The 72,089-nt window shown below is 42.5% G+C and overlaps 1 protein-coding gene across 2 annotated transcripts; it reads right to left on the minus strand.

Annotated features, from left to right (window-relative positions):
* Positions 1-21,110: 21,110 nt before the first annotated feature.
* KCNS3 (potassium voltage-gated channel modifier subfamily S member 3) lies at positions 21,111-54,402 on the minus strand. Of its 2 annotated transcripts, XM_075923448.2 has the most exons (4): positions 54,111-54,402; positions 35,243-35,337; positions 23,982-24,168; positions 21,111-23,246 (listed from the first exon to the last, which is right to left on the minus strand). In XM_075923448.2, exon 4 carries the CDS (start codon positions 23,183-23,185, stop codon positions 21,701-21,703), a length of 1,485 nt encoding a protein of 494 aa, XP_075779563.1. In that variant the 5' UTR covers positions 23,186-23,246; positions 23,982-24,168; positions 35,243-35,337; positions 54,111-54,402; the 3' UTR covers positions 21,111-21,700. The 2 variants fall into 2 exon arrangements, with proteins under 2 accessions (XP_075779563.1, XP_075779562.1); XM_075923447.2 differs by lacking the exon at positions 35,243-35,337.
* Positions 54,403-72,089: the final 17,687 nt, after the last annotated feature.

A 72,089-nucleotide genomic window follows, 5' to 3' on the forward strand; every position in this document is an offset into this window, starting at 1 on the left:
TTTTCTCATTTCTATTTTCTCAATTTGTTTCCCGAACAGAAAGCTCAAATACTGGACTGTCCGGTTCAAAACCAGACACCTGGCAACCCTAGCTGAGCAAGAACAGCTCCTGCAACTCCTACCCCACATCTCTGCAGCAGGGACAGGTCAGCGAGGTGCACAGAAGCAGATCCATTGACTGCACTATCACTTCTCCCTATGACACCTTTGCCCCGAAGCCCTCACAAACTATGGCTCAGTGTGCACTGCCAAGGCAAACTGTAGCTCTGTGGTATATGCAAGTTGCATGCTCCCTTCCTAAGGATCCCAGAATTTCCCTGCCTAAGAGTTGCTTTCACACCTGCTCATAGTGGTCCTGAGGGGACTCACACCAGCTGAGGATCAACAACATGCAGCACATGCTAGTCCCACTCCCTCCATCTCTGACATGGAGGGCAGAAGAGGTGTTAAAAGGCCAGCCATGCTGGCTCTACACCCACCAGGATTTATCCCAGAAAGGGAGAATCCCTAGCTGCCTGTTTAGGGCAGTTTTACAGTCCATATGCAACACTGACAAATCAGAGGCCACTTCAACCTGCCTTTTAAATTGCCTTTTTTCCCCCGGTACCAATTTTCTAAATCCTTATAAGCCTTTATACATGTCTTTTGTTATCCAAAACCACTTAGGCTACATTAATTATTATAATTATTATTATTATTAACATGATTTTTTAAAGACTTAGCCAATGTTCAAAGCTTTCGGCAAGCAACAAAATGGAAAAAAACAAGCTGGCAAAAATGGAAACTTTCAGCATTCTGCTCAAAGCTCTCCCGGCAAACAGCCTGCATTCAGAACCTAGCGCTCACACTGCATTTTATAATAGAACCACTTTGCATGCATCACACACTCCTGTAGTGCAGCAGTCCCTGTCTGAATGCCAGTACAGTGCATTAGCAGAGGTTATCGTTGGTGCCAGAATTTTTAAAGTTATACAATAATGTTTTGACAGCCATCCAATCTGTATACATAGCAATATCAGAGGGTTTAGCATTTCGATAAGGAGACAATCTTCATCCAGAAAGAAACATGAACAAACTTGAAACTATAACCAGAACAGAACTAAATTCAAGCCTGAATTTTCTGGAATCAACTATTCACAATCCTGCACTCAGCCAGAACCATCTGTAAACTATCCCCATCTTACCCTCATCCCCAACAAGCTGTTATCAAATTGGACTCATAATGAACTCGACACTCTAAATCAACCCAAATCAATCCAGAATCATGTCCAAGCAGCAAAAACCAAGGCAGAAAATAATGCTGCTTACAATGGCAGTAGAAAGAAATCTGCATTGATTTTGAAAACAGAACACAAGTTGAAGCTAAGTTCTATGAAAGTATCAAACTAATGCAATAGGCAAGAGACAAAAGGAAGTAAATGAGAATCATACTGCTACAGGGAATAGTGTAGGCGTTATATGGAAGTATCCTAAGTTATCCCTAGATACAGATACTTCTTGCACAATGGGGAAAGATACACCTTCTTTATAGCCGGTCAGTCAGCGTGGTCTGCAGTAATGGAAGATGAACCTAGATAACTCTATAAGGTTAGGGAGTGGGTTCCTTATTCTTGTCTAGTTTCAGGTGGTACAGGCTGGCTCTGACATAGTTACAGAACATTTCTGGGACATTTTCAAAATTTTCAAGGTGTTCTTGGCTTGCTCTCAGGAGGCTGAATGAGGTCTTCATTAGATTCTCACATGTTGGTTTGGCTCCAGATAGATCATGGCATACTGAAGTTACTTCTACCTAAAAAAGTTTGCAGTAAGCACAATTTTTTCAAAACAGAGTATTCACCTCCTTCGACTGTTTTGCTGCTGACCAGTTAGTTGGAAGAGTCTCTTGGAGCTCTAGGATGTGTTCCTCAGTACAATCCTGATCTGTATGTACAATCAATAATTACAGCTATTATAGGAAGAGGTAGAATAGCAATCCCTCACTCTCCCAAAATGTCACATCTTAATCGTGGATAAGTGCTCCGTTTCACTGGAATATTTCCAAAGATATTGCATGCATGCTAAAAAAAAAAAGCTATACAATGTTCCCTGTATGCTGAGCACTTGGGTGGCCATCTAGGAGAGATTCGAATGCCACCGAGCTGATTAGCAGAGTATCCTCAGCACCCACAGCCAGCAGCATGTGTTTCTATTGCTGGCGCACATCCTCATATGTTTTGATGCACATAAAATTCATTCCACAAATGGATGGAAAAAATTAGAGGGAACATTGGTCACTAGAAACTTGTTTGTACCTGAGGTTTGTAGCTACAATTAATGTCCCTACTTAGCTCTTAGACACAGAAACAGCTAACACAGACACAATCCATTAGCTTCTACAAAAAAAAATTAAAAGCTTCAGAGGGGTAGCCAAGTTAGTCTGTAACAGGAAAAACTTAAAAAAACAACAAATAGTCTAGTAGCATCTTACAAACTAAACAGTTACAAGAGGCTGATAAGAATCATTAGTTTGCACTTGGAAAGGAAGATGACCAACAAAATAAGGCAGTTTATTCAGGGATTCAGATGCATGCACCACACTTGCACTGACACAATTGCAATTTCTGGCATGTGCCACTTCTGGGTTTCTTAAGGGATTGTTCTCTACACTACATGGCAAGAACTGGCATTAACAACTGCAGTTTCACATTAAGGCTATGTCTACACTCGCGGCTTCTTGCGAGTAATATGCAAATGAGGCTAAGCGTGGAATATCACCGAGCCTCATTTGCATACCTAATGAGCCGCCATTTTTTTCAGAAGAGGCTCTTGCGCAAGAAGGAGCATCTACACTGCCCCTTCTTGTGCAAGAAAAACCCTCTTGCACAATGCCATTCTTCCTGAAAAGTAATAGGTGTAACGGCATTGCACAAGAGGGTTTTTCTTGCGCAAGAAGGGGCAGTGTAGACGCTCCTTGCACAAGAGCCTCTTCTGAAAAAAATGGTGGCTCATTAAGTATGCAAATGAGGCTTGGCGATATTCCACGCTTAGCCTCATTTGCATATTACTCGCGCAAGAAGCCACGAGTGTAGACATAGCCTAAAAGATTTTATAAGCATATGCTGCACTGCCACAGTTGACTGAGTGTTCATATTTTTACATGACAAAAGATACTATGCATCTAACTTCTGTGGTCTAAAAAATATTTCAGACACACTGTTTAGTTATGCAATCCTGAGCAACGTGTGATGATCTAACAGTGGCTTTATCTGTCAGCATGGGTTGGTTTAACAGAGCATAATCTTTTTTTCAGGGCTGATGGACACACTCAACTATTGTCTCCCAGAAAGGAAACTGTGAAGACCCCTACACTGCTCATGGGAACAATATCAATCATCCAAAAAAATAATCCTTAGGACAATGCATTAAGCTTTACAATAGATATGCAGCATAAGAGCAATGGCCCATCTAGCTCAGTATTCTGTCTTCTGACAGAGGCTAGTGTCAGATGCTTCAAAGGGAATAAACAGAACTGGATAAATATTAAGTGATCCAAGCCCCTATCATCTAGTTCCAGCTAGTGGTAGTCAATGGTTTAGGGGCACACAGAGCATGGGGTTGTGTCCCTGTCTTCAATAATTGCCATGTATGGACTATCCTTCATGATGTTATCTAATTGGTTTTTGAGACGGTTATAGCTTTGGACTGACAATGAGTTCCACATGTTGATTGTGTGTGGTATGAAGAAATATGTCTCTATCTTTGTTTTAAACCTGCTGCCTTTTAATTTCATTGGGTGACCCCTGGTTCTTTTGTTATCTGAAGAGGTAAATAGCACTTCCTCATAAATTTTCTCCACACTATTCACAGTTTTGTAGACCTCTATTTTAGCCTTTCTTATTGTTGCTTTTCTAAGCTGAACAGATCCAGTCTATTCGATTTCTTCTCTTATGGGAGCTATTCGACATCCCTAATCATTTTACTTGCCCTGTTCTGTGCCTTTTCCAGTTCTTCTTTATATCTTTTTTGAGATGGGGAACCAGAACTGCACATAATATTCAAGGAGTAGGCATACCACGGATGTATATAATGCCTTTTTCTTTATTATCTATCCCAATCTCAATGGTTCCTAACATTCTGTTAGTTTTTATTACTGCTGCACACTGAGCAGATGTTTTCAGAGAACAGTACACCATGAATACAAGATCTTTCTCAAATGGTAATATCAATTCACAACCTATCATTTTGTCTCTATAGTTAGAATTATTTTTTCCAACATGCCTTACTTTGTATTTATCAGCACTGAATTTCATTTGCCGTTTTGTTAGTTTTTTTGAGAGTGCTTTGTAACTTATCACAGTCAGCTTTAGATTTAACTACCTTGAGTAATTTTGTATTGTCCACAAACTTGGTGTCCTCAGTTTTTATGCTCTTTTCTGCATCATATGTTGACAGCAAAGGGCCCAGTACATAGCTTTGGGGGACCTGCTCTTTACCATTTGCAATTGTTAAAACTGACCATTCATTCCTACCCTTGGTTTTCTATTTTTTAACCAGTTACTGATCCACAAGAGGACCTTTCCTCCTATGCCAAATCTGCTTGTTTTGCTTAAGAGCCTTTGGTGTGGGAGCTTATCTAAGGCTTTTTGAAAGTCCAAGTCCACATACCTATTGACACCTTCAAAAATTCAAATAGATTGGTAAGGGATGATTTCCTTTTACAAAAGCAGTTGACTCTTCCCCAGCAGATAAAGTTTATCTATGTGCCTGCTAATTCTGTTCCAGTCTTTGGGTAAAGAAATTGATTTAAGTGGTAGGTTACACACATACCACAGTTAGTAATAATGCAATTTCATACTGGAGCTCCTTCAGAACCCTTGATTGAATACCATCTAGTCCTGTTGATTACTGCTGACACTTCTACCTGGGATAGCTCCTGAGCTTTGTCACCAAAAAAGAATGGTATGGGTGTGGGAAGCTCCCTCAGCAGGAATAGGCAATAAGCAGCATGGCCATGGTTCACTGGGGTTCGCCACAGATGAACCACAAGGTACTTTGCTTACCTGCATATCTGCAAATACTGCCACTTGCAGCTCCCATTGGCCCTGGTTCACTGTTCCCTGCACTGGGAGCTGTGGGAAGAGGTGTGGGCCAGGCCACTGCTTTCTGCAACTCCCATTGGCCAGGAATGATGAACCAGAGCCATTAGGAGCTGCAAGCAGCCATACCTGTGGATGTGCATGCAAATAATGCAGCTGGTGGCCTGCCAGCAGCAAACCCTGGCAAACCGTGTCCAGCCCCTGTGCTGCTAATCACCCACCCATGTGTTAACTTGAAAACTGTTGCAAAGGATTCATTTAGCTTCACCACAACAGCCTTGTCTAAGTTGAGGGCTCCTTTAGCACCTTGATTATCCTGTGGCTCTGTTAGTTGTTTGGCAGGCTTGCTGGCTCTGGTGTACAGTTTTTTAAATGCTATTAATTTGTGTCTCTTTTGTTAGTTGGTCTTCAAGTTATTTTTTGGCCCAATCACAGTAGAATCTGAGTTACAGCCACTTCCAGAATGGAGGTTCTTCTTAACTCAGAAATGTTCGTAACTCTGAACAAGACACTATGAGATGCTCCTCAGGGTGGATTGCTTGGAATGGGGCCCCACAGATTTGCAGTGAATGCCCAGAGACTTGGGGGTAGAGACAGGAACCTGGTTCTATCCCCCCCCCACACACACACACACACACTAGGCCACAAGGGTAATGAGTAGAGTCCTACCAAATTCACAATACAATTTCACTATCCTAGGATTTTAAAAATCATAAATGTTAATATTTTATCTCTTTAAACCTGAAATGTCAGTGTTGTAACTGTAGAGGTCCTGACCCAAAAAGGAGTTGTGGGAGGACTGCAAGGATATTGTAGGGGGAGTTGTGGTACGGATACCCATACTTCTGCACTGCTGCTGGTGGCAGTGGTGCTGCCTTCAGAGCGCTGCATCTGGAAAGCAGCAGCTGCTGGCCAGGAACCCAGCTCTGAAGGTATAGCTGCCACCAGCAGCATATGAAGTCAGGATGGCATGGTACAGTATTGCCACCCGTACTTCTGTGCTGCTGCCTGAAGAGCTGGGCCCTCAGTCAGCAGCCACCACTCTCTGGCTACCCAGCTCTGAAGACAGCAGAGCAGATATAAGGGTGGCCAGAACGGTGGCTGTTGACCAAGGGCCCAGCTCTACAGGCAGCAGCACAGAAGTAAGGATGGAAATATCATACTATGCCACCAACATACACAGCACCTAATTTTGAAATAGACCACTATTCCAACAAGTCCCTTAATCCTCATGGAACAAGGTTTACTGGGACATCAGAAAAGCAAGCAAGCAATTGCATTTTGAAATAACGGAAGTGCTGTTAAGACACAGAAAATGCTCTTTCAGGACACCAGACGTATCTCAAATACCACCGCTGTCTAGACGTATTCTTTGTTACCTCTCCTACAACTCCCTTTTGGGTCAGGACTCCCTATTTGAGAAATACCGGTCTCCATGAGGAATCTCTCTAGGATAACTCAAAAGCACACAAAAGACCAGATTCCCCAGACTGTGTCACATTTTTCATAGCTGTGAATTTGGTAGGGTCCTAGTGATGAGTGAGGCACCCTTGGGCACTGGAATGTGAATGAATGCATAGTACAGGCTATGGCCCTTTAAAACTGAGCTGCTCCTCCAGAGTACAGCATGTGGGCAGCAGCACAGATTCCAGCTTTTTCCCTCAACTTCCTCTCTTACTCAGCTGTTTAACCACGGTGGCCATTTTTGGTTCTCTCACTGTTTTGTTTTTTTCCTTTGAGTTTAGTTTTTTATTTCTATTGCGGTATTTTGAAATAGTTTCCATGCAGTTTGCAGGCATTTCACGCTTATGGCTGGTTCTTTTAATTTCCACTTAATTGGCTTCCTCGTTGTTGTATTAAACTTGAAGTTAAAGTACTAAAAAACCTTACCATGGAAGGGTTCATCCCCCTAAAAGGATGCTAAGTTTAATTACATTATGGTTACTACTACCACCAAGTAGTTCAACTATATGCATTTGCTCCTTAGGAGTAAATCAAGATTTGCCTCTTCTTTTGTGGGTTCCAGCACAAGCTGCAGTTATCAATTGTATCTAGAAAAATTCTCTCTGCATACTGGCCTCAAGTGGTATATTCCCAGTGGATGTGGAGATAGATTAACCATTATTATCAGATATTCTGTTTTTGTCACGTCTCTAATCTTCCTGAGCATGTCACAATGAGAATATAGAAGTAGGTTAGGTGGCTAATAGTATGTTCCTATTGCTATATTCTCATTATTCAAGCACAGACTTTCTATCCAAACAGCTTCTATGTACACTTTGATTCATTTAAGATTTTTAACTATATTTGCCTCTGCTTCCCCCCCCCCCCACACACACACATATAGTGACACTTCCCCACCACCACTTCTGCACTCTGTCATTCTTGTATATTTTGTACTCTAGTATTACCATAGCGTATTGACTATCATCATTCCATCAAGTTTCTGTGAGGCCTCATCTAATACAAGGTACTCACGTTCATCCAACATAGTATTTAGACTTCTAGGATGTGTATAGAAGCACTTATAACATTTGTCAATATTTAATTGTCTGCCTTCATGTGATGCAATTGAATAGGACTCTTTTTCATTTGACTTTTTATGTTTAGTTCCTATCTGTACTTTATCAATTTCAGTCCTCTCCTCTTTCAAGGCATATAGCATATTCCCTTTAATAAACCTTTCACTAAGGAATGCCTCTGTCTGAACTTGTGCACCTCTGCACCTACCTTCTTTCCTTCTACCTTAGGATATGTCTATACTACCAAGTTTTGTTGACAAAACTTATGCCAATATGCAAAAGTTGACAAAGCAAAAAATTGTCTGAAGGTGTTCACATTTGCTCTCTCTGTCAACAGATAATGTCCACATAGGGGGCACCGTCAGCGACAATGTGAGCAATGCACTGTGGATATGTATCCCACAGTAATATTGTGGAAAGGCAGAGCGGATTCCTGCACATCTTGGGTTTGCTTCCTAATTCTCCCACCGCATGCTCAGTTGGTGGGAGCAACATGAATAGCTCTATGAGCTCCCTGCTGAGGAATGTCAAAGCACCAAAGCAGTCTCTCCAGCCCTCCCTCTGCAGCAGCAGTCTGCCTGCTGCTGTGCTCCTAGTGCAGAGCAGAACAGGAACACTCAGATGCTTTGCTCTTTCTTTGTTACCAAACTGGAGCAGCTCACTCAGCTGTCAGACATTTCCCAGAGCTTAAAAGAGGAGGGGCACATACCTGCAGGGCAGCAGAGATCAAAATACTGAGCAGAGTCATGAGGGCAGGTATTCTGGGATACTGGTGGGAAACCAGTTCTCTCAACAAAACAAACAGCTGAGTTTGCACTGGGTCGTTGTGGACAATAAAGGGTGGGAGGAAAAAAAGTCTTACGGGGTTGGAAGATTTTTGTCGCTGAAACTGCATGTTTTTCCTGACAAAAGTTGGATTGCAGTGTAAACGCTCTCACTATTTTGGCAGCAAAACTTGGGTGTATACATACCCTTAGTTTAAAAGTTTCCCAATGGCCTTTTTATGTTTATGCACCACAAGTCTGGTTCCAGTTTGGTTTAGGTGGAGCTCATCCTTCCCATATAGGCTCCTCCTTTCCTAAATAGTTCCCAATTTCTAATAAACCCAAATTGCTCCTCCCTGCACCATTGTCTCATCCACACATTGAAACCCTGAGCTGCCTAACTAGTCCTGCATATGGAACTGGAAACATTTGAGAGAATACAAACATAGGTGTCCTGAACTTTAATCTCCTACCTAGAAGTCTACATTTGGCCTCCCAGACCTCATACCTACTTTTCCCTGTGTTGTTACCTAAACTTACCATGACCACCAGCTCCTCCCCAGACTTCATGTATGTCTGTCTAGCTAGCTTTGTCAAGAAATTGCAACCTTACTACCTATAAGGCAAATCACTATGGCTATGTCTACACTCGTGGCTTCTTGTGCAAGTATGGCCATTCTTGCGCAATAATCTGCAGCGCATCCACACGGAAGGAAATTTACAGTACGGCATAGTAAGGGAGGGCTTCTTACGCAAGAGCTACGCTCTTTTTTAACAGGTGTAACCCCTCTTGTGCAGGAGCTCTTGCACAAGAGGGCAGTGTGGACGCTCGGCAGGGATTTCTTGCGCAAGAAAGCCATATAGCTAAAATAGCCATCAGAGCTTTATTGCGCAAGAGAGCGTCCACACTGGCATGGGAAGTCTTGCACAAAAGCACAGCTTGCATATGGCAGTGTGGACATTTTCTTGCGCAACAGTTCTTGCACAAAAACCCTTGCGCAAGATGTTCTTGCGCAAGAAGCCACCAGTGTAGACACAGCCTATGTGATTCTCCTGGTCATTAGAAACTCAACTATCTATATTTCTAATCTTTGCATCCCCCATTACTGTTACCTGAAAACTGGGGACCGCTCTCCCAGAGAGAGATTATCTGTGTGAGAGAACACCATGACATCATCAGGAAGGAGAATCCCAATCATAGGACTGTTTGCTCCAGCTCAAACTTAATGATCTCTTTTCTTGTGACTTTTATCCTCCTCAGTAGCACCCAGACTGTCATATTTGGGGAAGGATCACACTAATTTGTCCCAGAAAGTCTTGTCTATGTATCTCTGTCTCCCTTAGCTCCTTCAGTTCCGCTACTTTCATCTCAAGAGTTCATTCTTGGTCTCTGAAGACCAGAAACTGCTTGTACTGAATACATTTATTTGGCATCTTCCCACAAAGCAAGTAATCATACATGCTGCAGTCAGTGCAATCAATTGAAAACTCCCCCACCTGCCACCAGACTTCTGGGTGTATTATTTTTACTCTTGCAGAGGGGGCTGTTTGTTTTTGGGGGGCCTAAATTTAGAACTCTGGCTCTAAACTCCATCACAAAACTTCTCTGAACACCTAAGAACTAGCTTTTAACTTCTGTTCACCAAGAGTTGATCCTTTTAGGTTCCCTTGACAAAGGAGTGGAATATCAATTGAAGCAAACAGGCTAGAACCCTTGCCAAGGCCACTTGGCTAGCAGGCTGCTAAGCTTAGTACACAAACCCTAAAATAGTCCATACCATAATATTCAGACAAGCAAACAAACTAACAAACTTTCCCCAAGGACCACATAGACTCTCCAATTTCACATTTGTATTAAACTGGAAAAAACATTAAGAGAGTTGCCTACAATAGGAGCCTATGTTCAAATGATTATTTTTCTATGGACAACAAAAGCTGCTAACATTCAAAAAGATTCCCTGGGGTTTATTCCCAGGATCGCAACCTGGGTTTCATAGTGCCTAGAGAATTCTGGAAAATATGCCAGAGGACTGTGAAACTATTAAAGTGATGATGCTCCATATATGACACCTTTCCGTACTTTTTGGCTGTGTCTAGACTGCATCCCTTTTCCGTAAAAGGGATGCAAATTAGACACATCGCAAATGCAAATGAAGCGGGGATTTAAATCCCCCCCGCTTCATTTGCATAAACATGGCTACCGCTTTTTTCCGGCTCGGAGCTTTGCCGGAAAAAAGCACCAGTCTAGATGGGGATCTTTATTTTCCGAAAGATCCCCGTCTAGACTGGTGCTTTTTTCCAGCAAAGCTCCGAGCCAGAAAAAAGTGGCAGCCATGTTTATGCAAATGAAGTGGGGATTTAAATCCCCCCCGCTTTTATATGTTGTAAACCAACATATAAAAATCACCCAGGAAAATGATGTGTGTTGAATAATGGCAAATGAAATATGCAATACTACAAACTCTATTGTAATAAAATCCTACCAAATGCCACCAATAGTTCATCAACATTACTCAGAGCTGGAGGAAAAAGTTTTGTGGATGAAAAATGTTTTGCTGAAGCCATACTTTTTCCAGTATGAAAGGTTTTTTTACATAGAGGTGTGGAAACTTAAAAAATACCTGAAAGACTGAAGCTAATTTTTTTACTAAAATGTGACCAATGTAATGAACTACTTTAACAGAATGAAAAATGCTTTTTCTATTTTTTCTTTGTAATAATGTCATCCTATTTATTTTATCAGCCTTACCTGGTGCATCGAATCAGACCCTCTACTGATATTTACACCTTCTGTCCCCGTTCCCCCCCCCCAAAAAATAAACCACAATATCACCACCTTCTCCGTTCCCTGTGAAGCTATTGGGGAGGAGGAAGGTGTGAAGGGCAAAGTTCCATACTTCTAGAAGGCTAACAAATCTAGAGTGTGGTGGGTCAAGGAGGGGTCCAAATTCCAAAGCTGAGGGCTTTGACGGGAAACATGTTGCCAGCAGCTTTTCTTTTATACTGAGCACCAGTGTTTTTATTAATAATTATTTAGTTAATGTTTTATCATTGGCTTTGAAAGATGTGACCTAGTTATCTACCAGCTGGCTTTGCTAAGTGGTTACACAATTCAGACATGCAATATTAGCACCTTATCTTCTGGAAGACAATAAATAAAAAGGCACATACTTATATGAGTAAGCAGCCCTCCTGTAGTTCCACTAGCCAGGATAAAATCCTACAACCATTCTTCAGGGCACTAGCTCATTGTCAAAAGGGCTGTGTCTACATTGGCACCCTTTTCCGGAAAAGGGATGCCAATGAGACACTTCGGAATTGCAAATGCCGCGGGGGATTTAAATATCCCCCGCGGCATTTGCATGAACATGGCTGCCGCTTTTTTCCGGCTCAGGGTTTTGCCCTGCACTAGCTGGACCATTGAACTGTTCCACAGGGGCAGTTCCTCTGCTCCTAGAAACTGGGGTAGACAGCTAGAAGGATCATGCATTACTGGGGTTTTATTTTTTTCTTAAACAAAGATAGCAAAACTACCTGCACCTGGCTTTTAACATTCTAGGGACCACAAAGCTTTGGCCAGTGTGAAACAAGAATACATCATCATTGTCTGACAGAAAGTAAGACCTACTCTCAGGAGGGAGAGAGAGAGAGAGAGAGAGAGGAAAATGCTTGATACCAGTGAATGGATTTGGTTTAATGTTATTTACCACTCACTAATTGTGGTTCAGTAAAAGCATTTTGTGTCAGACACACAATTACTGTGGCAAATGGCTGCATTTCTGCATCTGAAATATAAACGTCTCCATTCTGCTTGTTCTCGCTGTGTTCCTTGATACCATTCTAGGTCAAAAAGGCTTTTGTCTATGGCAGGATCCTTTCTCCACACACTTCCATCCCACCCCCACAGTGGAGAAGCCTAAGCACAAAGGAACTAATGCAGCTCTACTACACCAGGGCAGGATTTGTGGTCCTCATACAGGGTTGTGTACTCTTGTTCCCTATGCACCGCAGGGAATAGCTCTCCCATGGTTCACTGAGCTCTAGCAGGCAGGAGGGTTGCCCCATGAAATTGCAACCATGAAAAGCCACATTCATCATACATCCCTACTGGAGTTGGTTGCATCCATGGCCTTCAGGCTGCAATAGCATCCAAAATGTGTTCTCACTGCTATGGCGGCTCAGCAGGATATCTTCTGTTCCCTATTCTCAGGGAAATCCAGGCCCACAGGTGGTGAACTGATGCCAGGATATGCCCCCAAAGTATTATTCCTGCATTAATCAAACAGTACACACTACAACTATGTCACACAATTTTTAATGAAGTCAAGGAATCCTGGACATTTTAAATGGAAAATAACTATCAGGGTACCTTGTCTAACTCATTGCCAACACAGGCTTGTTCCTGCCACTTATTTACAGTGTGTAGGTTTAAACTTGACATGGCCTGGGTCAATTGCTTGAAATCACTTAGAGGAAGGCATAAGAGTGGAATCCAATAGACCAGTAGGTGGAATGCAGGATGTGCAATTTGAATCCCTGAAGTTAATAAATAGGTCGGGATTGGGTTATCTGAGAGATCACCTCCCTCCCTGTGCCATACTATAGCCATTGGAGATTAGCAGTATCCCCTTTAGTATAAAACAAGAAGCAAGATGTTCTCCATAAGGGATCCTCTGCTTTGGAACGCACTCTCCTCTTGGACAATCAGAGCCCTGGTGTATTCACTTTCTAGGCAGGTTGCAAATACTTTCTCCCTAGGTTTCTGGGGAGAGGGCTGATGGGGTTAGCAGAAATCCATATATGCACAGAAAGTCCTTTAATAGCCTATATTTGAATGTGTGCAGAACACGGATTAGCCCCAACACTGATTTTTAATAAATGTAATCAAACCTCCCATGGGCATTCATTCAAACTGGGAAGCACAGAACACGGCATTGGGGTATCTGTCTATTATACTCGGGTATAATTCCATAAAGCTGAATGTTATTGTAAAACAATGTTCAATACAGAGTTTCAAAAGAAAAAACTCCTGCAAGCAAGAGCTAATGACATGCTGTGGCACTGTTTTGTAGTCAAAAAGAAGAACTAGATGGTATCTCGATGTAAGCAGGGTCAGGATAAGCTCTACCCTGACATCTGGTGGTGAATTGTGGCGAGTGGTGCAAAAAGACTTCAGGGGCTGATCTCATTTGCATAGGCACACCCACCCCACCTAGTATGTGCTCACAGCAGCCCAAATGGTCACTTTGGCCACTGTGGGATCCCCAGTCTCTCTGTTATTGAGGCAGAGCGGATAAAGTGTTGTTACTTTGATTATATGAATCAAGGACAATGGAATAGTGGAACTGTTTATGACAGAGGGATTCACCACAAACTAAGTAGCACTCGCTAGACAAGGGGCATGGGTTCCAAACCCAGTCAAGTTAGGAGAGGTTGGGGACAGGTCTTTGTACCTGGTGGTGGAGTGCTGTCTGAGGGCCTAAACAACACTGATTGCATCCCTGCCTCTCTCCATTGTGGAATATCAGTGCTAATTTGGATTCTATTAGAAGTCTAGTTGTGAGCTACTGAGCTGACTTCACTGTGGGTAAATGTAGCACTGCAACTCCTCTATTATGAGCTGAACTTGCTGAGAAGCTGAAATCACTGTGTGCTGAAGGGAGCCTGGTACAATACTGTGGAAGAGCTGAAATCACTATTGCTGTGGGGGAACCTGACACGATACTGCTGAGCTACTAGCAGAGCAGCTTGCAGGGGCAAGCGCAGGCAGCCAGCAGAGCAGTTTGCAGGGATAACCGGCGAGTGCAAGTGGCCAACATAGCAGCTGGCGGGGACAACTTGCAGGCGACCGGAAGGAGCGGCAGCAGGCAGCCAGTGAAGCTGCTGCAGGAGCAACTAGCTGGCAGCCAGGGGCACGAACAGTTTGTGGGACAGCTGAGGCGGCTCACGGGACAGCAGGTGGAGTATGGCAGAGTGACTTGCGTTGACGGCGGCAGCAGAACCCTATGGAGAGGTGGACCACGTAAGGTGTATCAACCCCCGCCCCACTCCCGGTTGGGACAGTAACACCCTGCCAGATGAACTTTTGAACCCTGGGGCAGCACTGACCTGAGTCAGAGACTTTTGGGCTATGTCTACATTGGCAAGATTTTGCAAAAATACTTTTTAATGCAAGAGTTTTTTCCGTTAGAGTATTTGCACAAGAGAGCATCTACACTAGCATGAGCTTTTATGCAAGAGATATGCTTTTGCACAAAAGCATCCATGCCAGTGTAGACGCTCTCTTGCCCAAAAAAGCTCCGATGGCCGTTTTAATCATCAGGCTTTCTTGTGCAAGAAATTCATGTTGCCTGTCTACACTAGCCTCTTGTGCAAGAACAGTTGTGCAAGAGGGCTTATTCCTGAGCAGGAGTGTCATAGTTCTTGTACAAGCAGCACTGATTTCTTACATTAGAACGTCAGTGTTCTTGCGCAAGAACTCCCAACCAGCGTAGACACAGCCTTGGGGTGTCAGACTTTGGGTGATTTTTGGGTTGCTAGACTCAAGAGACTCTTGGGCTATGTCTACACTGGCATGATTTTCCAGAAATGCTTTTAACGGAAAAGTTTTCAGTTAAAAGCATTTTCAGAAAATCGCATCTAGATTGGCAGGATGCTTTTCTGCAAAAGCACTTTTTGCGGAAAAGCGTCCGGAGCCAATATCGACATGCTCTTCCGCAAAACTGCCCCGATCGCCATTTTAGCCATCGGGGCTTTTTTGTGGAAAACAGCACTGTGCTGTCTACACTGGCCCTCTTGTGTAAATGATTTGCGAAAGAGGGCTTTTGCCCTAACGGGAGCAGCACAGTATCTTACATGCGATCCTCAGTGTTCTTGCGGAAATTCAAGCGGCCAGTGTAGACAGCTGGCAAGTTTTTCCGCAAAATCATCTGATTTTGCGGAAAAACTTGCCAGTCTAGACACAGCCTTGGGGTGTTGGACTTTTGGGGACTTTGGGTGATTCGTGGCTAGGGGACTTTGTTCATGTTTGGTCTATGAATCCGAGTTGTAGTGTTTACCCAATTTAATGCTGAGGTCAGTTACCTCATGTTATTAAAGATTTGCTGCTATAACGAGGCTCTGTGCTTGCGAGAGGGGAAGAATTGCCTCTTTGAGGTGTCCAGGGATGTATGTAAGATTTCCCAGGTCACTGGGTGGGGGCTCGTGGTGGTGTTGTATTACCTTGTTGGGAGGAGACCCCTAGATACTGAACCCAGCCCTTCCTGCTATTAACTTGGCCTGGAAGAAGGGTTACATCAAGAACAAAGGTCATATTAATTCATGGGTGGTAGTAGTCACAGCACTCCAGGAGCATTTCTTTCTGTTCTCCCCTTGCTTCAGCATAGTAATAATTTAATAATAGCCTTTACCAGATCAAATTACTACCACAGTCTATATTGGCTCAGTTATGCTACACAGCAAGTGGCATTGAAGTACCCCAGGGAGGCAGGTAACTGGCACGTACCCAATTCCCATTAGTCCATACAGAGACATATGGGCCTTCTCTTACTTCCCCTAAGCACGCCTGTAGTTCAAATCACAACTTAAGTTTTGCATTTCATTTAATTAGGGTTAACATTCACTGTCCCAAGTACCTCTGTTAGCCACAACATCTTTCTGTATTTAGAAGATACTCTATAGCTCTACAATAATTAGAGGGGAGACAAATATTGAGTTTTTAATGATGCCTGTTATATATTGATTGGCTGAATTTAAACATTTGGGAAATCTATGCATTAGCAGCCATAGCCAAAGCTAAAATGCTAGACAACAATATTCACAGGCTGTGTTATTGGTATCGCACACCAATTGTGTATCCAAGATGTGGTTATTTTGGTTTTGAGACAGCGGCTTTTTTTGTGAAGAGGCACTAATGGGTTCACAAATGCTGTCAGTTAAATCAAGGACATTAAGGAATCTGGAGAGATCTTAACAGTTTTCTGTCACTTGCTGGAGCTGTTAGAGGATGAATATATGCATTAGTGAACAGCATCATGTCAAGCGTTCTAAGAACAGTGTAGGCAGCTAAACAGCTCTTACCAGACAAATCTCTCCAATACTTCCTGCATTCCCAGACAGAAGTTAGTTTGTGTGGAAATCATTGCTTGCTTTCTAGGAAGAGATAATGTATGCTTCTAATTTTCAGCTAACCAGTGAATAGTATTTTATTCACAATTCTAAGATGACTTAGGTGTGCTATTTATTAGGCCCACGTTTACTCACACAGCCTCTCAAGTCTTGTGGAATTTTGGATTTTCTTACAATAAGTCAATACAGATATTACTTTAAAAACCTTAAACACAGCTCAAAAATATGGCAAGATTACACATTAACATATCCATGTCGTTATACTTTCAATTTCCAGTCAACATGTTTGCAGCAACTCTAATTTCAGGCAGAAACTCTTTGTGGGATAGGAATTACACTGCTAATTTTGTGATTGTCAAAAGAAACAAAATGAAAAGAAACCACCACTAAGAGTGGTGAGAAGAAGTAATAAAAGAAGAGCAGTGAGGGAGCAAGGGAAATGATGAGAGGAAAAAGAAAACTCCCTGCCCATAACTTTTCTTCTTTTTTCATTACCTAGTTCCCATCTTTCTTTTCTTGATCTCTCCCACTTTCTTCTTTGCCTCTTCCTTCTCCTGATATGAAAAGCAGCAGCAATAAGCATGACATGAAATGAAACACCACAGGTGTTTGGCTGGGGGAGGAAATTCTGATGCATACCCCCCGATGGCATTCATTCAAACTGGGAAGCACAGAACACGGCATTGGGGTATCTGTCTATTACACTCGGGCATAATTCCATAAATCCAGATGTTATTGTGCAACAGTGTTCAATACAGAGTTTCAAAAGAAAAAGCTCCCGCAAGCAAGACTCAGAAACTAATAACATGCTGAGGCACTGTTTTGTATAATGAAAAACAATCTCTCCAACAAAAACTGGAATGCACATCTTAACACTACTCTCTTATATTTCAGATACCACAGTAGATAACAGCTGGATGATTTACCTTAAGCAATATCTTGAAAGGGAACAATGTGTGAAGCCAGGAAACATAATAGCAAAGCAAGGAGTAAACATGATGTACTTTCTGTTAGTGATAGTATATGACTGTAAGTCAAGACCAAGTGCAAGGAAGAAACAAAATCCTTTGGTGCACTAAACACCACTAATAGAAGGAAGCCCTGATGCTATTACGATGGGGGGGGGAGGGGCACATGTGAGCATCAGATGCAGTAAGAGGGAGGAATCACATATTACCCCAGTCCTTCTCTGGGACTGAATGCCAGCCATGGTTTCAGGGCTTCAGTGAGGGCAATAAGGCTAGTCTCACTGCTCTGCTACCAGGGAATCTGGAAAGTTGTTTTCAGTATGTACTTGGGGCCAAATTCTGCTCTCACTTACACCTGAGTAATCCAGAGTATCTCTACCAACACTAGTGGAGTTGCTAAGAACTTGCACCAACATGCAGCACTTCATGACCAAAGTTGGCACCTTGTGCTTCAGTAAACACAACAGTGAGGCTCCGCTGAAAGAGGAAAGAAGCAGAAACCAAACCCATTGCAAGGACATCTCCAAATCCACACCTCTTTATGAGTAGAAGTGAAACAGTAGCTACAACTGGCAATCTACCTACCCTCCCTGTCCATGAATAATCAATCTTGGCAGCAAGCAGGGAGTGGTTAAAGTAGGAGTTTTGCTGATTCTCTCCCCTTGACACAGAACACAAAATCCAGATAAAAATAAAATGTATTTCTTTTTAGAAAATACCAAGGGTGAAATCCCATCTCCATTTAAGTAAATGGGATTTTTTACTTTAGTGGAGACAAAATTTCACTCCAGGATGCAGAGTAGATGAAATCTGAATGAATTAATATGTTTCCATTTTCTGGAGCATAGCTATCAAAAGGAGCTGCCTCATCTAAAATCAATCCATGTATTTAAAAAAATAGTTCCAAGGAAGTTAGACAGTTAATTAAGTGCATTGTGACAGCCTTGAGAAGGTTTCCTGGGACAGACCAACAACTTTCGCTAAAATGTCTTTTACTGCAAGATAATACTATCTCACTTGTTGCTGAGATTTTAGCATGGAAAAGCCATGTAAGCAGTGGTGCTTATATAATGCTTTCTATGTAGAGCGTAGAACAATGTTTTCATATTTCTTTCCAACTATCTGTGGTGATTTTCTTAGCATTCACTGAGGAAAGAAAGTTATAATAGCACTTTAGCGTGAAGTATGGCATTTTGCATTATTTTAGATCTGGTTCCCTCTGCTGAAATGCCATATACTTATATGTAAATGCTACAGAAAGTGATTCTTCAGGCATTCCATAATTTGCTGTTGGAAATTCTGTGTGGTTTCTGTTCAATATCCATGTCCATGAAACCAGCAATGTAGAATATAGCATTTTTGTAACCTTAACTGTCCAGTAAGAATGAGACATATTTAAGATTAAGTTCTACTCTTGGTGAGATAATTAAAAGAACTGGTCTTGTCTTAACTGTCAGTGAAGCAACATGCACATTTATGACACTATATAAAGAATGGGCCAAATTCTGAAGTGACCACACAGCTTAAATACTCTCCACAAGTCCCACACAGCTGTTCTGGGCTGAGCATGAGGGGCTCTGAACAAGCTAAGAGGGAAGAATCCTCTCACACGGCATGGCCAAGGATTCACTCCACTGCCTTGTGGCCTACGATGTGGGGTAGAAGCAGCAGCAATGGATCTGTGTCCTTAAATCAATACAGCTCCAGTAATCCTAGCACGTACATGACCACCACCAGTTACACGGTCTCTGGGGCATTCTGCAAGTGCTAAATAAGATCAAGCGTTCTGTTTTTATTTCATCCTTACGCTGAACTCCCATTGACTTCAGAGAACATTCTGCCTAAGTATAGACTAATACCTCCAGGATTTGGCTCCAAAATTAATAATAAACATGAAGTATTCCTTTAAGGGGAAGGGGGAAAGAAACAGAACCAGCTAAGGGGTCTGATTGTCTATGGGCCTGCACCTTGTGTAGTCACTTAAGGAGAAAGGGAGTACAAAAAATGGGCGTAAGATCCCCAAATCATAATCATTTGGTGAAATCCTGGATTCACTGAAGCCAAGTGCAAAATTTCCAGGTGCTTCAGCAGCATCAAAGATTTCCCTCAGAGGCTAAAGGTCTGGCATGGTATATATTAGCCCTATAGGTGGTTCATGGTAGCACCTAGGAGGTGCACTGCATGCTTCCTCCCTTGTGCCCCCTGCCAAAAGTTTGATTGCTAAATGGGGTGCTCCCTCGTACCTCCTCCCTGTTCCTCTGCATGGCCCTCCCTGCACACTCTCCCCTCACAGGCACCTATTCTGAAGAAGGATTACACCAGTGCTGTCCCCATGGAAGACTGGTTTAAGGCTGACTTTTGAGGGCCTGCCTCACAAATCCTGCTGGGAGGGACATGCCAGAGGCAGTTGCAGCATGCAGTAGGCCAGAGATCCTGGTCCATGCTCCAGCCCATAGACCAGACCAGGGAAGCTGCCATCCCACCAGAGCCCTCTAAGGGTGCAGCTACATTGCAAACATGACGTGTGAATACAACCCCACAGATGTACCTGAGCTAGCTTTAATCTAGGAAGCTCATGCATCAAAGCACTGAAGCCTGGCAGATTTGAACTGCCCACACTGAAGCACACCCTCTCTCAGCTTCGTTGCTCTGGGACCCGAGCTATTTAATGCTAGTTGAGAGGCACTCACACCCTGTGATTTCAGTACAGACATATCCAATGTTATCCCAATGGCCTCTCCTGTCCTCAGATCATCCCAGGCACTAAAGAGCACAAGAGAGGCTTAAAAATATTGCAACAGGATGGTGAAGTTAATCAACAGTGGGCTGGGTCTCCCACCGCAATCTCACTTTCAGTTCAGGCCCTCTGCGTGAGGCCCTGCTGGACTGGCTTGGGGATGAGAGTTGGGAGTCCCTGTCCAGGGCCCAGAAACTGTAGTGATGTGAGACAGCCTGTCCAGCTTCTTGCATGCCCCTGGAACACTTCCCATCACACCCATCTCTCAGTTTGGGATAGATCTTGCCTCAGACCTCCCCCCCCCCAGTCTAGGGCCAATGACTGTAACCCCCCGGTGCCCTGGCCCCTGCCTATTTAGTGTCAGGCTGGGGGAGAGGGAGAAATCAAAGCCACATACCCTCAGGAGTGGATTCTACTTCTGCTGCTGTAGAACATAGGTTCTCAAGAAAATACTTCTCTTTTCTCCTCCCACACTCTTGCCTGCAGCTTCCTTTTTGCTGCTTCTTGGGGGAGAGGACCATGCTCAGCCATAGCTAAGGAGTGGAACCTTCCAAGCCCAGTACTGCTTCAGACTTCGTCCTGTCTCAGCCCTAAGGTTGGGTCTGAAAATCTTGACACAAGCACCCTACCCTTCCAATCCGGGGCTGTGACTTCTGTGCTGGGCCTTTCAGAAATGCATACAGTATCTTCCTTATAGGGTTGTGTCTCCTTTTTCCACTCACTGGATACAGGTGTCACTGACTACACAAGGAACAAAACCATATATAGTGGGATGCCAACCCACAAGGATTCTCTTGGAGTTTTCAGGAATTAATCTGTAATTAAAGATTATGTCATGTGATGAAACCTCCAAGAATATGTCCAACCAGAATTGGCAACCTTGAGAAACACCCTCACTGTGTACAATTTTTTTTAAAAAATCTAAAACATTCTGATTTTGGAAGGAAATTGATAAATATTATGCTTCCATGTAGATACAATATAATGTACCAATAAATTTCCTATCCTGAATTAGGAAGTGTATTAGGTTACTAATCTCCATGTCTACCAAGCAAACATAATTTTGCATGTATTTTAATTGCTTTTTAGTTTTTGCAAGTATACGTGAATGTAGAAACTTCACTTAGTTGTGCTATATTTTATATATAGTAGTAATCTGCAGTTACCTAAACAGCAGTACATTACAAAAACACATTCTGTATAAATCAGACTGCTGCAAGAACAAATATTAGACTTGTATTTAACTTGTGTCATTTTTTAGCTTTTTCCACCCCACCTCCACACTCCCAAAATGCATAGCACGCGTCATGTGAAAACTAAATTGCCATATGAGGTATATTATTAAGACTCATCTAAACAATAACGCTTGTGTGACAACATGAGAGCAAAGAAAGAATGTCCAAATATGGCTGAGAGTTAAATACCCTGAGAATTAAGTGTTCTTAAATTCACTGGAGTTTATAAATCTGCATTAACCAAAAGAGAAATAAAGAGAAAATGATTCAACTCATTTTCCAGTACCATTCTCTACAGACGTTGTGTTATAAACCTCCTCCATATCCTGGATGCTGGAGGCATCTGTTGAATCTTGATCACTGGCTACAATTCCTACTGAAGAAAGGCTAGAAATGAAGGAGTGCATCCTTTTTGCATAAATATCCCTAATGTTAAAATAAGGTAGCTCATTACATTTCTTTTTGTGATCATTGTTGGATTGGTCTATATCAATATCCTTTTGCTTTTGATAGTATTTAGAAAACTTGTTGAAAATTATAGTGATTGGAAGGGCCACCACTAATATTCCACAGATAATACAAATGCTACCAATAAACTTTCCCAGCAGAGTGACCGGGAAAGTGTCTCCATAGCCAACAGTAGTCATGCTGATCGTTGCCCACCACCAACAGACTGGGATGTTGTGCAATTCTGATGCTTCATCGTCTTTTTCCACTGAGAAGACCAAAACTGAGAATATAGAAATCCCAACAGACAGAAACAAAAGCAAAAGTCCAACTTCATGGTAACTATGTCTCAAAGTGGCACCTAATGATCGAAGTCCTACAGAGTGCCTTGCTAGTTTCAGGATACGAAATATCCTCATTAGCCGTAGGATCTGAACCACTTTCCCCATATTCTCAATGTCTTGACTTTCTTCTTCCTTTGTGTCCACGGCCAACGTGGCATAAAATGGAATAACAGAGACAAAATCAATTATGTTCAGAGGGTTTTTCCAGAACTTCTTTTGACTTGGAGCTACAGCGAGCCTTATCACAAACTCGATGGAGAACCAGATGATGCAGGCTATCTCCACAGCTTCCAAAACAGGGTCTTCGATCTCTCTATTATTGGCATCCTTTCTTTGGAACTCTGGCATGCTGTGGATGCACATGGCTACAATTGATGCTAGCACTACACTCAGGGAAGAAATTGCAATTAACTTGGCTGATAAGCAGTACCCAGGATTTTCCATTCTAATCCATACTTTCTTTCGTATTTCACCAAGCCACAGTTTATCAAATTTCTCCAGCTCTTTCTCAAATATGGATGATTCTTCATTGGAAGAGTCTATACTTCTCTCATTGCTTTTCTGATCCCAGTCCTTATCTTGACCTTCTTCTTTTCTTTCTTGATACCTACTGCTACAGCAAGAATCAATAAACAGCTCATTGATCCCCCAGTATTCTATTTCTTGGCAGAAGGAGAAGACACAAAGTTCCTCCATGAAATGCAGTTTACCCGTATAGTAAAAATTCAAAACATATCTAAACAAAGAAGGGTTCCTATCAAAGTAATATTCCTTGTCTGCATCGCTGTAATCATCACATAATTCCAGGATAGCCTCTTCAGAATGGCATTTGAGCAGTTTTCCAAGTCTGGTATGAGGAAATCGAAGCAAAGTACTTTGATCGACTGACTGCTTAAAGCCACCCACATTCAAGTGAATAAGTTCCTCATCTTTCCCAGGTCTATGGAAAAATTCACCATAAACCATTTTGAACACAGTAGTTCTGTTGCCGGCTTCCAAGGCACTAAACCATAAGATTACATTGCACCTAAAAGAACATAAGATATTATTAGACAATTTAATTCAGCTTTGCTCTTGCAGCAATTATTTTCCAATCTCCATTTACTGTGGAAAGGCTACATTGAAAAAAAAAGCAAAAAAAAGACATGACAAAATCACTGTTAAACATTTCCACTAAAGTAGATTTAAGTTAGTCTGGTGATTTATGAAATCAGAGTTAGAAAAACTGAATAAAATAGTTTCTGGTTCAGCATTCATCTTCATTTACTTTCTTCATTTATTATTACTCTTATCCTCTGGTATTATCAAATCTAAATTAATATTTATTCTGAAAAGTACAATGAATGTAAAAATTGAGACTAAAGGAAAAACGCACTCAGACTTTTAACCATTTAGAGCTAGATGTTGAACAAAATTTATTCATTCAATTTTGAAATCAAGTGAGCCACATCAGTTTAAACCACTTGAAAATGTGGATTTTAGTAGCTTATTCTTTTATATATAATTTGCACTCTTTATATGATTTTATGTTAGTTGCATGCATTATTTCTTACATGATGCCAACACATCTTAATCTACACCCTTCCCTAGAACAGCATTCTATATTCCTATCACTTTCTGGCTGAAAACATTTCAAGAGTCTAGTTTAAACAGCTTTTCTTCATTTTCCTTTTCTGCCCTTGAAGATCTCTCTCACACACATTTGTATATCTGCATTCATGAAGTTTCCAGCATGAAGTTTGCTACCTGCTTTGCTACTCACCTGTAGTGATGCAAAGTTCCTTCTTAAGAATTTTATCAGTTCCAGAAGCACTTCCTACTTTGCCACAGCATATCTACAAGTGTACTTGTTACGCTGATAAACTGGTGATGAAGTATCATTTCTGGAAAGAGCAGTTTGCAGAGAGGGCACTGAGAGATATTTTGTTTCAGTAAATAAGATGAAGTACCTGTAGGTAGACACAAGTATTATATTATCAAAAGTTCAGGCTAACTTGATACAAAAGGCAGATATTTTATATAGCATAATATTGTCTGTTGACTTTCCATGTGATTATATGACTTCTGACCTCTGTGACAATACAAATCCCTATGAGCTTATGATTTTGGATAATTAGAAGTTAATTTCCTGTATGTCAATTAAATTTATTTAAATTTAGGAAGACAATGAACTTTGAATGCCACAAGAGAGCAGATAATAGTTTGTTAATTTATTATTATGCATATCACGTATTTTAACTGAATTGTTTGGCTTTCTTGAATAGTCCAGTTTGCATGCAGCTGCCCTAGATCAGGCCTAAGGATTTGTATTGTTTGTATGCAGGTATTTTCAATTAGCACTAACCTCATTTGGAGTGAACTCAATCACCCATGTGGACAAACCCTAAGAATTTTCATTTATTACCAGCTAAACTGGACGTATTATTAAAAAAACAGAACGCTTAAACACATTTTAAAAAATAAACCTATTAAATCTAAATTTGAAGTTATAACAACTTATATCAAGTCTTAAACCAATTACAACTTACTATAGTAAACACTTTTAAATTAAACACAAAATTTAATATTTAAACACTCAATTCCACTCCAACATTTCCACTCCAACTCATCTGATGAAGTGGCTTTTACCCACAAATGCTCATGATATATTTGTTAATCTCTAAGGTGCCACAGGACTGCTCGCTGTTTTTAATATCCTAACAGCACATATTTGCTGCCAATGTTTTAAAGTTCTAAAACTGGTTAATTTGAATTTGAGACGCCGACTTGAAAGAGCAGGAGGATATTTTCCTCTTCCAAACTAGAAATAACAATGAGTTGTGAGAGAATGAGATCTATTACTTTTAAAATTTTGAAGGATGTAGTAATCAGAAACAATCAGTTCAAGTCACCTACTCCCTTTAATAAATCAGTTTATTTAAATGAAAAACAAATTTTCTTATGTAGTTTTATTTAATAACAAACATTTAAAGTGCTAGTTTTGTACATTTTAACAACTCCAATTTCTATGAAAGTGCAGCTGCAGACAAGATTACAGGTTAAAAAAAGTAATCATCTAATAAATAAGGTATGTCACTCATTTTCTAACTTTAAAAATGTAGGATTTAGAAATCTAAATAAATGTATGTTCAGCTACATAAATCTTTAATAAAGTTGTATAGATACAGTGTATCCTCTTGGTTAGCAAAAAGTACCTTCTTTCATGTAAAAGCTATTCGTAGTTATAAATCAACATGTTTTAATTCTTACCACCCTTGAAAAAGCATCTTTGCTTAGAAAAATAAATAAAAAGTATAAATGCAAAACAAGATTAAATTAATAATTTAAATTAAGGGTTCCAAGTTATTTAAATCATGATTAATTCCCCTGAACTATCCAGCCCCCTCTAGCTGAATTTAAAAGAAGTGTATTTTACTTCTATAATTCCAGTTAAATGGACAGGATGAAAGGGGAGGATTCCATGACTGGCAAAGCAAATACCCAGCCCTATTCTGGAGGCACGCAGGCTGAGATTTGTATGGAATTTAAAAAGAGTATCGTGCAGGCATTAAGAATACAATTAATCTCATTTCCCTAACACTACCACCACCAACAGCTTGAATGGACTACCTGCAACAGTTGAATGTACATTACAGTCCCTCTTCTTACACATCTCTGGATTCTACTTGTCTAACCCAGAGATGAATTCTCAGTCACTGCTAACCCTGATATAATCAGAGCTACACACTGATTCTGCCTTTTAGGGATGAGAGTTTTATCCCTTATATTTGCTTATATTTTTAATTTTCCCAGTTGAAAATGTTTTGGGTGGGAAGTAACACCCTTACATAAACCATAGATCACCACAGTCATGGGCTAAACCAGACTGTTGGCCAGATCCTCTGTTGGTGTAACTCAGTTCAGCTCCATTGATTTTTAATGGCACTCTGATGATTTGCACCAGTTGAGGGTCTGACCTTATATGTTTGGGTTTTTTTTTTTTACTGTCAGTACTGACAATGACTTAATTTTCATTATGACAGAGAAGGTCCTACAGTTCAGAGCAGCAGCAATTTCCCCTAGTTGACATGAAGTTAAGCCATGCTTGTTCTTCTGTCTGAGTACATTTTTATCACTTGGATGCTTTTATTATTTCCTGGAAAGGTAGGAAAAAAGAAAAGAAAATATCCACAGCTCAGGAAATGCTGCAGCTTGCAGCTTAGTTGTGTTTTTAAATGCCTATTCTCTATATGTCTAAATTACATAGGGTACATCTACACTAGCTCCCTACTTCGAACTAGGAAGGCTAATGAGGGTGACCAAAATTGCTAATAAAGCGTGGGATTTAAATATCCCATGCTTGATTAGCATATTCCTGGCCGGTCGCCATTTTGGAAACTGACTAGCCCGAAGTAACTGCCCGTGTATACACGCGGCAGAGAAGCGGGATTCTGAGCTAAAACCCTTAGTTCGAATTAACTGTTAAACCTCATTCCACGAGGAGTAATTAGCAATTTCGGTCGCTCTCATTAGCCTCCCTAGTTCGAACTAGGGGGCTAATACAGACGTACCCATAGTGTTTTCAGCACCATTAACCTCTTGTTCACCTCCCCTCACTCTCCTCCACATGCACTTTGTTTAGGGCTGTAGAAGGCATTAATAGACAGCTACACAACTCAGTTCTACCTTATCACACTTTTTGTAAATGTTACCTTCCCATGCACATTGCACAAATAGAAACTGAGCATCAGATGCTAAAAACCTTAAATGCATAGGAATAATCCATACCCTTGAGTTATGTAAATTATAACTGTGTTGGTATAGACAGTGTTATATTGGTGGGAGAGCTTGTCACAAACAACATAGCTATGGTTTCTCACAGAAGCAGGCTGTAAGCCAATGGGAGTGCTCTCTTCGATCAACTTAGAGTATTTCTATCACAAGCACTGCAGGCTGTACTACTGTAGATGTAGCCTAATTATCCCTAATTCCTATGACTGGTGCCACCAAACCCAAAAGGAAACCAACAAGATTTCTCACATCTAGAAGGGGAGATCAGGGATGGGATCAGGACCAGAAGTTATTTAGCCAAATAAATGGGTAGCTTCAATTCTACAAAAGCAGATGTGTAGCCCCAGAGCGGTTTGTTTCTGCATTTTACACAGCAGACACCTCAGTTCGTTCGTGTATTAGAAATGAGGAAACTGACATTCCTCAGTGAGAAAATAGCTTCTTCCATTTATGATATTGTAAAGCTCTTCAAATGACTTTTCAAATTAAAAATCTCATTGACATGTTAGCTTTCAGTAACTGATAAATGACTGTACAACCAAAGTAATGGCCCAATTGTACTAAAGCACTGGCCTTAGTAAAAAACAGGTTGTAAAATAGAAAAGATCAAAAAGGAAGGCCATTATCTCCGTTTTATACATGAGAAATTATGGTGCAAAGAGATTACATGATTTATCCACTCCATTTATAGCATAACTACAATCTTGCATATATCTGCAAATAGGAACACTCTCAAAATAGACTAGTAACAGGAGTTACACTTATTCTGAGGACAGGGTTGCCAGGTGTTCAGAATGTTAAGTCAAAAAGGGACCTGGCAAAGCTCTAGTTGTCATCACCAAATGGGCCTATAAAAGTTCATTAAGGTATGTGGAGCTGGAGAATGAAGAAGGGGTACAGCAGGTTGATAATGAAGATGGAAGCGTAAGGAAGAAGAGAAGAGTGGCTAGTCCCATAGATAAAGGGGAAGACTTAATGGAGACAACACCAATAATGAGCATTAGGAGGATACAGGATGGGTTAAAAGGATTACAAGGGAAAATAGGAATGGCAAGGACTTGCAGCCAGAGGAAGCTAGAGATAGACTAGAGAATTTCACTGTCACTAGGAAAAGGCAGGTCTATGTGATTGGGGACTCCTTATTGAGAAGAATATATAGGCCTGTAACCAGAGCTGATCCAGAGAATAGAAGGGTGTGCTGTCTGCCAGGTGCTAAGATACGAGATGTGGAACTGAGGTTGAAGAGGATTATTAAGGGAGCAGGAAGGAATCCACTGATCATCCTTCATGTAGGAACAAATGATACGGCTAGATTCTCGCTGGAATGAATTAAGGGAGACTATGCTAGGCTGGGGAGGATGCTCAAGGAAATTGAGGCTCAGGTGATTTTTAGTGGGATTCTGCCTGTTCATAATCATGTCACATCTTAGTTGCCCTTCTCTAGGATGATCAATAGATGGCTTAGGCAGTGGTGCTATAAGGAGGGCTTTGGGATGTATGGTCACTGGGAGGCATTTATGGACAGAGGACTGTTCTCTAGGGATGGACTTCACCTAAGTAGGGAGGGAAATAGACTTCTAGGATGGAGGCTGGCTCAATTGATTAAGAGAGCTTTAAACTAGGAATTTGGGGGAGATGGTTGGGAGATGCCCAGGTAATCTCTACGCCAGATTTTAATACTGAGAGGGAGGAAAAAGTAAGAAAGGATATAGCTGGGGGTAGGAGAATGAACATGAGGAAGGGTGGGGTGGATACTAGTCTAATAGGTCATATTGGAAGTATAACGTCCGTGCCAAATTGGGTAAAGCATGTGAATGAGGCCAAACAGCAAAAATTAAGATATTTGTACACCAATGCAAGGAGCCTAGGTAACAAAAAGGAGGAACTAGAGCTATTGGTCCAGGAAGTAAAACCAGATATTATAGGAATAACAGAAACATGGTGGAATACTAGGCATGACTGGAGTACAGGTATTGAAGGGTATGTGCTGTTTAGGAAAGACAGAAATAAGGGTAAAGGTGGTGGAGTCGCATTGTATATCAAAGATGAGGTAGATTGTAAAGAAATAAAAAGTGATGGAATGGAGAAGACAGAGCCTGTTTGGGCAAAAATCACATTGGGAAAGAAAACTATCAGATCCTCCCCTGGGATAGTGCTTGGGGTGTGTTATAGACCACCAGGATCCAATTTGGATATGGATAGAGACCTCTTTAATGTTTTTAATGAAGTAAATACTCATGGAAACTGCGCAATCATGGGAGATTTCAACTTTCCAGATATAGACTGGAGAACAAGTGCTAGTAATAATAATAGGGCTCAGATTTTCCCAGATGTGATAGCTGATGAATTCCTTCATCAAGTAGTTGCTGAACCAACAAGGGGGGATCCTATTTTAGATTTGGTTTTGGTGAGTAGCGAGGACCTCATAGATGAAATGGTTGTAGGGGACAACCTTGGCTTGAGTGATCATGAGCTAATTCAGTTCAAATTAAATGGAAGGATAAACAAAAATAAATCTGAGACTAGGGTTTTTGATTTCAAAAGGGCTAACTTTAATAAATTAAGGAAATTAATTAGGGAAGTTGATTGGACTAAAGAAATTATGGACCTTAAAGTGGAGGAGGCCTGGAATTATTTTAAGTTAAAGTTGCAGAAGCTGTCAGAAGTCGGTATCCCTAGAAAAGGGAAAAAATTTATAGGCAGGTGTGTTAGACCAAGCTGGATGAGCAAGCATCTCAGAGAGGTGATTAAGAAAAAGCAGAAAGCATACAAGGAGTGGAAAATGGGACGGATCAGTAAAGAAAACTACCTTATTGAGGTTAGAGCATGTAGGGACAAAGTGAGAAAGGCTAAAAGTCAGGTAGAGTTGGACCTTGCAAAGGGAATTAAAACCAATAGGAAAAAAACAAAAAAAGAAGAAGTAGGACCGCTAATTACTAAGGATGGAGTGGAGGTTAAGGATAATCTAGGAATGGCCCAATATTTGAACAAATACTTTGCTTCAGTCTTTAATGAGGCTAATGAAGAGCTTAGGGATAATGGTAACTTAACAAATGGGACTAAAGATATGGAGGTAGATATTACCATATCCGAGGTAAAAGCCAAACTTGAACAGCTTAATGGGAGTAAATCGCAGGGCCCAGATAATCTTCATCCAAGAATATTAAAGGAACTAGCACATGAACTTGCAAGTCCATTAGCACAAATTTTTAATAAATCTCTAAACTCAGGGGTTGTACCATTTGACTGGAGAATTGCTAATAGAGTTCCGATTTTTAAGAAAGGGAAAAAAAGCAACCTGGGTAACTATAGGCCTGTTAGTTTGACATCTGTAGTATGTAAGATCCTGGAAAAAATTTTGAAGGAGAAAGTAGTTAGAGACATTGAGGCTAATGGCAATTGGGACAAATTACAACATGGTTTTACAAAAGGTAGATCGTGCCAAACCAACCTGATCTCCTTTTTTGAGAAAGTAACAGATATTTTAGATAAAGGAAATGCAGTGGATCTAATCTACCTCGACTTTAGTAAGGCATTTGATACAGTACCACATGGGGAATTATTGGTTAAATTGGAAATGATAGGGAGTAATATGAAAGTTGAGAGGTGGATAAGCAACTGTTTAAAGGGGAGACAACAGCGGGTCATATTGAAAGGTGAACTGTCAGGTTGGAGGAAGGTTACTAGCGGAGTTCCTCAGGGAACAGTTTTGGGGCCAATTTTATTTAATCTTTTTATTGCTGATCTTGGCACCAAAAGTGGAAGTGTCCTAATAAAATTTGCAGATGACAAAGTTGGGAGCTATTGCCAATTCAGAAAAAGATCGGGATATCATACAGGAAGATCTTGTAAATTGGAGTGATAGCAATAGGATGAAATTTAATAGTGAGAAGTGTAAGGTTATGCATTTAGGGATTAATAACAAGAATTTTAGTTATAAGCTGGGGACACATCAGTTGGAAGTGACGGAGGAGGAGAAGGACCTCAGAGTCCTGGTTGATTATAGAATGACCATGAGCCACCATTGTGACATGGCCGTGAAAAAGGCAAATACAATCTTGGGATGTATTAGGCAAGGTATTTCCAGTAGGGATAAGGAGGTGCCATTATACAAGGCACTGGTGAGACCCCATTTGGAATACTGTGTGCAGTTCTGGTCTCCCATGTTTAAGAAGGATGAATTCAAACTGGAACAGGTACAAAGAAGGGCCACTAGGATGATCCGAGGAATGGAAAACCTGTCTTGTGAAGCAAAATGCAGGACAATGTAGCACTTTAAAGACTAACAAGATGGTTTATTAGATGATGAGCTTTCGTGGGCCAGACCCACTTCCTCAGATCAAATAGTGGAAGAAAGTAGTCACAACCATATATACCAAAGGATACAATTAAGAAAATGAACAAATATGAAAAGGACAAATCACATTTCAGAACAGGAGGGGGATGCGGGGGGGGGGGGGGAAGGAAGGTAAGTGTCTGTGAATTGATGATATTAGAGGTAGGGAGAGTGGGATGTTTGTGAGTTAATGGTATTAGAGGTGATAATTGGGGAAACTATCTTGATAATGGGTGAGATAGGACTCAACAAACATTTGAACTTTTTGGAAAGTGTCGAATTTTAACATGAATGACAGTTCAGAGGATTCCCTTTCAAGTGCAGATGTAAAAGGTCTTTGTAGCAGAATGCAGGTGGTTAAGTCATTGAGAGAGTGTCCTTTCTGGTTAAAATGGCAAGAAACTGTTTTCTCTTTGTGATCTTGTCTGATATCTGTTTTGTGGGCATTAATCCTTTGGCAAAGTGTCTGAGATGTTTGTCCAATGTACATAGCAGACTGACACTTTCGGCACATGATAGCATAGATTATATTTCTGGATGCGCAGGAATATGTGTTCTTGATCTTATAACTCACTTGGTTAGGTCCAATAATGGTATCAGCAGAATGAATATGTGGACAAAGCTGGCAACGGGGTTTGTTGCAAGGGAAGGTACCAGGGTTGGTATTAGTGTGGTATGTCCTGTGGTGGTTGGTAAGAATCATCTTGAGGTTAGGTGGTTGTCTATAGGAGACTATGGGTCTGTCTCCCAGAGCCTCTTTGAGTATGGTATCCTGTTCCAATATAGGCTGTAGTTTATTGATAATGTGTTGGACAGGTTTAAATTGGGGGTTGTAGGTGATGACAAGTGGTGTTCTATTGTTGGTTTTCTTGGGTCTGTCTTGAAGTAGATGGTTTCCCGTGCAGTATGGGGGGACTACAGGATCTTCTCCCTACCCTCTGTATGACCTGCATTAAGGACAGTTCTACAGCTTTTGCAGTCTGGGACCTCACAGGTTTCAGAGTGCTTCCTGTGAGTTCCTTTATGTCCAAAGAAGAGCAAAGAAGAGTGGGAATATAGGTGGCTTCACTCTCTCCACACTTCAGCCAGCTGGGGGAGTAGACAGCATGCCTTAAAAGGGTGTTGCAGTTTCCACTGCCCCCATCACTGGGGAATTCCTGAAGCTCACAAAACCAGAATGCCTCTGGTGCTCCCTCTAGAGCAGCAGTTTTCAAACTGAGGTTCGACGAGACCCAACTTTAGTGGGGTAACCAGGACTGGCTTAGACTTACAGGAGTCTGTCAGAACTCCATTGTCCAAGGCCAAAGTCATGTCATAATTTTTGCTGTCAAAAAGGGGTCACAGTGCAATAAAGTTGGAGAACCCGCTCTAGGATAACATGGATCTGTAACACTTTCAAGGCAGGGTTATGCCTTACAAACACAATCTAGTGCTGCATGCTTTTTTTAATGGTATACTTCTGTTTGCCAAAACAACAATGGTGGTACATTTTTTGTAAGCATTAATCAATCTGTCACTCAAAGACAAGAAAAGGATGCAAAAGATTAAATAGATTCATGGCTGGATTGGTGTCACTGTGCTTTATTACTGTATATTTTAAAACACAGCAAGTACCTATTCATTTCTAGTATTTTATCTTGTGGCCAATTAGACAGCAGCTATATACATCCTTGTATGTATGTGTACCTTCGCTCCAGAATGGAGAAGAGATCTTCACATTTCTAGTACTTTTCTGCTGAATTGAAAAAGCAGAACTAACAAAGGGGAAGATCCTGTTACCATGGAAGTCAAGAGCAATATCCCAGTGACTTCAATGGGAGAAGAATCAGATGCTAACTTTAAAAAAAAAAAAAAAAAAAAAAAAAAGTATAAATAAGCCCAAGGACACGATTTTCAAAAATGGTGATTTCGGGAGTCACAGGGTTTTGGGTTCCCAATATGAAAAGTATTAAGGAGGCTTGATTTGCAAAAAAACACTGAGCACCCACACTATACAGTGAGCTTGGCATCCAAAAGCACTTAAGGGACCAGATTTCTAATATTATTAGGCACCTAAAAATACAGGTAGGCACCATGTAGGATTAATTTAAGGCACCTATCTGCACCTTCACTTTTAAAATCTTGACCTTCACCAGAAAGTTCACATCAGAATTGAAACTTGCCCCACAATTTGGATCTGGGTAAATAAAAGAGATTAAGCAATGTAGGACTTTCCATTAAGGGTACGTCTACACAGCGGCACTATTTCAAGATAATATCAGTTATCCCGAAATAGCATTCTGCGCTCTCTACACAAGAAGCCCATTATTTTGAAATACATTTGAAATAATGGGGCTTCTTATTCCAGCTTTCTGTTCACCTCGTTGCACGAGGATTAAGGAAGATGTCAGAATAGTGATTTATTTCAAAATTTCTCTGTGTAGATAGCTCCAAATTTCGAAATAAGCTACTGAGAAATAAGCTACGCAATTTACAGTGTTGCTGTAACTATGCACTTACATCAGACAGAGGCCAATTTGAGTATAGACATAAGTTGGCACAAGACAACTTAGGTCAACATAACTTCTCAGTAAAGACCTGGCTTTAACCATGCTATCAGATGTGTCTGCCTCAGCTGAAATTGCACCTCACATTGCAATGCAGATTTACCAGCAGGCACATATGATGATGGTGAAATTTACCTTTGTGCTTAAGGCTACCAGAAAACCAGTGCACCAGTTACACCTATTTTAAACCCTCCTATGTCCCTCCAGGAAGGGAACAAAAATGCATGTATCTGATGTGACCAATCACAATCACCAACACAGCTCAGTTTTAATATATTAAATATTGATTGTTCATAGTAATATGTCTGCACGTGATGCAATATATAAAAAAAACAAATGTGACTAGTAAGCACATTTGAAGAAACTGCTTTTTGTTTGCGGACATCCTTTAAGTGGAAGAGGAGGGTGAATCCATCAGCTAAATGATCTGCTCAGCTATAAACTATGTTATGAGTTATTCCACTCCCACTGACAGCAATGCTGGGCACCAGGGTGAAACTTAATGGATCTTCCCTTGGCCAGCACCACAAGACCTCCCACCCCTACACATACCTGAAGAAACCCCCAAGCACACACTCACCCGGAGGAGTCCTGGGCTGGCCCAGCCTGGTCCCCCACTTGCTGAGTAACCCCATCCTGGAACTTGCATGGCGCATATCAAACGCATCTTTCAATCAAAAGATGCTTTTCAGCAGAGCTACAGCACCAGTGACCAAGGGCTCCCAGGCCTTTATAAATTTCCAGGTCCCTATGAAATTGCCTCCCCACCCCCATTGACGGGCCTGAATCCCATTGGCAATGACATTCTTTATCTAGCATATTGCATTGCTGTGATGAGCAAACAAAACAACCACTGCACAATATTTCTCCTGAAATGGATTAAATCCAGCCTCCTTTTAGTAAATAAGTTTTGGGATCAAATCTATATTTCATTTTCAGTTCCATTCTGTGCTCTTCAGGATATGCTTTGCCTGAATAAAGTCAGCAGGAGGTTTTACAAATATAAGGACTGCGGAATCTATTCAAATTATTTAAATAAATATCAACTCCTGCAGATTGCATATTAGCATCTATCGACTAGTTTTTGTTTTGTGTTGGTTGGCAATTATAGAATATATGGCTAAATGTGGGTGAAGGGCATGTTGTCTCACCAGAATGCTACCACCTCTAGAGACAGTATCACAGGACTTACATTGTGATTATAATCCATTACTTTAATTGCTTTCTCTTGAACTTTATACACCCATGACTGTGATGCAATACTACCTATCTGAATGTCACTTATGCAATGATAAAAAATGCAATGTTAACAGTCTAACATGAAAAGACACCCTCGACAGAATATGCAGTATGCTAATTAATGAGACACACCTGATGCAATTTCTGATGGCTCCATCATTTGTATTCTGTTTAGAATACATACAGCAACTCCAAGTTCAGTGTTCAGATAGAAGACCACTATAACCCTGTACCGAATGGAATAGACAGGTTAAAATAATCACCTTTGCTTTAAAGCCTACCCATGATCCTTGCCAATTTACCAATAACTACAATGCTGTCTGAACAACACCTTTCAGCAGGATCATGTCAAGAGTTTACTTGAGCTACTTTGCACCAATTATTGCACTTCACAGAGTGATTCAGGAAGATGGGAAGAACCCAAGTGCATTGTTAAGTCCAGGTCAACATCAGCACAGTTCGATGAGAAAGGAAAAATGTCTCTCCACAGACTAACTTTATGACAACAATCTTATTTCTTGGATAGTTTTAATGATACTAAGCTTCTACCAGAAGCACATTTTAAAAATAGGATGTACTATTTGATGAGAGTATTGTAAATTTTAGTTGAAAGAACTTGGTAAGGAGGAAACTTTCTACAGTAAGTTGGAATGCGATATCTGTACTGAATTTCAATGTAGGCTCAAACCTAAAGCACTTATTCAATAAATTCTGACTCACATGAGCAGTCCAATTGATATGAATGACTAGGACCTTTCCAAATTCACGACCATGAAAAACAGGCCATGGACCATAAAATTTGGTCTTGTGTGCTTTTACCCCATACTATACAGATTTCCGGGGGAGACCTGACAAATTTTGTTGTGAACAATCCTAGGAAGGCTTATATAATATTTTTTTAAATATCTCTATGTATCACATCGCAAAGAAAGCCAAATGTTTAGCACTCAGAAAAGCTTTGAAATATTAATATTCACACTCCCCCGAGGTACAATGGATTTCTAGGAGTTAGTATTTGGAGTAACAGATGGAAGACTTTTCTGAAAAGGTGAGACTGCACAAATTATTTTTCACCCTACCAGTACTCAGGCCTAAAAAGGGAAGGAGTATCATCTGGGGGTGACATTTACCCTTATGCATTGGCCTCTGTAACATTTAAGACCCACTTGAGCTCTCAAAATAGAGTGTAAATGGGACCTAGGCCTAGAGTCACCCTATGCACATGATGAATTGCACACCAGATGAGCTGTTAAGTATTTTCCATCCTTAAAGTCTATGGTCTCTCATTACTTAGTTTAAAAAGATAACCACAAAATTTTGCATTGTGTCCAAACGAATGTGTGAAATAAATTTTACAATCCATGCATGCCAGAATATTCCTGATATTTAGTGCAAAATTTTCCCTTTTGTATTTTCATCCCATTACTCCTAGTTATAACGCTGATGCTGCTAACTGTTCCTTTCTCTCCTTGAAATTTACATCTTTCATATTTGTAATCTGTTCCTCCACCCAGCCTTTGAGACAACTACCTACATGTGTACACATAATTTATTTCCCAATTTAAATCCTAAATTTCCCCTGTCCTCTAGTCATTCCTTTTCTTCTTCTCTGAGGATGTGTCTACTCTGCAGAGGTTTTTTTGGAAAAATGGCTATTTTTCTGAAAAAGCTTCACTTTTGTCCACACTGGAATCTCATTCTTTCAGGGGGACAAAAATATCAAAAAGACAGAGGGGTTTTTCCGACATTAGTAAACCTCTTTCTACAACGAAGCAGCCTTTTTCCGAAAGAGCTCTTTCAGAAAAAGGTGTGTGGGGATGGGAAAGAGAGAGTTCTTTCGAAAGAAGAGGAAAGAGAAAAAAGCACAGGTGCCCTGATGGCCACTCTGTCCATAGTAATCACAGCTTAAATGCAAAATAGTGCCCATTCAGTGTGGATGCTATCTTTTGAAAAAGCTGATCCCTTTTTTGATGCACTTAGGCAGTGTGGAAGCACTCTTTCAGAAGAAGTTTTTCCAGAAGATCTCTTCCGAAAGAAGTCTGCAGTCTAGATATAGCCTGACGGTGCACCTGCACAGCACCCTTACATTAAAATAGCTTATTTCGTAATTTGGCACTGTTTACACAGCACCAAATTTTGAAATAACTCGCAATTCCAAAATTGCCCAGGATATCAGAATAAGCTGCCCATTATTTCAAAATCTATTTCAAAATAACAGTCTGCTTCAATAGACGTGGAATAGTTATTTTGGGATATTTCCTGTATCCTGAAATAGCTCTGCAGTGTAGATGTGTGTCTACACTACCAGGTTATTTCGAAATAAGTTATTTTGAAATAATAATTCATGAAAAAAACTATTATGAAATGAGCTTATTCCTCTTTCAAGCAGAAGTTATTATTTCAAAATAACAAGGCCATTATTTCAAAATAACAGGCTTGGTAGTGGTGTGGATGCTTGCTTTGTTTTTTCAAAATAACTCCCCAGTGGTGACATGCCCTTAGTGACTAACAGATTCATTAGGACCAGGGGCGGATATAGGGCAGGGTGAGCGGGGCGGCCGTCCCAGGCCCCATGCTTCAAAAGCCCCACGTATGCACCATGGCGCCACCACGCATGCGCCATGTCAAAGGGGGGGGACCCGCGAAATTGTGCTGCCCTGGGCCCCGCAAGATTGTCATCTGCCCCTGATTAGGACATAAGGTTTCCTGGATAAAACCCACTTCATCAGATGAATAGGAGTGGAAGTGAAGTCTCCAAATATACAACCCAAACTTGTGTTTTCAACACCATGTCACAAAAACTTGCTTTGTCAAGTTACAAATCTGTTCTGACATACTGAACGTAGCTAAACCTTGTCTACACTTGCATTGACACAGTTGCTTTCACTGGAAAGTGGGTACTACATTCCAAACATAGATGCAGCCACAGAAAGCACGTTATTAAACAGTGTTCTGGAATCTGAACTGGCTGCAAATAAGTTTCCAAGTGAAATTCAAGGGATTGATAGTTTTTAATCCTGTAAAGCTTGAGATGTCATGGGACTTGGTTGATTGAGAGCTTACTTCTCTTGTCATGCAAATATTGCCACAGCTGTTTGTGCTTCATTCATTAAAATCCTCTAGAATCATGCTTGGGTGTGCATATGTAGAAAGAGAACATTTAAAGAGTACCATGAAAATGAGATTGTATCACTGAGGAGGCATAGTACAAATCAGACTTCTTCAAATTGCGCAGAGTACCCTCCTTTGCTATATAGCTAATTGTACTTTGCAGTTTGAGCACCTGAAGTTATATGGGATTTTGGGATATTTTGAAAGATGTTTACTGCTGGAAGTAATAACACTGTTGTGGTTTTTTAGCCAAGTCCTAAATCTCCAAGATGTTTATAGAGGTTCTTGCACAGCAAAAATACAGATAGATACTGTAAACTGTTTCTATGAAACTAAGCAAAAATGTGATGCTTTAAGGATTTTTTGAGTAACTACAGGGGAAGTACTAGAGACAGGACTGAACCAGACTTTCATATTCAAATGACTCCAAATTTGGAAGCCTGTTTAGATCCACAAAAGTCAATTTTTCACTTCTAGGGTTCAGAAGATAAGTGAAACCCATCCCTATTGAGCTTTTTGGATCTGAGAGCTCAATGGGTCACCTATTCACCATTACTATTTTTGAGACCACTGTCCTCCAATATCTACCCCAGCTTTCGAGGAAGGCATTTAGTTCTTTGGTCTCCTCACGAAGCAGAAATAGGTTTCCTTGAATATTCCTGCTGCGCATTTAAACATTACTGTTCCCACAAACATTCAGCCAGAAAAAGCCTTTGCAAGAATATCTGTGGATCATAAACAGTAAAAGAATATGAACACAGATGAAACAACTGAATGTTTTATTCAGATGAATATTCAGACATTTTTATGCATGATCCCAACTTTAATCATAACTAATAAAGAAAAGGAATTGACTGCAAATAAGTACTTTATTAAATACTATTACTAAACATTGGTGCAATACATCTCACCAACTCCTTTAGCATTATCATGTATCATCTTTGTGAGCAGAATTAAGTAGCTATTAATACATTTTAAAATGCAGGACGATGCAGCACAATGGCACAACAAATTGTAATGGTACTTTTTTTTTAATCTATTCTAGGGAAAGGTTCTATATGAATGGGTACTATTCTGGTAATGGCAACAGGTATAAAATACACATATAGGGTATGAATACACAACAGCATTATTCTGAAGCAACATAGTGAGCATCTACGCTACAAGCCTTTATCTTGACATAATGTCGAGCTGGAGGATTTCTTACTCTGACTCATGGTAATCCTCATTTCATGAGGAGTAAGGAAAGTCGATGCAGGAATGTTCTTCCTTCGACTCCCGGCTGCCTAGACAGCTCAAAGACAAATTACGCTATTTCAATGTAAGCTACACAATTGACGTAGCTGAAGTTGCATAGCTTAACTTGAATTTATCCCTGCTGTGTAGACGTACCCGTGCAGAAATACCAAATCCCAAACTTACAGTGCTGCTCCAACTACCAAACCACCAATGCTGTTCCCTTTGAAGTCAATGTGAAGTTTGTCATTGACTTCAACTGGAAAAAGACTAAAGCCTTAAAGGACCACAGAAGTGAAACTTATACTGATTCAAATGCAAGTTCAAAGGAGTTGGTACTACAACTCCATTGGTTTTGGTTTTACATTTTCCTAATTTTTTTAAAGACACAAAACAATCAGAGAAAAAACAAACAAACAATGAAGTCACCATCCTGTGACTCTAAGGCCTTGTCTGCACTGACCTGTAGCTCCGACTACAAGGAGATGAAGAACAATATGCACCAAAGTGCTGCACGGTAACTCCCCTATGTGAATGCCAAGGCCCCGAGTAAAAGGTTCCCAGTCAGCACTATCAATAGTCTTCTTCAGATTACATGGCAGGGGAGTTATAGTTCAGCACTTGTGTGCTCTGCTAAAAGGGTGTCTTAAGAAGGATGGAGAAAACTTGTTCATCTTGCCCTCTGGGGATAGAACAAGAAGCAATGGGCTTAAACTGCAGCAAGGGAGGTTTAGGTTGGACATAAGGAAAAAGTTCCTAACTGTCAGGGTAGTTAAACACTGGAATAAATTGCCCAGGGAGGTTGTGGAATCTCCATCTCTGGAGATATGTAAGAGTAGGTTAGATAAATGTCTATCAGGGATGGTCTAGACAGTATTTGGTCCTGCCATGAGGGCAGGGGACTGGACTCTATGATCTCTCGAGGTCCCTTCCAGTCCTAGTATTCTATGATGCTATGATTCTATGATTAGCACTTCCATAGTCCAAAGTAGAGAGCAGCGTAGACAATCTTGTGAAAACCTGACCCCGCTAAGCTAATGGGAGTTTTGTCATTGACTTCAGCAGGGCCAGATTTTACCTGTGCCTGTGCTTAACTTCAAGCACTAATAGTGTGACTTCATTATGACTACCATGTGCTTAAAGCCAAGCATGTGCATTAGGTTTTGCCACACTACTTCTGTCTAGTCCAGTGGTTTTCAAAACATGGTTTAGCAACCCGATGACCCCCATTTTACTTTTCGGGGGGACACCCCCTGCCCTGCCACTTCCCTTCTCCAAGGCCCCACTCCTCATTTGCTCCATCCCCTCTACCTCTGTCACTCACTTTCTCCCACCCTCGCTCACTTTCACCCGGCTAGGGCAAAGAGGGGGAATGAGAGCTCCAGCTGGGGGTGCAGACCTTGGGATGGGGAGGGAGATGAGGGGTTTGGGGTGTTGCAGGGGACTCAGGGTGCTTACCATGGCTCCCAGGAAGCAGCTTATAACCCCTACATGTTTGGACAGCCAGAAGTTCTGTGTGTTGCCCTTGTGCTGGCAGGCTCCACCCTCGCAGGTCCCGCTTATCATGGTCCCTGGCCAATAGGAACTGCAGAGCCAGCACTCAGGCAGAGACAGCACATGGAGCCTCCCTGATCACCCACATGCCTAGGACCCGCAGGCATGTGATGGCCATTTCTGGGAGCCATGCGGAACTAGGGCAAGTAAGCCTGCCTTAGCCCTCAGCCCCAACAGACACTGGGAATGGGAGAAGGAAAGGAGTTGATCAACGAGGCTCACAGACCCCTTGAATTCCCTCACAGACTCCTGAGAATCTGCAGGCTCCAGTTTAAGAAATGCTGGTCCTGCACATAGAGCCCCATTGGCTTGAAGGGGACTTCACACAGTGAGAGGCATCCATGCTAGTGCAAGCCACATACCTCGTGTGTGTGGAGAAATGTCTTGACTAGTGGCACTGAGACCACTTACAGAAAGAATAACGAGGCAACTCTACAGCCTTAGCTGACTGCGAGCTGGCTTTTAGCTCATGTAGTACAGGCTCATGCACTAAGCTCCAGAGGTCCTAGGTGCAGTTTTGCCTACTGGTGTTACATTAGCAGACCCTGATGCAGCACCAGAAAGCCTGACTATAGAAGGGACACAGCGCTATCAAATGCAGAAAGGAGCAAAAAATAGATATAAAGGAAAATATTCTCTAAATTCTTTCAGTTATTGCAACCTTTTGGGTTACAGGGAGCACACTTTGGTCCCACAGTGGACCATCTCCAATGTGTAAAGTTAAACACACACAAGTGTAAAGGTTCAGGGCTTAAGTCCAGTTTAACTTCAGAGAGATGTTTCCTATGCTTCAAAACGGGGAACACTCTAGAACCAGAATTGTAGGAAACATTTTTAAGACCAATGTGCTTTTGTTGTTGTTTTTGGTGTGTGTTTTTTAAGCTGGGTAGTTTCCATTTATAATTAGCTGTTTAAAAACAAATAAAAAAATAGCACTAAATGCCAGTTGAAACAAAATACTATCTAGCTACAAAAATTAAAGTGCTTTTCTTTTTCCCCTACTTTTCTTTTCCCCCCCACTAGGACATGCTGCGGTGTTGGGGGAGGACAAGCAAAGGGGAAGAAGGAGAGGCCAACTGAAAGTAGTCTTTTGGTTGGTTTTTGTTTCTTTTGTTTTTGATACATTCAAATCAGAACATGGCCAAATATATTTAAATAAAAATGCTGACAGGCTGAGAGTGCTTTGCCAAGTTTCAGCGTGGAGTGAATTAAAACATCCAAGATCTAACAGTCCATTACAATATTCACCATGCAAAGGGCTAGATTGTCCTTAACTCACACATGAGGGACAGGGTCCAGAAAGCTTCCTCTGGCTTACACAAGCTGTTTGAGAGCCTGCCACAAATGCAGTCCTTGCACTTGTGGGAGCCTATAATTGTTCCCTTAGGTTCTGATCCAGCAAAGTGCTTAGGACTAGACAAGCAGCTCTCAAAACTTTTCACTGGCATAATCCCATTTTAATGAATTATTTCCTCCCAGGCAGAATAGAGTACCTATTTTCAAGAGCAAATTGGCATCCTCTGCACAACGTGACCTCCCTATACCCAAGTTACCTGCAAGGTCGTGTCCCACAAAGGATGCCACTTTGCTCTACAAAATGGTGTCCTCCGTGCATCATGACCTTGTACACACTGGACATGTGAGGTCACACTGCAGAGCAAAATGGCATCTTCTGCACACTGGCGAGTGCCACAATCCATCTGCTGAGGGCTGCAACACACTGTTTGAGAACCACTAGGCTAGATTCAGCTCTCATTGAAGAAGCCAACAGGGGCTCAATCCAACTTCACCTGAAATCAATAGAAGAATTCACTGGGAGCTGGATCAGGGCCTTGGAGTCTTTCCATTGATTTTCATGGGAGCTGGATGAAGCACATGCTTAACTCTAAGCTCCTCTGCAGTCCCTTTACAGACAATGAAAGCATTCCATGCTTAAAGTAAAATACATACTTTAATGCCCTGTTGGATCTGAGCCTGACAGTAAAGAGGCAGGACCTTGATTCTAACCCCAACCACTTAAGAGCAACCCTAAGAGGGGCTGGCTCTATGATATGACAGAGGTAAGTGCTCTGCATAGTAATGAGTGTTTGCAGAATAGGGCAGTTTAATTTTTTTTTCATTTGTTAGCTTCGTGGACTAAAGTCAGACTTGCAGCCTTTTCCCCTTTGAGCTGTTGAATACCCCAATCTGAAAAAGTTAATTACTTGGAGCTGCACCTCTGTATAAATCAAACAGCATTTTTATTAATATGTAGGACAAAATATTTGCTCCTAACCTGAATAGCAGATATTAAGAGGAAATTACAACCCCCTGAAAATAATGGTTTACAGTGGAAATACTGGCATACCTTTAATTATGCCTTTCAAATGGTACTGCTGTAAAATATCATATGGGCCCCCCTCAACCCTATATTCTTGTGCATCCTCAGCTCTCACTTGAATGAGTGAGTGCCCAGATTGGGTTATGCAACATTTTTCATTGCAGATATTAGATTAGCTTTACCATTCATAAAAATGCAAATTACAGAGCATTTTAGCTGGAGATAATTTTATAAAGCCGCATTTTTTATGCATAAGATTATTCATAAAAAATCCTGCAGTTACTATACAATGACGAAACCCTTATCCACTGCAAGCCACTATGTTAGAACTAAAACTCTGAAGCATTACTTACATAGATATCGTAACCATTAGATTTTCCCTTTTCACAGTCAATCCCTAATTTGTGGTCCTACCTGATTGTCATTAAAGTTGTAATAAATAGCATTTAACAAAATTAAAAAGCAGTGTCAAAATCATTAGTTAGTTCAGTAGTATTTCTAGTTATTTTAACAGAAAAGTTATGCTTTAAAAGATACAATAGCATATTTTAAAAGAAAAATATTACTTTAAAAAAAAGAAAAATATCCCATGTTTTCTTAAATACCTGTGTTCTCATTGATAATTATATATTACATTAATTGAATGCATTTTATTCCAAACCTCATTCCAAATTATGGGCCAATCTTGCTCCCATTGAAATCAATGGCAGAAGTCCCGTTGCTTTGTCCAACATGCTCTTCTTGGATATCATTACATTTCTGAGCTGAAATCTGAAGGGTAGTAAATGCCACTAGAGGCAGCTCTAGCTCTCATTTCTCTGAGGGGGATAGTATAGAAACATGAAGCAGAGAATTAATATTTTATATACTGTTCTCAATACCTGCACCACTTTGGATGCAAACTGTGGATTTCTGCTTCACCAGCAACTAAGGAACTATCAGGCTATTAACCCAAGAACTAGAATGCTGCTGAAAAGATCCCCAGACTGTTTGCTGACAGCATTCTCTGCAGCAGCATTTGAAGGGACTGAGTTGCTGCAATTCTTCTCAAGCTCTGAAGAGACTAGGAGACACATATCACCAGTCCATAAGCACTAAGAAATCAGCTCTGAGAAGAGATTAGGAATGTGTTTCAGTATGCATGGTTAGGTACAGAAGTTTAGAATGTTATGTCGGAACCTTGTACTTGAATAAATGTAACAGAAATAAAGTGGAAAAAGTCAATGTAAGGAACACCAGTACATGTTAGATATAACAGCTTTCATTTTAAAAAGTTACTCACCGTATTCCAAATATCGTTTAAAATTTATTTCCTATAATTTATGTTTTCTGTGTGCATTAAATGTTTGTCTTATTAAGGGCCAGGTCAACACATTAAGATAATTACATTGCTCAGGGAAGTGATTGTTCACAGCCCTGAGTGACATAGTTATTCCAACCTAACCCCCAGAGCAGACAGCGTTACTGTCTCTCACGGAGGTGGCTTTATACCGACGGACGAGATCTCTCCCATCTGCATAGAGCATCTTCCCCACACGTGCTGTACAAATACAGTTGCGCCACTGCAGCACCATATTTTGCAGACAAGACCTAAGATACTGTATGATACTCTCTTTGAGCTTGACACCATTAACACCTACTTATCAGGCTTGTATATACACAATAGCCTCAATATTTAACTCTCTTTAATGCTTTCTGAAAAGACAGGACTCTGGCCTGTGTTTTAGCAGAGTCCCACTGAATTACAGGGAAAAGGGGAGTTTAATATATAATAGGGTCTTAGCATCTCCCCTTCCCTGTTACACAAGTATTAAAGTACATGGTAGCTCATGGGAACTCCTCTCATAATATCAGAGGGGATCTAAGTAAGAAGTGCTGGTTGGTTGCTCCCTCCGTAGCTTCTACTGGCCACGGTTCTCCATTACCGATCAATGGGAGCCGCAGGACTGGTGCCCACAGGCAAGGCCAGCATGAGACGACCTCCTGCTCTGACCTTCTCGGGGGCTGCAGGGACATGCCAGACTCATCCAGGAGCATCCCCTTGATGCTCCTGCTTAACTGGCTGGGGTGGAGAGAGCTTCCCTTCCTGCATTAATCTACTTATGAGTTTAGGAGGACTGAAGTAGAAGGGTGTCATCACAATGGGCTGAAAATGGAGATGCCACTTTCCCAACCCTTCAGTGAGGGGAAAGGGGATGAGACATCTCAATTGCTCCCTCTTGGAGGGATGGAAAAGTGACAGCTCCAGCTGCACCCTCCTATTCCAACTCTGTAAAACAGAGGGGGGGAAGGCCTAGGCACCTGGCAGAAGCAAGCCCGGGGGAGGTGTTCAAAAGAAGACAGGCAATCCTGAAATCACTGGGGAGCCACTAGGGTAAAAAAAAGTATGGAAAAGAACTCCACCCTGCAGCTTAAAGATTCATTCTGCATATTGCAAAGAATAGGGTTAGAGCTAGGGATGTGAACAGGTACATCTTACCTGGTTACATGTTAAGCATCATCTTTACCAGGTGATGCTTACCCAGTAATGCTGGTCCAGTGCTCCTGCCCCGGGATCCTGCTTAGTCATTTAACTGATTAAACAGGATTTTATATCCCTATGTAGGGTTAGGAATGAATTTGTAAGGGATTGGAGTGAGGAGCAACTATTCTTATAGATGATGGAGGAACACTATCAGATGGTTATATGATGATTTACATTTCAGCTGCTGAGGCCAAGCAGCTCTCATTGCCTGAGTTCACACTTTGAGACACAAATCTACATGGAGCTGCCTCGCTCCAGGACACCTGCAGTCAAACCACTGGGGCAGAAAGGGGAGGAAAATGAGAAAAGAAAATGGAGAATGGGAAGTCAGAAGAAGGCCATAGAACGCTGGGAGGCCCTAGGAGAATATATGTAGATGAATGGGGCAGAGACAACCTGAGAGAAAGCCAAAGAGAATCTACACCACACTGCTGAGTAAATGAGAAACAGGAGGACTCAGTGAAGTAGCAAACAGTGTAACGTGGGGCAACCAGAGAGAGGGCTGAACAAGGAGAACTAGAAGGGCTGAAGTTATCAGCCCTGAGGAAACACTAGTCAATGTCTCCCAAGCAACACAGGCAACTCAAGTATCTCAAAAGTCTCCTCGATGCTCCACACAGACCTACCACAGGCTACTGAAACAAGTTCAAGATCTCCGTTCTTAACATCAAGCCGCTCAATGGCTTGGGCCCAAGATTTCTGGAAGACTGCCTAAAGATCGCAGAATGAGAACCAGTCAACAGCTCCACTCCACAGGCACAATGGAACTCTCTACCATAAGGTTAAAAGCTTATCTGTGTGGGCGATGGAGCTTTCCTGGGGAAGGTGGAGCATTCTAGAGTGGAAGAAACTCTCAAGGAACTAAGGGCCATCCAGAACTGTGCCACTTTCAACTCTAGGTATAAGGTACACTTCCTTGTATGGACAGATCTGTATTTTTAAAGGCCCTACCAAAACACCACACTGCACACAGAATTCCCTTGATTGAGGAAGGCTGACAGAGAAAATGAACCACATATGGCAGATATCAGTCACATTAACTTCTGAAAGTGCCAAAATATAACAGACTAAGGTAGTATAAGAGCTAACAGAATAAAATAGAACAGAATATATGAAAAAAGAACAAGAGGAGGAGAAATAAGGAAAAAATCAAAGGGAGAGGGAAGTAAGATAAAAGTAGAGAGAATGATGAACATGGCAAAAAATAAAGGGGAAGGACACAGAAGTCAGAAGAAGAGAACAGGAAAATAAACTATGGACCAGCTATTCAAGTAGCATGAACTGGTGAATCTTCACAGAAGTCAATAAATCTATGGTCCTAGTCTACATTTAAAAATTAGATTGAAGTAGCTGTGTCACTCAAGGCATCCTGTACAACATAATTAGGGCAACATAATCTCTGGTGTAGGCAGGTCAATAAAAATACTTCCATCAACCTAGCTAACGCCTCCCAGAGAAACCAGATAAACCCTTCTGTTGATCATAGTATCATAGAACCATCTAGACCACTGTTTCTGAAAGAGTACCACGGCTGCCCTTGGCTGCAAAGGACGAAATGGAGCCAATGGGAGCCGCAAGGCTCCGTGGCCATGGAGCCGGTACATAAACAAACTGGGGTGCTAGTTAAAGTGTATCTGAAAGTGTTTCCACAGTTCAATTTCAGAAACACTGATATAGACCATCCCAGATAGATGTCTATCTAACCAGATCCTAAATATCTCCAGAGATGGAGATTCCACAACCTCCCAAGGCAACTTATTCCAGTGTTTAACCACCCTGACAGTTAGGAAGTTTTTTCTAATGTCCAACATAAACCTCCCTTGCTGCAGTTTAAGCCCATTGCTTCATGTCCTATCCTCAGAGGCCAAGGAGAATAATTTTTCTCCCTTCTCCTTGGGACACATTTTTAGATACCTGAAAACCACTTTCATGTCCCCTCTCAGTCCAACAAGCCCAATTCTTTCAGTCTTCTTTCATAGGTCATGCTCCCTAGACCTTTAATCATTCTAATTGCTCTTCTCTGGACCTTCACCAATTTCTCCACATCTTTCTTTAAATATAGTGCCCAGAACTGGACACAGTACTCCAACTGAGGCCTAATAAGTGCAGAGAAGAGCAGAAGAATGACTTCTCGTGTCTTGCTCAAAACACTCCTGTTAATGCATCCCAGAATCAAGTTTGCTTTTTTTGCAAGAGTGTCACACTGTTGACTCATATTTAGCTTGTGGTCCACTATGACCCCTAGATCTCTTTCTGCAGTACTCCTTCCTAAACAGTCATTTCGAATTCTGTATGGGTGACACAGATTGTTCTTTCCTCAGTGGAGTACTTTGCATTTGTCTTTATTAAATTTCATCCTATTTACCTCAGACCATTTCTCCGGTTTGTCCAGATCATTTTGAATTATGACCTTATCCTCCAAAGTAGTTGCAACCTCTCCCAGCTTCGTATCATCTGAAAACTTAATAAGAACACACTCTATGCCAATATCTAAATTGTTGATGAAGATATTGAACAGAACCAGACCCAAAACAGACCCCTGCAGAACCCCACTTGTTATGCCCTTCCAGCAGGATTGTGAACAGTTAATAATTACTCTCTGATATAGATATCTACACTACAAGAGTAGAGCTCTTGTAGGTACAGTGTATACATATTCTTAAAACATTTCTACCAGCTAATGATTTGGTTGTTTAAAAAAACCAGACTGGGATGTACACATTTTATAGGAGTCCTGTGGCACCTTATAGTCTAATAGATAAATTGGAGCATAAGCTTTCGTGGGCAAAGACCCACTTCATCAGATGCATGTAGTGGAAATTTCCTGAGGCAGGTATAAATATGAAGGTCAGAATAAGGCTAGAGATAACAAGGTTAATTCAGTCAGGAAGGGTGAGGCCCACATCTAGCAGCTGATCTGGAGGTGTGAACACCAAGAGAGGAGAAACTGCTTTTGTAGTTGGCCAGCCATTCACAGTCTGTGTTTAATCCTAAACTGATGGTGTCAAATTTGCAGATGAACTGTAGCTCCGCAGTTTCTCTTTGAAGTCTGGTCTTGAAGTTTTTTTGCTGCAGGATGGCTACCTTTAAATCTGCTACTGTGTGTCCAGGGAGATTATAGTGTTCTCCTACAGGTTTTTGTATATTGCCATTCCTAATATCTGATTTGTGTCTATTTATTCTTTTAAGTAGGGACTGTCCAGTCTGGCCGATGTATGTAGCAGAGGTGCATAGCTGGCACATGATGGAGTATATTACATTGATAGATGTTCAGGTGAATGAACCAGTCATGGTGTGGCTGATCTGGTTAGGTCCTGTGATGGTGTCGCTGGTGTAAATATGTGGGCATAGTTGGCACTGAGGTTTGTTGAATGGTATAGATATGTGGGCAGACTTGGCACCGAGGTCATCTGCCAGAAGTGGACCTCACCCTCCCTGACTAAATTAACCTCGTTATCTCTAGTCTTATTCTGGCCTGCATATTTATACCTGCCTCTGGAAATTCCCACTACATGCATCTGACTAAGTGGGTCTTTGCCCATGAAAGCTTATGCTCCAATACATCTGTTAGTCTATAAGGTGCCACAGGACTCCTTGTCGCTTTTGCAGATCCAGACTAACACGGCTACCCCTCTGATACTTGACATTTTATAGAGAGGAAGAGACAGCACATGGTTTGGTTTTTTTAAGAAAGAAAAGAGATACAGGAAGAAAAGAAATGGGTGAACAAATATCAAAAAAAGAAAGAAGATGGGAAAGGTGAAAAACAGAACAGAATTAGAAGTTAATGAAAATGGGAGATGGAAGGAGAGAAATAAAAAGCAGCAAAAAGATGGGATTATGAGAAAAATGAACTAGAAAATATCCACATTAGTGGAATAACTTTTTATAATATTATAGTACAGGCAGTCCCCGAGTTAAGCGGATCCGACTTATGTCGGATCCGCAGTTACGAACGGGGCCCGTCTCCCTGGTCTCCAGCAGACCAGGGAGAGGAAGCAAAGCGGCGGAGCACGCGGGCAGCCCAGACGCGTCTGGGCTGTCCGCTGCCCGCGTGCTCCGCCGCTTTGCTCTGCTCTGCAGACCAGGGGGACGGGGAACAAAGCAGAGCAAAGCCGCGGAGCCCGAGGGCAGCAGGACAGCCAAGGCATGTCTGGGCTGTCCCACAGGCGTCTGGAGCAAAGCCGTGGAGCACGGGGGCAGCGGGACAGCCCAGACATGCCTTGGCTGTCCCGCTGCCCCCGGGCTCCGCGGCTTTGCTCCAGACGCCTGTGGTACAGCAGCTGGGGCGCTGCCAGTTGGTCCTGTAGCGCCGCTCTGGGCGCTACTGGACCAACCCGGCACCACCCCAGCTGCTCTGCCCCAGGCATCCTGATTCAGCCACTGCTGGTCAGTTTCAGCAGCAGCTGAATCAGGACGCCTGGGGCAGAGCAGCTTGGGTGCTGCTGGGTTGGTCCAGTAGCGCCGAGGAGAGGCGGCACTACTGTAGCAACCCAGCAGCACCCCAGCTGCTCTGCCCCAGGCGTCCCCAAGTCAGCCGCTGCTGAAACTGACCAGTGGCTGACTACAGGAAGCCCCTGCCCCGGGCTTCCTGGAATCAGCCGCTGATCAGTTTCAGCAGCAGCTGACTTGGGGATGCCTGGGGTTCTTAAGTTGAATCTGTATGTAAGTCAGAACTGGCGTCCAGATTCAGCCCTTGTTGAAACTGATCAGTTTCAGCAGCGGCTGAATCTGGACACCAGTTTGACTTACATACAGATTCAACTTAAGGACAAACCTACAGTCCCTATCTTGTACGTAACCCGAGGACTGCCTGTACATAATGAACCTCTCTAGTCCAGTACCCTCAAGTCCTGACCGGTGCTTAACCAAAGAATTTACAGAACCACAGGAGGTCAATATTGTCTAGAAGCATTACCAACATTTCCACTGCTTACTGGGCTCTAAGAAGGTATTTAGGGGTAAATTAAAGCTAAATAACATCACAGACCACTGAGAACTAGGACTAACGGCTGTAAATAAACTTTATGGGACCCATGGGAAAGTTGGCCACACCCATGACAACTGCACACCCAGCTAAGTAAAATCATGCCAGATCATGGATATAGCTGGATCACAGAGTGCGGGACTAGAGAGATTCAACCTGTATTGTATTTCCCTGGGAGATATGCCACAGCTCTAAAGTTTGTGAGAGTAAGGGAACAATGCTGTTTGGGTAATCTGAGTTTTGTATTTAATACTATTACTGTTGGGTAGGTCTTTTGACATGTAAATGGACCAGTGTCAGGTAAATGCATTCTTCAACTGGCAAAGCATGAGGCAGAGGGGATGCTGCAGATCAACTTACCAAAAAAAAAAAAAAAAAAAAAAAAAAAAAAAAAAAGAGAGAGATTCAAAGGAGGAAAGTGAACAGGGAGGAGTGGTTGATTTATACATAGTCAGGATAGATGAAGACCAGCTGTTCCTGTGCTAAGGAAAGAGCAGTGCCAGGCAGCAGTTGGAGTCCCAGCAAGCATCCAGATTTGGAAGGGCAAAAGATAATATTAAACAAAAATACACAACTGCCTCATTTCCTTACTAGCTGATATTTAATTTATATTAAATTAAATGGCTGGGTATAGAGAGCTTGATTCACTTCTGCTGGCTTGTAGGAGTGTAACCAATACTAGAGTGGAGGGCAGGCAGCTGCAGTTTAGCAGGCAACACTAGAGAGAAGGCAGATGGTGTTTCCAACACTGATTTCACCCAGGCACTCTGGAACATTTCCATACATAGGGAGCATCACTGGCAGAAGCTATCAAGGAAATATGCTGAATCAGCATATCAATGAACTTGGCCTTTGCACCTCCCCCAACCTCTTTCATGTTCCCTGATGGAACAGGGGTTTGAGATGCATTGTGTAGCTGCATCTCAAGTCCAGGGAGACATTTTCTTCCAGGGAATAGTGGCCCACATCCTCAAACGTATTTAGGAAATCAGTGGAGGTTGAGTCTAAATACCCTTGAGGATTTGGGATTCTGTAACATTCATTCCATCAGAGCTGAATCAAGCCACCAGTGTTGATGTGAACTTCCTGACTTGACTGTTAGCATTATTCTCTGGAAACTATAATTAAATGATTAGGGTTATCTTGATTGCGTGATTTATTATTCACTCTGGCTTTTGATTTATTGTTTTATTCTTCCCTTGAGAAGTTCTGATGTGTGTCTGGAGTGGTCACAGAGGGAATGTTTCTTGATGTAGGATTACCTATTTTTGGTGCAAAAGACAAATTCTGATCTCACATAAATCTAGAATAAATATTGACTTTAATGGAGTTACTCTGGGAGAAAGCAGAATCTGATCCCTTCTTATTCCCCTTCTTCTCCTTGTACAAGGACACCTTGTTGAAGGGCTGCTGATGTTCTTGTGCTTAAAGTTGCTCACTGGCTTTTAGAACCTGATTTACATCCTAAATTATCAATATACTTATTAGATTGTACTTAAGTAGGTTTTAAATTGTTCTTCACTCTCAAATTAAGTGTTAGAATTCCTTTCTGCTTGTTCAGCTATGAAAAATTAAATGTAACACCAGATTTTATAGAAATATTTTGAGGACACAACATCCTGCTTAAACCCCTCCCTGCTTTACTAGAAGTTTATACACAGAATCTGGAAAATATTCAAAATTGAGGTTTTTCAGCATTTGCCAATATTGTTTCATTTCCCCCACATACAATTCAGTTCAACCATGGGCCTTAGGAAGGAGGAGAGAGACATCTTCCTAGATCTCTCTGTTCTCATAAGTAATAACTTGCTGCAGCTTTGGTGACAAACTGGCAACACACTTCTGTAACAAAGGTGTAAAACCAGCTGTTTCTTGCCATCCTCGCTGTAGGAAAGTTGGCCAGTTATTGCTAAAACCACAAATGATTCAACTCTAGTTTATTATAAAACACTAATACATTTGCTTATAATATTGTGATCATGATCAAGGAAAATGGCTAAAATAAGAATTAATGGCCCAGAATCACTAGTCACACACAAAAAAGGGTTCATGGCTATACACAGTGAACTGCTGCTTAACAATAGATACACTCAGATTTTATTGCACTTATTTAAAAGTTACTCTAACACTTATTCCATCTTCTAACTTCTTACTGATAGAAGCTTAAGAAAGAGCTTCCATTCTGGGGAAAACACTGTGCTAAAAAGGATCTGTTGGTAGATCTGCAAATTCTGCTAATGGGATCGATATATTCCTGCTATGCAAGGCTCGAAGTACACCTCCCCAATAGATATCATTGATATTCTGTTTAAGACCATAGCTCACAGAGAGCAATCCGCAGTTGTGTTTTGCACTAGGCAAAGGATAAACAGTGTCGAATGGGGCTATGATCTCTGGAAAACAGTTCTGAAAGCGAGCTGGAGGATTTTCGTTTTCTCGTTGAAAAATTCTTCTCTCTCAGAGGGAGGGGCTTTAAAAAATTGCCATCAGGTCCAACGAGGGAGTGTACCTCCCATTTAGCAAGTCTGATTTGAGCCTGGCACCCGCGCACGGGAGCCGTTTCACATCCACTTAGCCAGTCTCCTGTTATGATTGAAGGCTACTTATCGCTACTTTACTTTTTGCCTCCTGCCTGAGCTCCGCAATGCGAAAGGGATTCGGCGAGGTCCCTATCGATCTGCGCTGGACAAGCCACTAGCCCTCCCCATTCGCAGCGCACGACCCCGCAGTGAAACTCAGTCGCTGCGCCCCAGCCTCCCCCGCCCTAGATCAGACGGGAGCGATCCCCAGAACTGCCACCGGCTCCAACAGGCGTTTCTTCCTCCAGAGGGCAGAGAATCCTCAGTCCAGCCCAGCGCGCTACTGACCCCAAGTACAAACCAGCCCGTTTCTCGTGTGCAAGGGGACTTCAGTGGAGTAGCGGCGTCTTACCGGGCCAGCCCTTACCTGGACAGGCTGACGGGGAGGGAATCTCCCAGCACAAGGAGCCCCTTCCCGGGGGGCTGCCTGGTCCCCAAGCACCGAGGACCGGGCGACACCCAGCGCAGCCCCGCAAACTAGACGGGAACTTGGAGAGCCAGCTCCGGCCGGGGACTGCAGCGGGCGCAGCCCAGAGGCCCGGACAAAGTTGACTTGCTCGGTGGCTCCGGGCGGGATTCCAGGGCGGGGGGCAGCAGCCGAGGAGCCGGCTGGAAGTTTGGAGCAGGCGGGGGAAGCGGGAAGGGGCGGCCCGGCTGGCAAGGCAACGCCGCGGGCCGGGCAGACCTACCTGGGTCCGAGCGGGTTCCGACGCGGCGCTGCTCTCCCTGCCCGTCCGCAGCCCAGCGGCTCGGCACTGCTCAGGGAAGATGCGCAGGGAGAGGTGGGCGGGGCGAGGGACGCAGAGGCGCTCGCCCCATTGGCTCTCCCCGGCCCCTTAGCCGAGCCCCAGCCCCAGCTGGGCTGGGCGGTGCGCACCTCCACTGCGGACAGAGCGCCTCCCGCCAGGGCTGAGCCTGCCCCTTCCCGGGGCGAGCCCCGCTCCGGAGGCTGCCCGAGCCCCGCTGCTGGACACGGGAACTCCAGCCAGACTTTACCCCTCCCACGTGGGCGCGTATTATTGCGCGCCCCAGCGCTCCCCCCCTCGGACAGTCAAAACCCTCCCCTGAGCCCGGGAGGCGCTAGAAAAGCGGGCACGTGCCCTCTGTCGGCTCCCTTCCCTGCGGCTCTAAGCAGAGCGCCCGTGCGGCTGCCCCCTGTTGTGCCACAGGAGCGCAGACCCGCAGCGGCAGAGCCCTGCAGCGCCTGGCCCCTGCCACTCGCTCCACGTTACCTCACTCACCCCCGTTCTGCCACCTGGAGGTCTAGCTGCTCCTGTTGCGCTCACCCCCGAAACGCCAGATCCTGCCGCGTCCCAGCGCAACAGCCTCGTTAACCCCGAGGTTTTCTTTCGGTCAGATTCGGCCCCACACCAGAAACTGTCAAAACAGAGAACGAGACCTCTGTTGCCCCAAACTGGACCCCAACCCATTCTGGTACAAAAAAGCTGCAAATACAAATGGCACCTGGCGCTGGTTTTTGGCTGCACACCTTGTTCTCCGGCCTAAGCTTAAAACTTTGGCAGCTTCTCCTGGTCCATCCGAATAATTGGGATCCCAACGTAAAAACTCACTGGATTCAACAGGCCCGAGGTGTCAGGTTAGCCTTTCTGAGGTGGTGTTGTATTGGAGTGCAAGAAGGTGTGTTAGTCTGGTGCACTTGGAGTGGCTGAGTTTGTTAGGTACGTGTGCAATAGGATTTCAGGGCTGGGCACCAAAATCTACCGACATCCTGCTTTTACTTTTTTTCCTCTTATTCAACAATAGTATTGAGCATCACATGTATAATAAAAACATTAAAGGAATTTGATTTACAATAGCATTCCACCTGCTGATTTACTAATGTGGAAAACAAATCACTTCATTTGTAGAGGAGAGGGTGTGAAGTGCAAAGTAATGATGTGTATAGGGCACCTAGTGTATAAAACATACATTAACACAAATGTGATCAGAATATCATTTAGAATGCAATTACATTGTAGGGTAGTTGCCAATATTTATAGCAACTGCCATCCCCAAGAACACATCCACTGTACATTGACTCCACATTGACTCCACATACACATACAATATGCACTCTCTCTCAAACGCACAGTATCCAGATTACATACGCAATAGTTTAAAGATATACAAATGTTTTCCTCCTTATAAACTGTGGAAAAGTTATACCCTACCCACAGCGCAGAGCATTTGGCATGTGTGTGATTTTTCTCACTCCAAAAAATCTTATACCTAGGATAGTCTTGTTCATATTAATATAAGTCTCTTTGTATTGATATAATTGGAGCCACACTATACTTTGGATAATCTTTGTACAGTAGACAAGACCTTAGACATTCCTGAGCTCAGTGCTGCAACACTAAACTTTTAGGCAACTAAGCCTGTATCCTCAATGGAATATAGGCTCTGTCTACACTGCGCACTTTAAAAACAACATAGCTGTGCCACTTCATCCACACCACCACTGGCATGCATACGGAGTGTGCCAGGTGTGCCCAGGCATACCCTAATGTCTTAGAGTTTCCAGGTGTCCAGTTTTCTACCAGACAGTCCATTCTGGGGGGGGGGGGGGGAGGGGGCTCTGTCCAGTAAAAAAAATCCAGAAAATACCAGACATGTGCAATGTGGTTTTCTGACTGGGAGCCCAGAAGCCTGGTGGGGGGAGTGGCTGGGAGGCAGGGCACGATCGGTGCTGGGAGCCCTGGTTGTGTGTGAGGAGGAGACGCAGCCCGGTCTGTGTTCCTGCGCTCGTCAAGCGCGTGGTGGAGCTGCAGCCGGACTGACTCGCGCTTCCCCTGAACCGTGCGGAGGGTGGGAGCACCCTGGGATCTGCACTGCCTGGGTCAGTCCCGCTCCCCACCGGCTGATACGGTCCTCCCCGCTGCTCCCTCCTGGCCAGCCAGTTGGTTCTCCCCCATTTTTCCTCCCGATCTTCCCCAACCAGCCCCGCTGCACCCACCTCCAGTCCTGCTTCTGGCAGGCAGTTATCCCCTCCTCTCCCAATCTTCCCCAGCCAGCCCCGCTGCACCCACCACCAGTGCTGCTTCCAGCGGCCAGTTCTCTCCTCCTCCTCCTGAGCTCCCTCGGCCAGCCCCACTCTCGCTGGCTGGCCCCCTTTCCCCCCTATCTTCCCAGGCCAGTCCCGCTCTGCCCTCTCTCTTCCCCCCTTCCCCTACCAACCAGCTCTGCTTCCCGTCGCCCCTCCCCGATTTCTCCCAGCCAGCCCCCGACCTTCCCCACCCCCACCAGCTCTGCTTCCCGGCTCCCCACCCCTTCCTCCCAGCCGGTCCTTCCTCCCCACAATGAAATGCGTCTGGTATTTTTTTTTAAGACTACCTGGTAACCCTATAATATCTCAAAAAAAGTGGCTTTGCATTTTAATTTGATCGCATGATACGCTCTTTTAGTTTTAAAATATGGATTGCTGTATTATGCAATAAGCGCTGAATTGCACATGTAAAAAACAAAGTAAGAAGTACAATGTCCCTTACTTAAGTTTGTATTTTTTAAGTAAAGTTTAGTTGTTAATTTAAAAAAATTAGTTTAGTTAAGTTTTAGTTTCTTTAGTTTGTTTTATGAATAAAAATAATGTCCTTCATGACTGAGTATTCAATAAATGTTTGCCTTTAAAAAAAAATTCCCTGGGTGCACACCCTAATGAAATGTGCTGCACATGCCTATGCACACCATTATAAGGTACATTGTGTAGCTGTTCTTTATCACCAGCACTGTAGAGTGCAAGTGTAGATTTAGCTTCAGTTAGCTTCCCAAACCTGAAAAAGGGTTCTCTCTCACCAACAAAAGTTAGCCCAATAAAACATCTTGTCTCTCTGATATCCTGGGAGGGACATGGCTACAGTATTGCATATGACAATGGGGAAAGTTTACCAAGGGAAAATTTGGTTCAGACTACGGACTTTTTGTTGCCCTGTACCTTGTTCAGACATTATTAATCTGTAAAACGGATGTAAAATGTAACCAAATCAGAATCATAGCATTTTGCACCCATTTAAGCATTTTTGTCGCCCTCCGCTGAACTCTCTCAAACGCATTCACATCCTTTCTGTAATGGGGGGAGGAGTGTCTAGAATTCAACACAATACTCCAGATGTGGCCTCACCTGTGCCAAATAAAAGGGAATAATCACTTCCCTAGATCTGCTGGCAGTGCTCCTACTAATGCATCCTAATATGCTGTTAGCCTTCTTGGCTACAAGGGCACACTGTTGACCCATAGCCAGCTTCTCGTCCAGTGTAATCCCCAGGTCCTTTTCTGTTAAACTACTGCTTAGACGGTTGATCCCCAGCCTGTACCAGTGCTTGTGGTTCTTCCATCCCAAGTGCAGGACTCTGCTCTTATGCTTGTTGCACGTTGTCAGATTTCTTTTGGCCCAATCCTCCAATTTGTCTAGGTCACTCTGGACTCTATCTACTTCTCCCCCTATTTTAGTGTCATCTGCAAACTTGCTAAGGTAGCAATCCATCCCCTCATCCAGATCATTAATAAAGATGCTGAACAAAACCTGTCCCAGAACATCTGATTCAACCAAATCCTATTCCCACATACACCAATTCAATCCTATTGAAGGGAAATGGAATCAAGGTTCTCTACTACTGAACATTCATAATTTAAAGAGCATAGTTGTGATATAAAGTAGAAGTAAATAAGCCTGCAGTGGATCAGGTTTTTAAATGAAAACAAGAGCTAACGTTGAGAGATAGTGGTAATTGAGAACAGAATCTTGTCTTTCAAGTGATTTTACAATCCTGCACTTTCTACACCAGCCTGTGAGCTGGCACAACAATGGGACGAGTATAGTTGGATAATGGGTGCCTGTTCCAGTCCCTGCACTAATACCTGGTAAGGACATGGGCCAGATGGATGCATTTGTTTCTATTATGCTAAGAAACAAGCCACTTGAATTTGCACCTTTCTGGGATTTTGCACACTGCGTTGGTCACGACTACTGCTGACTGCAGAATCTGTTTAGATTCCCTCTCTGGATGTAAATTAATTAATCTAAACCAGATTTATACCACTTTGCACTACCGAGGAGAGACAATCCTTCTCTCTTATATAAATCACAGCAACTCCTTTGAAGTTACTCTTTTTTAACACTGATGTGTAAAAAGCGACATAAAATATCCATCAATGTAAGGATTGTCTATGCACAAACATGAACCCGCCACTGAAATAATTAAATTGGTTCTAATTTATATGGCTTGTTATTTCAATGCTCTTGGACACTTTCATTTTAGAATAATCAAAGATTTCTATTTCTACTTTGATTACACTAATAGAAAACAACTTGATCTAAGCATTTTCCTTTCACTAATGAATTCGTTCTCACAATATGGCAGTGAGATAGGGAAGTATTTATTACATTTGTCTTCTCTTCTAGTCATAAAGCATTAGCTTAAACCATCTAAGATTAAGTGATTTAGAGCATTTCTACTGTGCAGTAAAAGCCACGCCACCGTGGCTCACTGGTATCTTGCATGACTTAAGCTGCAAGGCTATAAAACTGCAATGTAGATATCTGAGTTAAGACTGGAGTCTTGTGAAAGGAAGGTATTGAGGCCTACCCAGAATATGTCAAATGAGCACCAGTTTAATTGTAAGTGTAAAGGAAAGGATTGTGAGATACAGGAGATGTAAAAATAAAACAAAATTTGATTGGATGACCAATAGTAACCCCGCTTTTAGGGAAGTTAGTAACTCAGACAGCAATATGCAACAAAATGCTGATTACCCCAAATGGAGCAGACAAAAGTTTTTGTAAAGGCAGAATGAGACAACAAAAATCTAATGTCAGCAATTGTCAGGTGAGTGGAGGAATACCAAAACAGGATATATAAGGTTGGATGGAACATACCAAGACTGAATCCAAAAAGCTAGGTCTGATCAACCAGAGCTCCCTCCCCGGTGCTGAATCTCGCTGCCGCACATAAGCTCCGAAAGGGAAATAAATAAGCTCTGAAAGGGGACCAACACCGGTCGTAAATTGCAACGAAAAATCCAAAAAAGGAAAAACATAAAGAAAAGAATATCTCCTGAATCTAAGCAATGCTTCTATTTTTCTTAATGTATTATATATTTGTTAACTCCATAAATTGTGTAAAGGTAAATCAGGAGGGTATATCTGTAGGAGAAGTTGTTATTTCTTGTTTTTTTTTAACTGTACTTTTTTCTATTTTTTATTTGTATATTACACTATCCTAAAAGAATCAAAGATAGTGAATTGATTTAAATGAAAAATTAATTATAAAGTAAATAGAAAAATAAAAATCTTTGTTTGACCCTAAAAGGAAGTATTCCTCTGTCTGTGGTTTCAAATCCTTTAAAGAACCAAACCCGGTTACCGAAAAGTCTGAGATGCTGCGAGCAAAGAGGGTCCCAGAGCCTGTGGTCCAGTGCAGTCCTGAACATCTACACAATCATTTTTAGCTCCATAGTTTACCGGGCATGAGTCAGCTGACCTCAGTTCTGAGACTCAATACCATGGGTTTTTTGTCACAATGTAGACATACCCCTACGGGCAAAGGACAGACAAGAAATCTGACAGATCCAAGAATAAAAGAACCTAGAGCTGCTAAACCCCAGTCTAATACCTTTGCCTCAAAATCACTCTTCCTCCTTTCAAAGGTAGTACTTAAATTATGAATATTTAGAAGAGACTCTTTATGGTATTTGTGCCTGGGAATAGCCTCAAATCACCCTTATGAACCAGCACATGCAATACAATCATGCATCTCCAACTGAGATTCTGTGCAAACATTCATCTGCACCAGCTAATGCTTTATCACAGGAAGAGAAGACTGATATACAGTCATTGAGGAATGGGGTATATTTTCCATCAGTCTTAAAATAGCCTCCAATTGGAGTAGTTTGTACAATAAGAGGATGGATTGCAAGTGACTGAGATGTACAATATTGCCCTCTGCAAGGACTCCCATGTTGAAAAGAGGCTGCCATTGAGGGCAACAAAACATCTTATGTAAGGGCAGCAGCTGTGGGGCCTGGAAAGTCCTAGATAATAGCAGTTCTCAAACTTCAGCAATCCAAGGATCCACATTTTGATTTAAAATTCACAGACCCCCCACTCCAGCCCTTCCCACAAGGCTCACACCACCACCCCATGTCTTTTTGCCTCCTCCCCCAAGTTTTCCCTGATTCTGCTCCTCCCCTTCCTCCCAGCACCTCCTACACACCACTGAATAGCTGTTCCCTGGCATGCAGGAGGCACTGGGGGTGATGGTGAGGAGCTGAGGGAATGAAGGGAAGTTGCTGATTAATGGGGCTGGTGAACCTCCTGGAGTCCCCTTGTGGACTCCAGTCTGAGAAATGCTGTTAAAATATTTCTCTTCTTCTTACTGCTATAGATCTGTGCCCCATACCAGCTCCCCTCCCCCCTGGTATTTCCCAAGGCTGCATCCCTGGGGGGATGGGGTACCATGGGGGAGAGAGGGCAGGACAATGGCAGGAAGGGTGGGGGGTTTAGGGACAAAAATGCACAGGCATTCCCCGGCCCACAGGAACTTCCAGGCCAGACTGCACAAGTGCTCCAGTTGGGTATGGCCCACTGGATGGGAGTTTGATACTCCTGTTCTATGTTTTCTTTTCCGTACTTTCCCTCCCTCTTTTTTCCTTGATTTTCTTCTGTATTGCTTTTCCTTTTTACTTTTTTCATCTCCACCTTTCTATTATCATGATTTACATGAAGGTACCCTCTAAGAGCTACAATCAAGGATTAGAGTTTTGTTGTGAAATGCCATGAAATGAACAGAGAGGAGCAAAAAAGAAACCACTAGTCCCTGCACTCTCCCATTTGCTTGTTCTCTTCTTTTTCTGCTTGTTATTTTTTTCATTATTCCCCCCATTCCATTTCCATTATTTTCATGCAATTCCCCCCTCCCCGCCCCCAAAATATTAGTCTCACTCTTTTTTCTTGTTTGTATGCTCAGTTTTTAGCCATTAAAATGTCTCCTCCTCTGAACGGGGCTGTGAGGGAAGAAGAATTTTAAAGGTTTCCTTCAGGTCTTCAGAGGAAAGGAGGCAGCAAATTGATACTGCAGTGTAAGTATGCTGATTGCTTTTTGAGATGTAAGTATATGTAAGTCTTTTTGGGAGTATCCAGTCATTTTCCTTTCCCATTCTGCTCTCCTCTCATGAACAATGGAAGGGAGAAGACCATTCTTGTAAGCCTGGGTGAGTCCTAATAAGTGAAGAAAGGGACATCCTTGAGCGACATAGTTATACCAACCTAACTCCCTGCATAGATGGTGCTATGACTATGGGAAATCTTCTCCTGCTGACGTGACTATCACCTCTTGAGAAGATGGACTAGTTACACCGATGGGAGAAGCTCTCACGTTGGCATAGTAACATTTTTACTAAAGTGAAGCAGTGCTGTACATGATGACAATCCCTTAGATTGGAGGCTATTTGGACTAGAAGCTATCTTTCTAGTATGTATTTGTACAGAACCTAGCACAATGGAGTCCTGGCCCATGACTGAGGCGCCAAGAAGCCACTGCAATAATACAGCTGAGTCGCCCTACTCTGGGTGCTCCTAATCTGGGGAACACCCGTTCAGGCCTGTAGTAAGTTGAGGGTCAGTAATATGGAGTCAGCAGGCCTAAGGCCTGCAACATGGAAACAGCAACAGGCCTGCAATCTAGTGAGCAAGACTTTGGTTCAGTAACACAGGAGCCAAGAAAGAGGCCCTATTGATAAGTGTGTGATTGTGTAAGTTAGGTCGAGCATGGAAGGACACAGGGAGGCACTGGGTACAGACTATAAGCCAAAGGGGAGTAATGGAACATCTTAATAAGAATTGTCTTGGTACAAAAACTCCCTAAAAACAAATGCACATACTGACCTAGGTTCAGGACCGGGTCGAAATTGACGGCTTGAAGGATAGTAAGTAAGCCCCCTTTCCATAAGGTGAGGGGTGGTAACTAGGCAACAGAGGATGGTAACCTGCTACGTAAAGAAGTGATATAAGTTGTTTGTACCTGTCTATAAAAGGGCACCGCAGAGGGTGCTCTCCGGCCGACCTTGGTGGGGGGCGCACTAGGCACCTGAACGGCAGGTGTCATTGCCTAAACTTACAAAATGCACAATATCTTAACTTTGACTAACTGCTGTTAATATCTAATATATGGCAATAGGCCTGCCTGGTGTTGCTACCTTGTCAACGCGGGCCATAGTGCCCAGTGGTGTAACATTGTACTGATCTCTGTTACCAACTGGTAGAGCTTCGCATTTGACAATAAACCTGCTCGATTGATTTCAAACCTTGCATGCATCTGTCATTTCCAGGGCCTCTTAGAGATCTCTTGTGTTGACCCAAGTGCACGGGGTCTAAAACTCTAGATAAAGGGAATACCGATTGCTACGCACGCAGCCAAAAGTTTATTATCACCGACGGAGTAGAGGTCCTGTCAGGAGCGCGCCAGGACAACCCTGACCAGATGACGTTGACACTGACAGTCCAGACCACCGAAGGTACCGAGGTACGAAAACACCGAGGTACGACAAGGCCTGCTGACAGGGTGAAAGGGGGCAATTGCACAGGGGCCCAGCATTCCAAAGGGGTTCAAGGCTCCTGGCTGCCACTGCTGCTACTTCAGCAGCAGTGGTAGCCAGAGCTCAAGGCCCCTTTGAACTGCTAGGGGAGCACCACGCCATGAAGCTTTGAGAGCTGGGGGAGGGAGAGGGCAGTCTGTCGGTCTGGGCAGCACAAAGGGCTGACTGCCTAGGCCCCACTTCTTCTGTTCTTGGCCCCACCCCTTTCAGAGACACAGAGCCAAGCCCCGCTCCCACTTTGCCCTAGGACCTATGGTGGCATTCGACCCCACTGCACCTGTGGTACGGAGGAGGAAGGGGCTCTGTGCACTGCTACCTCCTAGCTCCTGCTGGGGGGATAGCAGCATGCAGAGCCACTTCCTTTGAGGCTTTTCCCCCTACCAGTGGGAGAAGTGCCTGGGAGTGGCAGGGAGCACAGAACCACATGTGCCCAGGAGCAGGAAGACAGGTAAGTGCCCCATCCCCCTTACACCCAAACCCTGCAGTGCCCTCCCTGCCCTGGCAAATTCTTCCATATCCTGTTTCCCAGGGTTGCTGGATTAAAGAGGTTTGAATGTCATTATAACAATGGACACTTTGGAGTTGATTATCTTTCCATCCTGTCCTTGAAAGGGTTCTCCAATTCTGTGCATCTTTTAGAGCTATGTACGCAGCCGGAGAGTGGCCTTAAGAAATTACCAGATCACAATGGTAGCATTTGCCATCACCTATTTGTTTCAAAGGAAGGTATGAGAATCCTACAGAAGGCAACTATGGGATAACTTGCCTCTCTACATTATGTATCGCCCTGGTCTTTAATAGAGACTGGGTTAAGTCCTGAAGTATGCCATATACAATGCAAGGCACTGGAGAATCAGGCCCAAAGAGTGTCCCTGGTACATTAGCATCCAAGATTCTGATACACAGTTCCTCCAGCTGTGCTTTTTGCCCTGGAGAGATGCATGGGAAGTTTCTGAATGATGGTGAAGCACTTTAATGGATAACCTAGGGAGGTGGTTGAATCTCCGTCTCTAGGGCTACATCTTCACTGCCAGTTCTTCCAGCAGAAAATATGCTAATGAGGAACTCATTAGTATAAGTTGTGATCTCCCTTTATACCAATCTCATAGAGCTGGAAGGGACCTTGAGAGGTCATCAAGTCCAGTTCCCTGCACTCAAAGCAGGACCAAGTACTATCCCTGGCAGATTTGCCCCAGATCCCTAAATGGCCCCTCAAGATTGAGCTCACAACCCTGGGTTTAATAGGCCAATGCTCAAACCACTGAGCTATTCTCCCCTGTTTGATTTTCATTTCCTCCTCTTTTTGCACAAGGGGTTTTTGCACAAAAAGAAGCAGTGTGGATGAGGTTTTTTACACAAAAACCCCGTTTTGTGCAAGATCCTTATGACTCTCCAGAACAGGCATAAGGATCTTGCACAAAATGGGGTTTTTGCACACACAAAAAAGTCCATGTTGCTTCTTTTGGTGCAAAAACCCTTGCACAAAAAGAAACTGAAGAAAATATGCTAATGAGATCAGGGCCAGACGGAAGCATGGGCGAGCCAGGCAGCTGCCCAGAGCGCCAACCAATGGGGGTGCCTGATGGGTGCTATAAGGGGCGCGCAGCATCCCTTACAGCTGCCATCAGACGCCACGCACCCGGCTCCCACAGAGCCGGCCCGCCCGGATTCCCATGGCGCTGGCCAACAACGCCCTTCCCCCCACAGCCATGGGGCCCTACATGGCCCGGCACACATGCCAGCAGCAACGGCTGGGCCAGACTGGGCCGCACGTGTGTTGTGCGCCCCAGAGGCAGGCTGCGGCCTTCGCGCCAGCGGCCGTAGCCAGGCTGCGCATGAGCCGTGTGCCCCCGGGCAGACCTGCACACCCTAGGGGTGTGGGCCCGCTCCCCACGGGTGGGCCCGTGCATGCGCCATGCGTTGCGCGCCCGTGCCTGGGGCACCAGAGTACCTCAGGTTGGCCCTGAATGAGATCACAACTTATGCTAATAAATCCCTCATTAGCATATATTCTGCCGGAAGAACTGGCAGTGAAGACGAAGCCTAGAGGTTTTTAAGTCCCACCTTGACAAAGCCCTGGCTGGGATGATTTAGTTGGGACTGGTTCAGTGTTTAGTAGGGGCTTAGACTTGATGACTTCCTGAGGTCTCGTCCATCCCTTCAATTCTATGATCCTAGAATCTGCTGGATTTTCCTGGATATGGGTGTAAATCTCTGTAAAATGATCCATTACTTTATTATTAATTTGTTGTGCACAAAGAACATGTTCAATGCCATAAAAGACAAAAATAACTAACTAATTGCCGTGAAGCATTTAATACATTCACATCAGAGTGTGTCCAAGCAGAAAATCACCTTGACTAGCATCTGTACTGCTTCTTTCTCAGAAAGTGTCCCCACTGTAATATAGTTCCGTGCTATAAAGAGACTGCTATGAAGTTGAAAACAAACTCCTTTGTAACAACATAGGATTCACTAGCATTGCACAAGAGCTCTAAATGTAGCCTTGGGACTTCCGTTGAGCAGCTATGAATATGTCTGTAATATGATGAGGCTAGCAAAGAGGTTTAAATGCTGTATCACCAGTCCCACTAGACTGTTGCTATTTAATTTAAAGTCACACTGAAAAAGAATCCCTCTAAACTTCTAGTAGAATGAAATTGTTCTGCTCATGTTTAATTGGTTTAGCAGCAAGTTATGATTATTTTTCCTCTACTGTCTAGAGTCCCAGAACCGTATACTATTACTGAATTTTGTATTACTTGTGCTGTAGGAACTGTACAGATGTTACTTTATTGCTATTAGACACCGGAGATCTTCTCCAGCCCATTTAGGAAAGTAGTTGTTTTTAGATCCATCTTAGTGCTAAATAAATTACTAAAAGTCATATTCTGATCCCGCAGTTGCTGTTGCTAAATACCTCAGAGTCTAATCCTGAAAATACATATGTACATGTTCAACTTTACTACTATTAGTAGTCTCATGGAAAATAGGGACAAGTGGTACCCCATCCTACAATTCTCAAGAGGTTGTGTGCAGCAGCTCATGGTAACCCCATGGATTACTCGTGGTAGTACTGACAAGCACATGCACATCATTTTAGGACTGGGGTACTATACTAGAAATAATGCCATTGATTTCTTTGAGAACCTCTAGTTTTGTATCCTCCTTACAGCTTCATTAATGTTATTAAAACCAAGAGCTATTTAGCATTTGATTACCCAATTCTTGGCTCATGTACATCAGTTTTCTGTAATGTAACTCCACCGACTTCAAAGGAGTTATTTTCATCACAGTAAATCAAGAGTAGGATCAAAATCAGCTCAAGTTGTTCTCATGGGGTTGATTATATGTTGTTCCTAAGTGGTATTATAGATTGAAAATCCTTCAGGACCCTAGTAGAATTCTCAGGAATAATAGTGGAGTAATTAGTTTCATGTAGGTTATGGCACTATTTATTTTTAATCTTGCCACAGCTGATTGCCAGCTTCAGTTATGTGTTTTAACTTCAGAAATGCTGGTGAAGGTAGCTTAATATCAGTGAAAATAGAAATCCATATAGCATGTGATCTTTGTAGCATCAATGGGCATTCACACCCACCATCTGTGCAAGAGATTATATCCTAAATCTCTGTAAATTCATATCCCTCTATTCCAGGGCTACTCAACATGTGGCCCACAGCCCGTTTGTTTGTGGCCCGCAGTGTGGTTTGGGTTTACACAGGGCTCAACATGTGCTCATGGGTAGGAACCTTTGAACATGGCATCCACTGAGAACACACTCGACAACAGCAAGGCGTCTCCCAAGCAAGATGAAAGACACGAACGGATGGACTGGCTGAAACAGATTGGTACAGGGTGTTGGCATTTCTAGCCCCCCAGGAAGGAGGTGCCGGGAGCGCCAGGGTATTGTGGGAAGTGCTGGCTGCTTAGCCTGTAAGCAGAGCCTGAGAGATACTGACTGGCTCACACTAGCCACGTTTGGGTCTGGCACCGCGGCCAGGCATCCCTGCCTCCATCCCGCATGGAGCGACTGACTCCCAGATGGGGATGTCAGCCCTGCTGAGAATCCAGGACCAGGCTCCCAGGCACCTGTCCTTTTTTGCCTCTTATGTCTGGCCGGATTCACCCAGCTCCCCGCCCACCACACGTTGGAGCACTCTGGCTTGGAAACTTTTCTTTTTACAGTAAAATCACTCCAAGAAATGCACAACCTGAAGCTTCAAGCTAAACACCGGTATACGATTTTCTTTTTAATAAGAAGCAGTTTTTGTTTAATTTGTTAAAATTGTGAAGCCAAAACAACAAAGTAGTCAATATAATGGTCTTCTGTTGATATGTGTTTTAGTAGTTTAATTCCTGGACTGTCATTGCTCATTAAAAGTGCTGTCATATGGGTGGAAATCGGGTAAATATTGCATTTTATTAATATCAGCAGAACTAACTTAAATGGGGCCTGAGTGTTGTGTAGTCTTGCCTTAATCTTTGTATTCATGCCTGTCAGTGTGAAATAAGCTGTTTGTATATATTTGCATACATATGCAACCTCACTTACGTTGTGGCCCTCAGCATGTGCTGTGAGTATCGTTGTAGCTCCTGAGGCTTCCAAAGTTGAGCAACCCTGCTCTGTTCTATAATGTGTTGTTAATACTGGATTTCATTGTGAGGCACAAGTTACACAATTAAAGAGATAGCTACATATCAGTCATTCACCCTCATACTAAGTGAATGTTAGCTCATCAGGAGATTTCAGTTGACATTTTTATTTTTGGTTTTTGGGTTTGTTTTGTTTTTTGGTGGAAAATACAATTTTGTGCAAAATTTCAATTGTGCTGCAATGTTTCAGTTTTCCACTGGGGAAATCAAAATGATTTTTTTTCACGTCAGGTATCCCCAATTACAAAATATTTGGTTTCTTAAGCTGAAGGAGAATATTTTGTTTCGGGTGAATTTGACATTAATCTCTGACTGCCTGACCAGCTCCAGTGACTTTTTAGTAATGTAGTTTGGTTGTATTATGTCCTCAATTTCTAATATGGGCAGGGCTCCTCAGGTAGATTATGTCTTCCATGATGTGTTCAGGCTCTTCTTTGGTTAAACCACTTGTGTACTGTGGGAATCCTAAAATCATGGGAGTGCATATCATGGGAGTTATAGTCTGGCCAGGGAGCCTGGACCATGAAGACCAAGGAAGGGAGCATGAGTCATCCAAACTATAACTCCCATAATTCACCACTACATCTCTGAAGGACATAGTTCAATGTCAACTTGAGCCAAAACAACATGTTTCAATTAATCTGACAAGCCAAAACATTTCCAAATTCAAAATTTCAGAACTTTTTGTTCCTCAAAATATTTTGATATCTACATTTTTCATCTTTATTCAGAATTAAAATAAATGTTGAAATACTGGAATTTCCCATAAGCCAAAATTTCCAATTTGTGATACTTTCATGAACATTTAGTCATATCCAAGGTCACAAGAAATATGTACAAAAATGGCAAAATGAGAAAAGAATTTTTCTCCTGTAAAATATTTAACTAACTTCATGGGACACATTTTTTTCTCCAGTTTGCCCTAGTAGAGTATAACTTGAATGACTCTGTTTCAGTTAGTGGCGTTACAATAAAGCATATTCTATGAGCTTATCTGAGAGTTTTAAAATCTCTTAATATGTCTACCGTCACAATGTCCCTGGAGCCCTGGGATCTTTAAATCGCTGCTGGAGCCCCGGGTGGCATGCACTATTCAGCACTGAAACAGCTGGTTGCGGAGGCTAGTCCCCAGCACCATCCTTTCCACCTGAGGCCCTGGAGTCCCTCCCCTACCTTGCCCAGGGGCCCAACAATTCTGCACCCTACATCTGCTTTCTTGTATCTGCACTTGCAAGTTTCTAGAAAATATATGATTAAATATATTTTATGTGTTTAATCTACTTATTTCTATTTAGGATATGAAGAAAATTCCCTGAAAGTTCATGCATATGTATTTTTAAAAGTCTTTTTTCTTTGCATATCAAATGTATTACAAATAATACATTTATCTTCTTGGGTACTTTATATTAATGTTCTATTTTAGTTTTTCTGGGATATTAATCTTTCATATCATCATATCTAATTCAATGTCAGTTTGACATAGAACTTATCTTTTCTAATTTAACATCATGAGCTTTCTTTGGTGTAAAGGTCTCCTGCCCCTCAGATTTAAAATAGCAAGACCAACAGAAGCTCAACTTCCACTTAAATAAATAAAATAAAATAAATAATAATAATAATAATAAAGCAAGGAGATTCTGTGTATGAAATCTGAGGGCCAGAACAATGAATGTGCATATTAGTCTGGAAAGTATATTCAGGTGGGGGAAATAATGTGTCATTGTTCCTTATGCGAGGGTCTCCTATAGCCAAGTGGCCAATGGCTAGGTCAGTCTGTCAGGCCAGAAGAGGTAGTAGGGGAACCCAGCACCTACTTCTCCAACTGGATCCCAACTCAGAACCCTATGTAGTTCAACTTCTAAAGAGGGGAGATGGATCTCCCTCCCAAAGGGTCAACTCCCAAGTTGTTCTGGGCTGATTCCTCCAAGTGTCATTAGTTTGGGCCTTAGACATGCTATCCCAGTTTCTCAACAGTTTGGGCTTATTTGCAGCCTCCCTCTTGGCAAGGGAAGCTTTACTTGCCTTAAGTGGCTGCACTGGCTGTCAAGTCACTGATTCATCCCTGCTGGCAGGAACGCAGAGAGCTCCTACTTCCTCACCAGTCAGTGCCCAACTAAACCAGGCTCTCTTCTTTTTCCCCACCTCCAGGCCTGGCATTGGCTGAAGGCATAGTGGGGCAGGGCTAGCTTTACCCAAAGGTTTTCTTAAACCCCGAGTGTGCCAGACAATCGTTTCTTTGCTTCCTCACGCTCCTAAAAAAAAAAAGTGAGAGAGAAGAATGGCATTTATATTCAAGATATAAAACCAGATTATATAGATTACAGTACATTTTAAGAGCAGGCAGTTCTTCATGTCTTTTTATTAGGATTGTCAGATAGACAGAGAACAATTGGCTATATGCTGGCAGCAGTAATGAATGACATAACAACAGTAAATAAGAAGATAGTACATAAATATCATGCATTATATTTTGTCTCCACATAACTCTATGTAATCACAACACTCTACATTTCTTCTCAATTGGTTCCAAATTGTACAAAACTCTGTGTAACCCAGCACAGCTCTCTGCTGCAAACTAAACTTGCAGCCAAATTAATCCCAGATGATTTTCCATCAGGTTCAATTTGTGCTAGGGACAGACCAGCTATGGATTGATCCAGAGGCCTCATGAGGGAGCTGTCCTCATCATTCAGCAGCCAGTGTCAGTGAATAGAGAAGACAAGTTGCATGTGTTGTGTTCTAAAACTGCTGAGGTTGCCAAACAGGGATAGGTAGTTCTGAAGACACTCTCCTACCTTGTGAGGCCTACATAAGGGCTAACCAGAATTGCAGTCCCTCCTCAACTGACTGCACAGACTCCTTCACTAGTCACAATAGGAGGCTAAGTGTGCCCACACCTTAGAGAGAGCTGGGAAGAATAAAAAGGAGGGGGAGTCATGGCTTTGTTCTCCTTATTTACTGGCTATATGTAGGGGAATAGACTGCACTTCATGAGGCAGTGTAGCCTGTTTGTTACAGCTCCCCATGCTGTGCCTGACCTACATACAGAGAATGTGAAGTTTTTGATTGCCCCGCCTAGGGAACTTCAGCTTATGCTTTCAATTCTGGACATTCCCAGTTCAATCCCTGATGTGTCAACAAAAGCTAGCAGATCCCCCTATGCATTGGGAATCCCCAGGAGTCACTCTGCCTCTCCGAGACAGTCCCCCTGGGAATGTGGCTCCAGCCCACCACTACAGCAGTGTTGTGCCTGAATGGCACTATCAAGCCTTAAATGATTTAGTAACTCATTAGTATCCCCCAAGGACTCATATCTGGCTATAGAGGCAGTGCAGACCAGAAGGCTGAGTCCTAGTTAATAACCTCATTCTGGCTAATGTGTCTGCTCTTGTAGGCAGCACTTACAGCTGAATTGCATATTTTCTGGCTTCACTTTTTTTACATGAGAAATGTTTGAATAAGCTCAAGGCACAAGCAAGCTGCAAAGAAATCTCCTCCTGGGATAGGAAACAGAATGGGAACGTGAACCTCCTAACACTACATTGTGAACCTCACTGAAGAAAATTATACTGAATTTCCTCTTTGGATAGGTTATCAGGGTTTTTATTCTAGTCATCTAAACGGGAGACTGTAAAATTCCTTGTTCCCATTACCATAAAGTAATTTATTATTGGACTACAGTGGAACTATTGTTTTGGCTAGGAGATTATCAAGTTTTTAAAAAGACATAAAGTTCTAGTTAACTGGTAGTCACTTTAGAAAATTGGAGCCATTGTGACTTCTTTCTTAGTCCAAGGGTCTTGGCTCTCCTTGCTCTTACCCTATCAGCCCATTGTAGTATTTTTGCTACTGATGCTATGGTTATTAGTAGCAAGATAATCATCTTTTATCCAAAAGGTAAAAAAAAAAAATGAAGACATGCCAATACTGACCCCTAATATCACCATATACTACCAAACTGTCACAAAACCTGTGTTGTGTGTGATACTTCAGTTTGTCCGATAATTATAATGACCATCACAAAATTTAAGGGTCAGAAGGGTTCACTGTGCTCATCTAAGCTGATCTGGATAATGCAGGCCATAGACTTGCAGTATTCTTTAAAGAGGGATATTGTGATAATCAGCCTGCAGCTTCATTTAGATTGGAATCAGGTGATCATTTTAGTCACACAGGACTCCTCAGCACTCTTTGCTTTGACTCATCACAAACTTCAGTTACCTTTCACAGCACTGGCGATTGGCTTGTTGCCAGCTGCTATCGTCGGAACATTGCAGGAGCAGCTCGTGTAGCCCTAAGAGGAATGAGAATGAACTCAACAGAAGAACTCTGCATGAGTGAGAAGCACCTCCGAAACCTCACCATGTTCTTGGGAACAAGCTTCACTCTTGTGACACTACCTCTTAGCCTTTTTTGCGTACATG

This window comes from Pelodiscus sinensis, chromosome 3, assembly GCF_052426305.1.
Source record: "Pelodiscus sinensis isolate ZL-2025 chromosome 3, ASM5242630v1, whole genome shotgun sequence".
Taxonomy (NCBI): Eukaryota; Metazoa; Chordata; order Testudines; family Trionychidae; genus Pelodiscus; species Pelodiscus sinensis.

What these genes read in the sequence shown, in the direction of transcription:
- KCNS3 (XM_075923447.2), bottom strand. Translation starts at nt 23,185, where the DNA reads ATGGTTTATGGTGAATTTTTCCATAGACCTGGGAAAGATGAGGAACTT.